The sequence below is a fragment of the Protobothrops mucrosquamatus genome, unplaced genomic scaffold (genome assembly GCF_001527695.2).
Source record: "Protobothrops mucrosquamatus isolate PMUCROS unplaced genomic scaffold, P.Mucros_1.0 scaffold1348, whole genome shotgun sequence".
NCBI classification, from domain to species: Eukaryota; Metazoa; Chordata; class Lepidosauria; order Squamata; family Viperidae; genus Protobothrops; species Protobothrops mucrosquamatus.
In genome coordinates this window covers 93,675-155,517 of record NW_015387544.1, presented here as the reverse complement: position 1 = coordinate 155,517, position 61,843 = coordinate 93,675, and the positions used below count along the sequence as shown (strand labels likewise).

The following is a 61,843-nucleotide window of genomic DNA, read 5'->3' as shown; positions in this document are numbered from 1 at the left end:
CAGTGTAGCTATGGTAACCTCATTTTCTGTCCAAGCTGCAAATTACTTTTCTATATAACATTGTACAGCTGCCATCTTTCTATCCAAGCCCATAAAGTAGATCTGTATATAGCCAATCTAGTCAGTCATCGGGGAAAACTGGAGACAATTGCCAGGGAGACTCAGGACACAACTATACATTACAGAAGATGCATAGCTGTTTCAGTTTCATACACAAACACCTCATTCTGTACAGGTAGTCCTCAACTTACAACAGTTCATTTAGTGACCGTTCAAAGTTACAACGGCACTGAAAAATGTGACTTATGACCGTTTTTCATAGTTACAATCTTTGCAGCATCCCCACGATCACGTGATCAAAATTCAGATGCTTGGCAACTGGTTCATATTTATGACCTTTGCTGTGTCCCAGAGTCATGTGATGCCCTTTTGCAAACTTCTGGCAAGCAAAATCAATGGGGAAGCCAGATTCATTTAACAACCAGGTTACTAACTTATCAGCTGCAGCGATTCACTTAACAACTGTGGCAAGAAAAGTCGTAAAATGGGGCAAAACTCACTTAACAAATGTCTCACTTAACAACAGAAAAATTGGGCTCCGTTGAGGTCGTACACCGAGGACTACCTGTACTGTACCTCCTCAATAGCGTCTAGGAAAGAAAGCAAGTGACATTTCTTCATTATACTGAGTGGTTGCCAACGTCATGCAATGAACTGGAGAGCACAGGTGCCAAATGATTGGTTTTTACCAAACGTTACTGGAAAGTAACATACTGCAAAAGGAAAGTTGATGAAAGGCTCATTTACACTATAATTTCTTGTTAGGCCCTCTAGCATACTAGCTTTAATTGAAAGTAATTGAGGGAGATGTAAGGTGTAGTAACTAATAGCATTGGCTGTAACATTTAATTTTGAAATAGAGTTCATGATATGCATGGAATGAGAAAGTGAGCTAGCAGCCTAGAGTGGCAAGTAGCAAAGTGCAGCCAAATATATTGGGATTAAGGCTTTTTGAACAGAAGGAATAGGTGCAGGTATGTGATTTTTCTGCCATTACTATATTGGCAACTCTGATCAGCATGGCTTGAAATTTTTCTTCAGTACTACGTGTAAGCAAAGTCTAGGAAATTTTAACAAGTAACTTGTCGGTTTTTGTGTACACAGCACAGAAGAACTTCAGAGACATCCATATCCCCTCCTGGCTCCAGCATTGGTTCTCCCAACCGAGTCATTTGTGTAAGTATACACAACATGGGGCAGAAGCAACACGGAAAACCAAGAATTGAGGTTGGCAGCTCCCATGGGAGTTGTTTGGAAGTGCATGCCCTGTGAATCCTAGACGAGATGAAAAGAAGAGATCAACCGATAAAATAAAATATCTATTGAGGACTGTTCCCCTTCAGATTTGGAACAGATTTCCAAGCCAAATATGTGCCAAGGAAAGCATCTGGCAAGTTCAGCCTGAGTTGTCTGTTCCCATCCCTGAATATCTGTCTGCTTAATGCCACACTGTGCCTTTGAGCATCATCTGTTTTACAGAGGAATTCAGATGCATGTAGTCAAAGCAAAGCCTGGCACCACTTTCAATCCTGAGCCAACTGCTCCTTCCCACTGTTGCTTCATCTACACAGGGATAGCCCTGGCATTCCCTTCAAAATTCCTTCCTTTCTTCTTTTCACCTTCATCGTAAGTATCTGTCCCTGTTTGCTCTGAAGCTTTCTTCAACCTTGCTTTCTCCTCTGCGTTTCAAGTGCCTGTTCCTTTTTTCTTTCTGTGGTTGTCTATGATATCTTTCCCTTTCCATAGGCTAAAGTGGATAATGAAATCCTTAATTACAAAGATTTGGCTGCTCTTCCCAAGATTAAAGCCATCTACGAGGTGCAACGCCCTGACCTCATTTCTTATGAGCCTTATCACAGATACACTTCGGATGAAACACTGGAGAGATATAGCTATGGGGAGGTACAGTTTCTAAGCCATTTCACCTGGATTGTACACAATGCATGAAGTCTCTGTTGGAGGCAGAGACTTGTCTCTATCCTCTGGCTGTAAAACCCATTAATTTCAATGAGAATGCTTGAGATTAACAATAGCCATCTCTCATTCCAAAAAAAAGAAACATCCAAAATGGTATCCAGGTAAGATTGATCTGAAAGCATAGGTTCGACTATTTGCTGGGAAAACACAAAAGCACTTTCCAAATATAGACTGGAAAGTGGACTGAAGACAAACATTACACTATTGTTTATTTAATCATAGATGGTTGCTAAACCTTAACTATATACAATGCCTGGATAGACAGAACATATGGAACCAAACAAAAAAAAAAGCGCCACATGAGGAGTTTGCATATAGAATAACATAGGGCTAAGAATGAATCTAATAAGAATTTGCTTGTGGTTAATAGAACAAAGTACAAAGATTATGCCTCGGCTTCAAATGCAACTGGACAGGTCTTATGTCTAACACGTCAACACCTCCTTGTTGAGCTGAGAAGGATGGATGTCTCAGTGGGTGCAATGGAAAATGAGGCAGGTCTGCTAGTGTGAGTCTGTGCTTTATGGGGCTAGAGATCAGATTCTGACCGATCTGGAAATGTTACTGCAGTATGTTTGTAAAAGGTTTTGCTTTTGCTTTAGGTTACTGGTGGGGTATATATCTAGGCTGAGCCAGTCCAGTGTCAGCCTTCTGGCTTCTGCTGAAAAAAAGAATGGATAATTAAACAGAACTGTTTCTGACAGAAGCATACCGGACCTTTGGCAGAAGACAGCACAAGGCAGGAGAGCTACAAAGCAACAGGATTTTTAGTAATTGGCGACCACCCCTTATCAGAAATATTTTATAGCAATAAATGACTGAAGCAACAAAATTAATACAGCCCCTTATTAACCATCGCATCAAATCACAAATTTGTTAAGCTCCTTATCCCAGTTTCTCACAGATGATATCCATTGATCCAGCTGCCCTCATATATCTCACTGGGGACTGGGAGCATGAGAGAAAGAATCAATGAGTTTTGCCTTGCCCTATATTCCATGTTTCCCTGGCAAATGAAGGCATGAGCTTCACCCCCCGACAACTTTTGGAATTATAAAGAAGTGCTATTAGTAAGGCACGAGACTTTTTCTTAACATCTTCAAGGAAGCCAGGATATATTTAAATCAATCAAAATGGAATATAAACACTTATATGGTTATGTTTTTAACTTATTGTATATTTTTGTATTAAAAAAGTCCCATGGGGCTATCCCTGAAGAGTATACAAAAGCTACAGATTGTGCAAAATGCAGCCATCCAAGCGGTTCTAGGGAGCTCTAGAGTGACCTATGTAACACCATTGTTGCACAAGCTGCACTGGTTGCTGGTCTGTTTCCAGGTCCAATTGAAGGTATTGGTTATGACCTTTAAAGCCCTTTATGGTGTCGGTCCAAGCTACTGAGGAACCATATCACTTCAGTAGTATTGGACTGCCCCACTCATTCCGGCAGAAGGAACATGCTGTGGATCCCATGCTGTGGTCAAGGAATTCTACCTAGCGAGGTCCAGGAGAAGGGCCTTTTCTGCTGTGGTTCCCTCCACTTGGAAAAACCATGCCCCTTGAGATGAGGTCCACTCTCACCCTCTTGGCCTTCTGTAAGAGTCTCAAAACCTGGCTCTGTTGACTGGGCCCAGTGAGGACATTCCATATTGGAGGAATGTTGGTTAGTGGACTAAAAAGAAGATCCCACCTCCGCCCAGTAGTATTTTTTTTAACTTATTTAATCTCTGTTCCTTTTAATATTTCATCTTTTAATGTCTTGTACTTTTGTTTTCACGATGTTTGTAAGCCACCCAGAATCTCTCGACAGTGAGATGGGTGGCATATAAATTAAATAAATAAATAAATAAATATAAATAAATAAATAAAATATTTCATTATATACAAACTTTACATCTTTATGCAGTATGCTTATACATAATAAGTGTAATCAAATTTTCAATCCATTGAATAAATGGGGCCATACATTTATCTTTCCAATGTTGCAATATGAGTCTTTTTAGCCAAGTATCTAGCTGTCAAATTCCATGAACTAGGAATAAATTAAACTTGACAGGCATTGTAACAATACTAATCCAAACACACCTCAATGCTACTTTTTTAGTAGTCATTAAAGTATCTACAGTAGTTTTCCCAAAGGCTCTTTAGAACAGAGGTCCCCAATCTTTTGGACACCAGGGACCGGTTCCGTGGAGAAAGGTTTTTCCGCAGACCGGGGGGGCGTGGCGTGGTTTTGTATGCTGCCTGCATCCCACGGATGGGGCTTAGCTTGTTTTTGCGGACTGGTTGTTGGCATGCTGCAACCCTTGTCTCTAGGAGTTGGCTCTTCCAGAGGAGGTGGCCTAACACATAGGACTCATTCTCAGACTCCCTGAAATCAGTGGGATGGGATCTTGAGCAAGCCTTTTCTACCTTAACGGATGGGTACATTCCAGCAGAAAAGGCAGTCCCACACAAATGCATGTCCTGAACCATAAAGGACCATATGTCTAACAACTTCAATTCCACCCAGCAACCTGCCAGGAACTAGCATAGCTCGCAAAGTAATGGTGTAACATGGGTGAAACACAGCACACACATTGATACTCAACCCACTGCATTCTGAACCAACTGTAGCTTCTTAAGAACAGTCTGATGTACAGCAAGTTCTCCAAACATGAAAAAAGCATAGGTAATTGTTGTCAAAGCCTCCCAAGTTAGAAATGATAGTAAGTGATGCACAAGATAGTGCTGTACAACAGTCTCCTAGTCATTGCCTCTACTTGCTCTTCATACAAAATTGTAGGTCCTAAAGAACCCAGACTATAAATGACCTCTGCCTAGGGCAGTGGTTCTCAACCTGTGGGTCGGGACCCCATTTGGGGTCAATCGACCATTTCATGGGGGTCGCCAAGCAAGGCTGTCTGCCATTTTTTTTGTCCGCCATTTTTCCCCTTTTCCGGCGGGTGCCTTACCTCCCTTGGGCTGGGCCAGCTGGTGGTCGGCCTGCTCCGTCTCTGCCGCTTGCCAGCTATGCCTCGGCCGGCGCAGGGGGCGGAACCACGCATGCGTGGCGCTCCCGGGCAGGGAAAGTCCTCGACTTACGACCGGTTTAGTCCTCGACTTACGACCGGTTTAGTCCTCGACTTACGACCGGTTGGGGTCGCGGCATTAAAAAGGTTGAGAACCACTGGCCTAGGGGAATATGAAGTTGTCCAGTGCCAAGGACAAAATTCTATTAAATCCCTCAATTTCTAAACCTACAGTCATACTCTTTTGCTGGGATTGAGTCTAAATCCATTTTTCTCCATTCAGTCCCTAATAGCCTCCAGGCACTGGGAAGGATCTTAACAACATCTCCTGTTCAGCCCAAGGTAGAAGTGTAAAACTCAGTATCATCCATATAGTGGATAATCTCTACCAGTGACCTAATAAAGAGGATCAAATTATAAGACACCCCATAATGCAGGGGTCAACTTCATCAAGGGCTGCCTCAACAACTAAGTTACTGTCAAACATTCTCCACCCTTCTATTCCCACCCTCCTGTTCCTGGATAAAGGACAGGAGGATTGAGATGGTGGATAGTTACTTACTCATGAGCAGGTTTCTTGAGTAGAGGTTGCATCAGAACCTCTTTCACACCTATATGCCATGCCTATCTAGACATTTAGCTATCTGTTCTATCCTTCTGACTCTTCTCTGGAGGATTTCAGCCACCTGGAGCAGCAGGGATCTACTTCACAAGTGGCAGAGCTGATATCACAGAAGACTCTGTCTACTTCATTAGGCTCCATGGAAAAATGTTGCTCTTTTGCCACTCATCATACCATGGTGTAAGCTTGAACCTGAGCACTTAATCTGTGTTCAGTTCTAGTGACTTCTTTGCCAGCACTACTTCAGCTGCCTTTTCTGCCACTTCAGCAATTAAGGAGCTTCTTCAGAATGCTTCTTATTTGCACAGCAATGCAAATAGACCTCACTTATTGATTGCCTCGTTTAGCCATCTTTTGAAGTTGTGATGGCATTTATGACTGTCACAATATGCTGTGATCAGACAATTGCCATTTGTGTGCTTTGCATCTGGCTTCCAACAAGCAGAAACAATGGGGAGGCCGGCAGTAAAATCACATGTGGTAGTCACATGATTTCTCACTTAACAAGCTATGGTGACTCACTTAAATGACTCCAGTAGAAATGAAGTCAAAAGTCTGCCGCAATTACATGATATCTTGCTTAATGAATGTATCACTTAGTAACAAAATTGTAGTCACTAAGCAAGGACTACCTGTGCTCTGGACCAGGAATGTCAAACTGCCAGCCCGCGGGCCGGATACATCATGCTGAAACCACGCCCACCCCATTGCCGGCAATGGAAAAAAAGTTGTGATATGTCGCGACACATTATGTGACGTTGCGAGTTTAACACCCCTGCTCTGGACTATGCTTGTTCTTAAATGAACCAGTTTGGTGCAATTAGACCTTCAGGAATGGTCTAAGAATTTTTTTAAAATAAAAAGTGATGCCATTTAATATTTTGCTTTTTGTTGTATTTGAGCTAGTCCTACTTTTGCAAAGCAAATTTGTGCCAAAGACACTTTTTAATAATTTAAGGAGGAGCATCTTAAATAAACTTGTAGGCATGTTTCTGCGTTAATTTCAAAAATATGATTAAGAGGGAACCATGCAAATATTTAATTGCTACATGTTTGTCATATCCTTCCAGGAAGATGTGAGTCTTATACAAGAAAATTGTATAACAGTGGTCCTCCACTGTTTTCTTACATTCACGCATCAGCCCTTGTCATGTCTTCCACATATAATTGCTCTAAGAGAATCCCTTTAAGGTTCATTTCTTATTTTATGTGCTGCCTAAAAACTGAGTATATTATCTTAAGTGCACTACTTTCAGAGCTAGGTTTGTTCAAACGCAATGATTTGGTTCTCAGTTACTTAAAGAAACCATTGTAAAATGGAGAGCACATGAGAAAAGGGCTCAATTAGCAGCTAATTAATCTAGGTTAATCCAAGCAGGCACATACATCTCTTTGAGGTGACAAGAATATAATTGAAGGGAAATGAAATTCTGAGCTGTCTTGCTGCTTTTCTCACAATCCTAGGGAAAGTTATGGGATTGGTCTTCTCTTTCTTTGGTGTTTCAGAATCTCTTTCTCCTAAATTTTCTCAATGCCTTGGCAGTTCTGAGAAGGTTGTAGTTTAGTAAAGTGAATTTGGGGGAACTGGCTTGTGATGCACAAACATTAGATCAGCTTGTAATCAATTGCTCTCTATCTCTTTTTCCCCCTGCTCTTTATTCCCTGGCGATTTGTCTCTGACCTTCTGTCACTTGTAGTCTCTTGGAACCTTGTCTCCATATTCTCAGGTAATCACACAGCACGTAAGACTAATTGCAGGCTCACATCTCTAGGGTTCATGCAATGAGAGCTGAAAGAGAATTTGAGGAGAGCCGGGTTAGCAAAAACCTCCAGTAGAAGGTCTCCCCCTCCCCCCCCCATGCTATTAAATGAAATATGCTCTGGGCAAAGCATATTATCTTTGTGGTGTCATATATTTGTGCACATTGGGAAAAGATGCCCTCAGTTGGGAAAGGAATATAATATTCAGAGGGCCAGGATGCATGCTAATGTACACACATCTTGACCCTCCTGGGACTGGATCTTTTATGAACAACGTTTTGCATTTTTTGCAGGATATTTATGACAGCATGGACATCAGGCAGAGGCGAGCATCCAGCCCAGGCTACATAGACTCACCCACCTACAGTCGCCAAGGCATATCTCCCACCATCCCACGCTCTCCACATCATTATTACCGCTCAGGTAGGGCATGGCTGTCTCCATCAGGATTCAAATAAAGACATTTGTCCAACGGAACTCAGCTTTAACACATCCTTAGAAGGACAGACCAACTTCTCTCCAAGGGACATACATGCTGCCAAAGCATTTTCTATATCCAGAATGGCCTGAACGTGAAATCAGAGAGACAAGGAGGGTCACATTGGTACAGTGTCCTCCATTGCATAGGATCTTTCCTTAACAGAATGGTAGGCAAAGTGTCTAGCTCTGTTTTTTACTGTCTTCAGGATACCAAAGAGTTGTGATGAACTTCACTCCATTGTCATGCTCCATTTTCATTTCTCTAAGCAAATTCAGAGTGGCAATTCTGTGGCAGAGTAGAAATGGAAAGAAGCAGATGATACGGGAAGCAACTACAGATGTGCAAAATATTTGTCCTGAATTCGTGGTGGGTTTTTCCAACCCCTCCAGAAGTGTTCTGAACAAGGAACACCCCTTTTGCCAGCTCAGAAATTTGTTTCAAATTCAAAACCCTGTTCTTTTGAATTTGAGATACTTTTGGAATGATTGGAACAACCCAGGCTTCTTGTTATGTGTTGAAAGAATCAGCACCGCCATCACCACCACCTCCCTCCACCCATGTACTCCCACCATAAATTCACAGATGGCTTGCTAATTTTCTAAAATACTGTTTTTAACATCAATTTTCCTCTGCCTCTCTCTTTTCTTCTCTGCTGCTCCCTCCAATCTGCTCTTTCAAGGGACAGAGAGTGGACGCAGCTCCCCCTACTATAGCCAGTTAGATGTGAGGTCTTCTACACCAACCTCATACCAAGCTCCTAAGCATTTCCACATTCCAGGTAGGCTCTGGAGGCCTCTGGCCAGCCAGTGAAGGAGTGCTGTATGGGATCTTTTTTTCTTTTTTTCTTTTTTAGCCTGCATGCTTGTGCCAAGTGTGTTATTTGCATGAGTAGTGCTGTTGCCAGCCTAAGGTAAGCTGGCCGCAGCAAGCTACAGCTGCATGGTAGAGGCCATCCATAAACAAGACCTGCAGCCTTCTCTCCTTCTCTAAAATCTCCCTCTCCCCTGCCCCCTGTACAAAGGAAAGACTCTCCTCTTCCTCTCCTTCTCTTCTCCTACCTCAAGGGCCAGAGGGTAAAGCTTGTCTGTCAGCTAAGAGCTTTTCTACACCCCACATCTTTGACACATAATTTATCTTATACTCCTGCTCCCCTCAGGGCCCGCTGCACCCTTCCCCCAGATCTCTCTGGACTTGCCAGGTGGCTGCTCCCCTCCAGCAGAGACCCAGGTAAGGGCCACTGCCCCACCCCTCCTGCAGAGGGGGAGGGAGGGAAGCCAACCTCTGTCCCTTGTCAGGCTGCAAGTAGAGACCTGAATGCCTTCCCCACTTGCCCGCCTGCACAATCTGCAACCAGCTTTGCTCACAAGGTAAATTGAGCCTCATTTGTTTGGTCAGAACATGTAAGGACCATTCCTGTGCCAAAGCTGGCAGCGGTGGGAGCCTTCCTTCCTTCACTCTAGAACAGGAGTCCTCGGACTCTTCAGTTCATCAAACCCTTCATGAAGTTATAGATTGTTCGTCAACCCTCAAACATGTATTATATGAACATAATTTAATAAATACTAATTTAACTAATAGTACTGTGAATAAAAACAATAGCGATAAAACAACAGTAATTGACCACTCTGGAGAACCCTGATCTAGAATTAGGGCAACATCTTCCTACCAGAATGGAATCACAGTCTACTTTCTAGGTTTCGCTCTTGGTCTGTTCTGATAATTTTGGGCCAACGACAAAGCCAAGAAGGTGGCTTCATTCTGGCAGTTTAAAGTTTGATCTAGACACAGAAGAAGAAGAAGAAGAAGCTCTTTGTTTTCCATGCAGCCTGAAATAACAATGTGGATCTCATTGGCTTCCATTAAGGTCACACATGATAGAGTCCGTCAGCTGATAAAGTTCAGCATTGGGATTTGATTATTTTTCATTCATCTCCTAAGTTATCAAACTCCAGATAGATTTTGGTCCTTGTAGAAATGCTTGAAATTTACAGTTTGGGGTTAAGTATTTACACATGTTTGTTACAATCTCCTGACCTTAGTGTATTCTGCAAGGCATCTCCAGAGAGACATAGAGCAGGAAAGTGAAACTTACCTGAATTAGGCATGATCAGCTGATGTAACTGGCCTGAATTGCCTTGATTTGCCTTCTAGAATTTTCCTTGCCCTAGTATGCCCCTTTCATCATTAGCCCTACTGAAACGGTCATTGTGATGGCTACTGCTCCTGTAGCTTTTGCTTGTGTCTTTTATGGATGGCCCCTTTGCCTACACACCGGATCAGCCCATCAGTAAGCTTCTGTGCTGATAGAGTAGCTCCTATTCCCAGCTTGCTTTGCTTCTCTCTTATTTGAAGAGAATATGTCTGACTCCTGAACAAGGATGGGATTTTTGTCCCGGTATCTCTAGGTAACCAACTCATAAATCATCTTGTGCCATTGCCAGCCAAGGAGACAATGGCCGTTAGCACTCACCAAAGGAGGCCTTCCCATCTCTGGAGCTGAGGCCAGCTACCAACTCTCTCTGCCTGACCCTGCATGCTGTCAGTAGTGAGCATGCTCACAGCATGACCTCTTGTGCATGCACACATTCACTGTCTTATAGCTGTTGAAATAGCTCACAAAGAGGATTAATTCCTTCTTCCCTCCATTAAACCATCTCCCAGCCTAAGTTCGCTCTGCAGGTATTTAAGATAAGGCTGTTTTATCTTAAGATGGGAAAGTATCAAACGAATTAAGCAGGCAGTGGTAATCTTGGGCAGGCAATTTTATTTGCAAATCTGCTGGCTCATGTGACTAGTATAGGGATCATGCTAACCTTTTCTATATTATATATGTTTTTACTTCTGCTGCCAAAATGATACGGAGAAGATTCCCACCACCCCTCTTCAAGAATGACAGGCAGGTTCCTGTACCTCTAAGCCTCACACCCTGGCTCCCCTCTTTTGCTATCTCCTTCTTTCTTTCATTATTCTTCTTTCTTTACCTCCAGCTGCTGCAGAGAGTAACATCTACCGGAAACCACCCATCTATAAAAGACACGGTACAGTTTGGGCATGGCTTTGACATATATATATATATATATATATATATATGGGCATGCAACTTAGAATAAACCAAAGTTCTGCTTAGGTCTGGTGGTGTGCATTGGAAGTGGCTCAATAAACTATACAAAAGTTGGTGGCAGAACCAGACCTGGACATAATAGACTTTGAAAAGAATGAGAGTATAATGGCCTTTCAGAATTGTGAGAGGAGGGCTTGCTAGATCTCTTATCTTAGGGTGCCTCCATGTGTTCAGAAAAAGTAAACACTCAACAGTGTACCTCAGGCAGGCAAATAGCACATTGCTTTTAAGTGGATAATTCTTATTGTCCATTAACTTTTAAAACATAAGGATATGAGATGAAGCAGGACCATATAGCTTACTAAGATGCCATTAGATGCTGTGGCTGTGCTACTGATGCTCCTTAGTTGGAAACTCTGTAGTGTATGAAAATAGATGCTTTCCATGGAGGGAAGAACAAGAACAAAGGGAACAAAATATTTTACAAAAGGTGCTGAAAATAGAAGAGCGGGGGAAAGGGGAAAGCAGAACGAGAACTTTGGCAGAAGAGAAGAACCTTTGAACAGCAAAGTGAAAAATCATGAAGAGTTATTTTAGAAAACTACAAAGAAATATTTGTGGAAGGGGGATGACAATCCTATAGGAGTTCAAATCTACACATTAGGGGGTTTATATAGGACCCAATTGGGTACAAGAAACCAAAGAAGTCAGAGTAATGAGAGAAGTGAATGATCTGGGCAGCAGAATGTCAAATAGGTATTGAGAGATTTCACGCTGAGATCATAGGAATCAGAGTGAAGTCTGCAGTAATCAAGGAAAGAGATGACCAACATACAGAGTTTCAGCCAAGAAGATCAACTAGAAGAGTCTGTTTTAACATTCCATGCCAAGTTCAGAAGTGACTTAGTTATATGATGAGCTAAACATAGGAGTACAGAAGAGAAATGAATTTAATTTTTTTTTAAAAGACTCCAGGCTGGCTTAAGGAGGTAGTTGGATATGATGGTTTTCTATATTAAAAAAAGGTGATGAGAGAAGGAATGGTAAGTTCACATTTGAACTTGAAAAATATATTGAAGCAAAAATGTCACAAAGTGAATATATAGACCTCGCTGTACTTTTCTGTGGCCTAATCTTAAGGTATTAATATGTATAAAGTATAAGCCATATGACTCTATTACAGAGCTTTAAAAATTGCTGGAGCATCATCAGATAGATACATTGAAAAGTGTCCCAATCCTATAAAACTCTTCGCTGCTGGACCGATTGAGAATAGACCCAAAACATTCATAGGAGCCCTAGCTCATTTATCTCTAATTTGTACTTACCTACCCTCTCAGCTAAGCAGAAAAAGCTTGTCTATTTATAGGTCCTTAGGAAAAGTAGCATATTTCTAACAACCATTGATTTAGAAGACTGTACATGTTTGAAGAGTAAAGCTTAACCAAAATGTACAGCAAAGATATGAATATTAAAGAGCTGTATCATAATTACTTGGCTGCTTTTGAAGACCAATGAACACCACCAGAATATCCACTCTACTTCTCGGCCTTTTACTATTTGTAAAAACAGGCCAGAAACATAGTTTGACTCCAGTTTAGGATGCAGGCACAGATCTCGCAAAAGGAGCAAGGCCGGACTTGCTTCAAAGCCAGGTGTCCCGTGCTCTTGTATGGCAGGAAAAGTTATAGAAATCAATTCTCTTCATCACCTTTGGAGGAAGAGCTCTGAGGTGATGGAAGGTGGAGCTCTGAAGAGGAAAGACTGTTCCTCTGAGCTTCTCAACAGTCTGCTTTTGTTTTAGAAGACTTGTGATGTTTCCTTTAATGTGGTAACCAGGTGTCTCCTCCTCTCTTTTTTTCTCCCCTTTCCTAATGTGCTATCTTCATAACTCCCTGCTTGCTGGCTGACTGCACCCCACTGCATTGTAAGTAGCTGCTTTTGGCTCTCACCTTTGAAGCAGCAAGTTTCTGAGAACCTTCTGACTTCCTGCAGCAAGACTTGGAGTTTGTGTACTTCACAGCTCTTAGTTGCTCATTAAATGAACTCTTGGCAGTTTACAGATAGGGTTTTTTTTTCCCCTTTTGGATTCTGTTTTTTTTTACTCAAAATCACACAATGAAGATGACTTACAGTACTTTGTAAATTATATGCATGCAATCTGGAGTTTTGCCCATCATACTTGACAAAACCACTATAGTTGGTTATCTAGTAATTCAATTTACATATTCATTTTAGAGCATCACAGTAGGAATAAATTGCATTTATCTGAAATAAAAACAACATGGATGAATTAAAACATTAAAAAAGGAATAGAATTTTGTACATGCACGTGAAGTCTATTGCCACAGCCACATCCAGACTGGGAGCATCATCCAGATATAGAGACTTGCAGCTGCTTATATAAAAGAATCCAGTTTAGCAATGCTGATGCATGTTTCTCATAATGCATAGCATGGCCCCCAAATCATCTCTAGCTTTCTCTCAAAGTATTATTATCCCCTTCCAACCTTACAGCCCAAATAGATCGGGCATAAATGGGTGAATGCTTTTAATTGTATGTGGGGATGTTTGTGGGAAAGGGAAGAAATCTCTGTTCAATTTTTCTTACTTGCTGTGGATCTTTGAGATGAAAACCTGGAATGGATGCTTTCAACCCATGTTGTGTAGCAACTAACTAAAGGCTAAATAAGGTGGCACATTATGTAATGCACTTCTTCACTCAAACCCTTATGCTAAATCACATACAACTTTTTTTTCCCTATCCTTATTCTCTGAGGGTCATCTTGGACTAGATACTATTCAAGCAATCAGAAATTTAAAAAAAATAATTAGCTTTCAGGAGTGGTAGATCAGAATTAGGATCCTAGCTAAGAGTAGGGGACTTTAATGATTTATACAAACATAGTTCCAAGCTAGGTTTCTGTTTGCTTCTTTCAAATTTTCTCCCCATGAAAATATCAAATCTAAGGAACCCAATCTCAAGCCACCATCTGAATTCCAATATAGATAAATTCCTTGTTTATGCTGTTCAGTTTTCAAAAACAACACAACTGATAGTTGTTTAAGTAGTATCTAATGACTTTGACACTAAGATTAATGTTTCCTTCCTCCCTCCTCAACTTGTTCCCCATCAATTTGGCTTTAAAGACATGGGTTGTTGCTGTAGGCAGTGAGCACTGAGTGTGTGGCTGCAACATCTTCATGGATATGATTATATGCATATTGGCGTTCATGTGAACCAATATACTTTTCCTACTTCAGAAATTTGTACCGAATGCAAAAATGTCTGCAATCATTTGAATGATACGAGCAAGGAGGTGGAAGCTCATCTAGGCTGTGTGCTTTGGCTTGCAAATGCTCAAGTGGAATTCTACTCTGTGAATCTTGGAGTGGACTATAGATTGATAAATGGCATGTCAGCTCTACCACATAATGCTTCTTGCTACCTCAGCTCTGCTAGCAGTTAAGAGTGCCCCACTTGCTAGTCCCTTTCTTGTTTTACTCCTCCTCCTCCTCCTCCTCCTCCTCTCTTTCTGCTACCTACTGAGTCTAAACCCTACTTTTTTTGGACATAAAGCATGGTAACTTGACATATTGTCCCATACCAAGTCAATCAATTGGTCCACCTAATTAAGGGATGTCTACAAGTAACACCTGGCAGCAGGGCTCCAAAGTTTCAGTCAGGAGTCTTCCCTGTTGTTAACTGAGATTGAATTCTCTACAAGAAAAAAAACACAACCCTCCTGAACGCAGAGAATTAAAAATGGCAGCAACAGACATGGAGTGCAGCCAGTTCTATTTTAGAATTCTGTGCAGTTCCAGAGCTGGAGCCATTCCCTGGATACAGTACAGTTTGGCAGATGTAGATTTGACTAGGCAAGTTTTACTGACAAATGGCAAACTGCGTAATTTCAATTCTGTATGGGCATATCCACACTTTCTGCTTGGCCCGTTGCCAGGATGGGCCGTTGATTGCTTTCAGGCTGTAGGAACAGATGACATCATCGTTGTCCCACTCCCAACCCTTCGCACATGCATCCCTGCCTGGAATTTTCCAGCTTCCATTCAAAACAGCTGTTCTCAGAGCTTTGTTCCAGTCTATTAGCAGTCTAGTTCTGATTGGCTGCAGTGTTTGTCATGCTCCCTTCCCTCCTCTGGCTGGCCACTGGGCTGACAAACATAACAGGCAATTATGTTCTCTGCTGGTCTACAGTTGCAGTTTGGTTTTTTAATTTGGTGTTTATCTCATGACAGCCCATTAACTCATTCAAGTACCCTCAACCTTGGAGGTTAATGCCCCATTCAACTGCCTACCAGTAGGCAGTCTTTTTCTGTCCAACTGGGTGAAGCATGCTTCTCTTGCTTTCCCAGTCTGCCTACAGGACTGCGATGTTTTGTTTTTTCTTTTGAAAAATATATTTAAATTGCAACACAGGAACGTTGCAACTTTATTGTTATGAAGCTAACTTATCAATTCTTCCTTGCTAAGAAGTTTTAGGAAAAACATGAAGGCATAATTTCTGAATCAAAAGCTGGGCACATGCCTTTCCTGCATGATTTGGGAAGGACATGACCAGTCAGGGCCTACAGTGGTTGTAGTGCAGACTAAACACCAGTTGATTCCATTGCAACCCACTGCAATCTAGACTGGAATTTTTGAAGTTGACTTTGGAAGCAGCCAGAAATAATGCGGGAAATGAGCATCTTATATTAGAATACAGAATTGTTCTCTATTACGTGAGGGGGAAGGGTGACCAATATTCAGAATCTCTAGAACCCAAAACCAATCATAAATCCCAAGAAAACAAATCAAACAATGAGGTGGGCAGAGATGAAAAAAAAGAAAAACTCAAACAACATTCAGGAGGTACAGGAAACATACCCATGCACAGGCACAAAAGTCTTAAATGCTTGTATACAAATGCTCAAAGCTTGGGGAACAAACAGGGTGAACTAGAAGCAATAGTACACAAGGGAGGGTATGACATAGTTGGCATTATAGAAACCTGGTGGGACGAAACCAATGAATGGAATGGACTGATGGATGGATACAAATTGTTCAGAAGAAACAGGTCTACAAAAAGAGGAGGGGGAGTTGCACTATATGTAAGAGAACATTACATATCTACAGAAATGCACATGATCAAAGATAAAATCTCTTCAGAATGCATATGGGTCAATATAAAAGAGAAAAAAAGTGACATTACCATAGGTGTATATTACAGACCACCCAACCAATCAGAAGAAATAGATGAACTCTTTGCCAACCAGTTAACAAATGTATGTAGGAAGCATACCACAATAGTAATGGGAGACTTCAACTATCCAGATATCAACTGGGAGACAAACTCTGCAGCGAGCAGGATATCAAACAGATTCCTAACCAACCTAGCCAACAACTTTGTCATCCAAAAGGTGGAGGAGGGAACTAGACGTAAAGCCATACTGGACTTAATTTTAACTAATAGAGAAGAAGTGATAGAGGGAGTTGAAGTTGTTGGAACCTTGGGCGAAAGTGACCATGTCATACTGGAATTTAATATAACACAAACACTAGCAACAGAAAACAATCCAACCAGTGTCTTGAACTTCAAAAGAGCTGACTTTAACAAACTCAGAGAGAATCTAGGAAAGATCCCATGGATGAAAATCCTAAAGCGGAAAATAACCCAAGAAGCGTGGGAAACTCTCAAAAATGTGATCATAAAAGCCCAGACCAGCACAATACCATGAAAAAGAAAAACAAGAAATTCAAGAAGAAAACAGCATGGCTGCACAAAGATCTCTCTGACAAACTGAAAAACAAAAAGGACAAATACACAAAAATGGAAAGAGGAGCACATAACTAAGGCTGATTATCAGCAGACAGCCAGAACATGTAAAGATGAAGTCAGGAAAGCAAAGGCTCAGAACGAACAAATACTTGCATCACTGGAGATTTTTAAGAAGAGGCTAGACAGTCACTTGTCTGATATGGTATAGGTTCTCCTGCTTGAGTAGGGGGCTGGACTAGAAGATCTCCAAGCTCCCTTCCTATTCTATTCTATTCTATTCTATTCTATTCTATTCTATTCTATTCTATTCTATTCTATTCTATGTTATAAAGTCATGACAGGAGTAGAACCAATTGGATCTATTATAATTACACATAAAGAACAGTGTTTAATTATAAGGGTTTGGGCAGGAAGGAGATGCCAAATCTGAATCAGACTCAGTTCTCCCCATAGATCTCCCAGACAGTGTTCCCATATCTGACCTCCAACACCACAGAACATTTATGGTGACATAGCAGTGGATAGGAAGTAGATTTGGCTTTTGTGCCTTGCATAAAAAGTTCTTCATCTGATCCTCCAGTTTATATATTGGGATATCCAGGATGAATGTAAATAGGATTGGTCATCTGCTGTCTTATATTATTTGAGCCAGAGCATCTAAAGTTTGATTTCCACTTCTGCTGATTCTTTCCCTGGTTGCTTTTTCAGATTCCCACTCTGCAGCTACAAAAAGCAAAACTAGTGAAGACATCTCTCAGACCTCCAAATATAGTCCAGCTTATTCTCCAGATCCATATTATCACTCAGAAACAGAGTACTGGACTTTTCAAGGTTCACCCAAAGGTAACATTCTGCATTCAGGACACTAAAATCTTTATATTCCAACTCTACCCCATATATCAAGGACATATTGGGGGAGATTATATCTGAGATCTCTAAAGGAAGACAAGGTGGGGGGGTTTTGTTTTTGTTTTGTATTTTATGACAAATAACCTTGGTTCTCTGAAAGCCTTCAATGCAGTCCACGTATATGTCCAAGTTAATTACCAGGTTGTAATATGATATAAGGAGGGAATTATTGCATGTATGGCTGGAGAATACGTATTCGATTTCTTGAAATATGAACATAAGTGATCTCACACAAAATTTATCTTTTATTCTGGACCCCACCTACTTTCAACTCTTAACAGCACCCTGACTTCCCACTCTCACTCCAGGGCACTTCAGACTTTGATGGCCCTGCTGAAAAGAATAGATCACAACTGGGCAACAGAAATCAATCTTAGCTTGTCCACTAATAACCTTTTGCCTTACTCTGTATGCAAACTCCGAACTGAATGCTTTCCCCATATTTGCTTGTAGCTCCCCGAGTTCGAAGATTCTCATCAGGAGGAGAAGAAGATAGCTTTGATCGAGGGATGCACAGAGTGAGTGTTCAGCTTTGATTAACTCTTGCCCCTGCTGTCATGCTGGTGTAGACAATATTCTTTCCAGACTAGCTCCCCAAGACCCTTTTCTCTTTGGGGTAGTGAACCTTCAGTGTTTTTTTTTCTATGAAGACCTCTAGTGCATTCGAAAAGAGGACTCACAACTTGGCAAGGAGTTCAGCTATCTTCTCTATAGCCTCAGATAAAGCCACTTTCCTCTGTGATGAGGTGGTCCAGCCTTCCCCAATCTGGTGACTGTCAGATATGCTGGTCTTCCAAAATTCATATGGTTGGCTGGAAAATATGGAAGTTGAACACCATCCCATCTAACACTGATAGTGAGGCTAGACAGTCACTTGTCTAGGATGGTATAGGACACTCCTGCTTGAACAGGGGGCTGGACTAGAAGACCTCCAACGTCCCTTCCAGCTCTGTTCTATTTTATATATAGCTGAAAGAAAAAGTTTGTCTCTATGCCTTCTATTCTTTTTTACCTTTACCTTTTAAAATATGTAGATCCAGACAGGAATTGGCCGATTGATACTGAAGGAAGAAATGAAGGCCCGTGCTAATTCATACATGGACCCTTGGACGCCTCCCCGCAGTTCAGCGAGTAGCAGAGAAGCTCTTCATACAGCAGGCTACGAGAGCTCCTTAAATGGCTGTAAGCAACAACAGGCACATCACAACCACTCTGCCTACCAGCAGAGGGCTGTTTTTAGGAACACTCAACAGTGAAAGATTGAATAGTCATTAGCTGATTTTCTGTAGGAACCATGACTGTATGTGAGGATCCCAGAGCACTGATCTCCCACTAAAGTGTTGAGATCAGATGAGATCAGATATTCAACCTGCTAGCACTGGAAAGCTCCAATGCTGGCAGCTCAATGACAACCAAGAATAGACTTGAAGAAATTTGTACAATTGAATAGAACTATGGATGTGATTGTTCCAGCTAGATTTTACTTGCTCTGTACAAAAACATAATAAAAGGTGATGAAACTGGGGCTAAATGCCCATTAGCAAATTATCATAATTTCTAGTGATATAATAGGAATGAAAACAAGTTTTATATCAGCTCAGAAATCTTGGACCACCCTAAAAATTGCTAGTGGGAAGTGACTTTAGAGGTAAAAGAGCCCTGAAAACAAAGAAAATAACAGCAGCCATGGAAGACGAACTTTATATGTTCAGAGCAATTAAACAAATCAGTCCATTTGCTTAATGCTGTTTCTGACTCTTGTACTGCATTTCTTTGCCTGATCAAACCATCTGATTTTTTGCCATTCTCAAAGAAAAAGCCAAAGAATAAGCTCTTAAAACCTTTACCTGTTAATAATTCAAATGTAACTTTGAACTTGAACTTTGCTATATGCATATATCCAGCTCATGACCACCGTCCCTACTCCATCCCTATTTCTCTATAACTTAATTGCCCCTTAACTCCCAAGCATTTTTGCCCCTACTCTGATTAGGGAACACTGCTCTCATAGTAATTCCTGCAGATCCAAAATATCCCCTACTAATGCTAAGGAACATCAAGAAGTAGCCTTTAAGTACATCCATTTTACTGCTGAGATGAGCTAGATGTCTGAAAAGATTTCTAGTTGTTTCCCTGTTGGTTGTGTGCCACACATACTGTACCAGGCTAGGTGATTCATATGTCTGTGTTTTGTTGTAGTTATCTATTTCAGGAAGCCAAAATAAAATTCAAGAGGCTGCTCTCTAATGTTTGAGGTCAAGACTAAGCGTCTAACAATAAAATCATACTCACCGAAGCCATATATTCCAAGACAGTTGAATTTAATTGACTATATGAATCACTTTGTATGTATCGCTATGTTTCAACGATGCAATGTGGATTTACTACATACATTTTGTTGCAACATTAACTCTTGCACTATAATACACCTGAATTACCTTACTAAAGTTGGAATCAAAATAGATTTTTATTAAATAAACTACTTTATCTCACCTACATTATTTTGATAGACAAGTAGAGCATGAATGAAAGTTGAAGAATTACAGGTGTGCAACAACAATAGCATCCACTGACCACCAGATGGGACTATTGTTAGCTAAGCAGCTGTTCAGTTTTTTAAATTATTATTAAAGTCAAACTGGATCTGGCATGTGTGTGCATCTTTTTGCCACTCTTAAAAAAATAAATGCAAAGCAGCCTTAAGGGCTGTTGGACTGAGGCAGATAAATGAGATAGGTACCTGGCACACATAATACAAAGTCTCACTCAAAACTCATTATTTTTAACTCTTGATCATAAAAAAGGCAGGGGTACCCTGTCTGGGGAAGGTTTTGAGCAGAAAATGTTATATAAAAGCAACAATTTAAAACAGAGACATACAGTATACTACAATTATGCTAATACATGGCAGTATATAAAACATGGGGTCCAATGTTTGTACATGTGTAGAGTCATATACATGTATATGCATGCATTTACACATAACAATGTCTCATGGTCCATCAGTGCTGTGTTTTTTGAGAGAGTTGAAACTCCTGCAAATAATTCCTCCCATGAACCCCTAGGCCCATTTGGTGCCACTCTGGCCAGTACTCTGTTGCAAGCACCATTTTTTTGTAGAACATCTTAGTGCAGAAACTGGATTTGCATTAATAATTGGTCTGGCTTCTACACTGAGAGGGAACTGTAGTCATTGGCTGATTAGGAAGAGTTCAATTAATTAAAAGTAAGACTGTGGCAAATAGGCAAGTGCAGGTGGATGGAAAGTATTCAGGATGGGCTCCAATTAAGCTACTGCAGAGGTATGTTCTGCACTCTGAGAACTAGTGGCCTCTTTGATGATTGGCAAATTTCAGGATTGCTCATTTTGTTTGTTTGTTTGTTTACGTTAATAGGGGCCTAAAGTTCATTATCCAGAGCCAGGTGAAAAATAATAGCTTGGATCCAGGGCTATTGGACTCCGCTCAGAAATCTGTGAAGAATATCAGATTGCACTGGCAAATGCTTTCATACCAAATCTTTCTTTCTCTCTCTCACCTCCCCCAGCATTCTTTTCCATCAACTAGTGTGCAGACAGGAACATTTTGGAGGGAAGGAAGGGGGGTGTGTGTGTGTCCATGTGTGTTATGGCTTTTGTGAAGTGGGAGTCAGGGAATCTGCTGACAACATTTATTCATCCAGAGTTCTCTAAACTCGTTATTATTTATTTTGCATACACTGTTGTTTATACAGTTTATAGAGTATATCAGGATAAGAATATTGTCATTCTGAAACAAAACAAGAAGATAACAAGAAACTCCCAACTCTACCCAGATACAAGGTACTCCAGTGGCACCTACTGCTTGGACAGTATCATGACATTATTCTCATAGTTGTGCCATCACCTAAGACAGTTTTTTGCATGAGTGTATCTAATTTAATGCTCTTAGGGGAAAAAATATTCCAACAATGCGCCTGATATCTTGGTTTGTCTCCTTTTACAGCACCCCGGTCACACTACCTGGCAGACAGTGGTATGTGTTTCTCAACTTCCTGCCTCTTTTGCTTTGTATTCTTCAATCCATTTTACCCCAAGAACTCTGATGGGGTTTAATTGGACTAGATTAATTATAGGACTCTTTACCCGTAAGTAGATGGTGATATTTATGGACTGATCTATGGCTTCACATATGTGCATCTATAATGTTCAAGAGTAAAGATGAAATGGCAACACTACTGTTAAACAGAGTGAAGTAGGCTACTGCTCTCAGGTTGAGAAACATTAAGTTAAACCAACTTGGGAGGCAGCTCTCATGGGGTTATTATCTGTTATTAACATCATTAATGTATATTGGGAATGGAAATGTGTTTGTATGTTCTGAATAACTTCCCTTATCATGCCTTGAGTGAGATTATTCTGCTATTCTGGAGGATGCAGTTCTTTCAAAGAAAATGTGGTGAAATAAATAAGGAGTCAGACATAAGAAAGAACAAAATCAGATCCTTGATTTGATTAGGCAACCTTGAACTAATCACCTTTTAGCAGTCATCCCAGCTAATGATGAAGAAATTGGTAAAAGATCACATAGTTTACCACATGCTTATTTGAAGAAAGGCAAGATTTAAAAATAATATCAGTACAGATAGTCCTTGACTTACAACAGGGGTCCCAACCCTGGTCTGTGGACCAGTACCGGGACATAGCATGCCAGCAACTGGGCCACACAAACAAGCAAAGCCCCATCCGCAGGATGCAGGCAGCACACAAAACCACGCCCCCTCCGGTCCACGGAAAAACCTCTCTCCATGTAACCAGTCCCTGGTGGCCAAAAGGTTGGGGACCTCTGACTTACAACACTGAGCCCAAAATTTCAGTCATAAATCCAGGTACTCGCATGACCAGATCTACTTTTTTGACATTTTTTTGTAGCTATCTTTAAGCAATGCTGTGATTGTTAAGTGTATCTATTCCTATGGGTGTTTGTTTTTGCTGGAAACTGGCTGAAAAGCAAAAAAGTTTGTAAATTTCAGTCGTGAGAGCAGAACTCTGCAACCGGGCCATAAAGGTGAGCTGGTTGCCAAGCGCCCAAAATGCAGTCACGTGACTGCAGGGGTATGTGCAGCTATTGAACAGGGTCATAAGTAGCCTTTGGGTGGCCTGTTGTAACTCTGAACAGTCACTAAGTGAGCAGTTGTTAAGCAAGGACTATCTGTAATAGTAGTAACTATGGGTGGACATTCTTTCTGTTTCTTCTGATAATTAGTATTGTTCTGTAGCTGGCCACAAGAAAGATACTTTTTCTTCATTGGAAATATTAATTCTGACTTGTCCTTTCTCTCTTTTTTTTCTCCCTCAGATCCCCTCATTTCAAAATCTGCTTCTCTTCCTGCTTACAGAAGGAATGGGATGCATAGGGTAAGATCTCATCCCCAAGTGAAAGTATTTCCAATTATTTGTATGAAAACTTTAATAAACGTTTAATAAAATAAACGTTGCCCTCCCCATTATGATTATTTCTCATTGTAAGAATAAGAAGTTCTCTGGGCTAATGTTGAGAGTCATGTCGATGTCAGAAATGGGATTGATGTCCTTCCACAAGCATTATGCTGAGAGAGTATTGGGCAGTTGCTAAGAAACAGTTATGGAGACTCCTAGTGAAGATATGAACATATTAGATTACCAGTGGGAGTTTGGGACTAGAAAACCACAGCCACTCCTGCATATATAAGAATAGCTGGTGCCTTTGAATGGCTTCTTTAACTAGAGTGGAAAGCATTTGTCCAGTGTATAAAGTTTCTGCTTGAGAAGCAGTTTCATGATCTAAGCTCAAGCCTATGCACTGTATTCCATGGAGCTTGCTTATGGCTTTGTAGCACAAGCCACTGCTAAATGAGAGGAAAGTTTACATCATTGGAATAAATCCTGGATCAGATTCCCCTGGAAATCTGCTAGTCCTCTCTCTTGCCAGAATGAGGAGGTTGTCTGATACAGCTGGGAGATGGAAAGCATAAGGGAAGAGTTATATTGTGCCCAGCATTCCTTAATTTGGCCTTCTGCACAGGGATAGTGGTGGGACACTATCCCATTAGTACTGTTGAAGTTAGGATCTTCACAAATCCAGCCAGTTTCTGTCGATGGAATTTTTTTTTTAAAAGTTCCACAAAGGGTGCAATGTATTGGGATAACCCTACTCATGAACCAATCTTGTAATTTCAAAACTCTTACAATTTTTAGCTAATGTGTAACCTATTTCAGAACTAAACAATCTCATTAAGACTTGAGAATTATTGACATGCTAATACATCTGACTTTGGACAATCAATAAGATGACACTTAGATAAACCTCCTCAAAAGATGATTATGTGAATAACACTAAACATTGTTATTGTTATTGTGCATATTGTCTTGAACCAGACCGGCATACAAAACTGAATATAAACAAGCAAAAATGATACTGGTTCCTGGGGAGAATATTAGTATATAGCAAAAATATCCCAAATTGAAGCTTTAAGTCAACTTTCATTCCTCAGATTAATGTGTTGTTACCCTTCTGGCATATTTTCTCTAGAAAACAGCTAAGCAACTGATTTTGGAGAAGACGTTTATAAAAGGCAACCAAATTGTTTTGAGGAAGAAGAAGACATTTCGCTTCTTATCCAAGAAGCTTCATAGGTTCTGGCCAGAACTGATAAAGCTTCTTGGATGAGAAGTGAATCTACTTCTATTTCTTCTTCCTTCTTCTTCTTTCTTCTTCCAGTTTGCCTTTTGAAAAAACACCTTTGAGACAACTATGACCTGAATGACTGAGAATCTCCACAGACACTTTTATTCTTTCCTCTTAGCTCCTTCCCATCCTAACTATTTATCTGATTAATCTGCCCCTATCTGCACTCTCTTTGCCGGTACACACAAATGGCAGGAAAGGTTTATGAACATCTTTATTGAACCAAGCAAGTGTTTTCATATATTTCTTGCTATAAGCAGCTATAAAAGAATAGAGGGATTTTTAACAGGATTGTGTTCCTGTTCCATTTACTGACCATTCCTTCCTCTATACTATAATTTTCTATGCAGCCTCCCAGCGCTGAACTCTTCCACTACGACAGCACAAATGCCGTCAACTGGGGAATGCGAGGTGAGTGGAATGACCTTAGGACAGATTTTGGGGGGGGGGGATTGTTAGACTTGCTGTCTGATAAGTTGAATTTTATCAATGTATTATGATGACGACTGTTTTTAGACAGGCGAAAGCTGTCTAAGATTGGGTGGCACATCCATGTGCTAACTAAGTAAATACTGTGTTTCTTAATTCTTAATATTAATTCACGTGTTCCCAGATTTTCTCCTATCAGGATTTATACTGGCCTGAGATTGTGTTCTTAATATATTAGGAAAATATTTCTGAAAAAGTGGATTCCAAAACTTTACAAAATTGAAACAGAATTGATTGTGGTTATTACAAATTGGTGGTGCCTGGTGAAATCAATCTGCAGTTCACAGTCTGCCCAACAATTAAAGGCGGGAAATATAACACTGATTAGATTCAAATGTCACATGAAGCCCACATGTTATTGGCTTCTGATATAAAGTTTTAAGATTTAATGTTAAGAAAAATTGTCATTAACAGAAGCAAAAACAGTCATCCTACCAGTATTAATCTTTTATGGATAGAAAACACTGTTGTTGACAAATAGTTGCAGTTGCAAGAGAAAGCACTTGGGACACTCAGATCTATTACTATTAGCTTCTACTGTTTCAAAGACTGAATTATTCATTTTTTAAATATAATATATTAATCAAATGCATCAGGATAAAAGTCTTCTATCTCTGGAAACCACATATGTGTTCTATCAATATATTCAAATCCCCAAAATGGTCCATGGCCAAATAAGTTTAGAAAACACTGAACTAAACAAATCTATAATACATGGCTACAGAGTCCTATCCTCAAATTTAGCTTTACAGTGAATTTGTTTTAGATTGTTTTAAAGGTAATCTATAATGCTACCAATTATGGTCAAGCAGGCCCCAATAATGCCTAATTTTGCAAATACCACAGTATCAATGGGGGAGGGCATTTTGCTTTTAAGTTTTAATGTAATAGTCCCAAGTGGGTTTGCAAATGCCAAAGATGCCATTGTTGAACAAAAGGGACTGGAGACTGACTTATCTTTTTTTGTCTCCCTCCCTCCCTCTGTCTTATCTTTTTCAGAATACAAGGTAACATGCTCTCAAGAATCTTATGAGACTTGTAGCAACATGGATGCTCTTTCTTTGAAAAGCAGGAAGCTTTCACTATACTAAATAGCAACCAGAAAAAGTTGCATTAATAGCTGAGTTAAAAGAGAATCTGATCTTGTTCCCTTTTACTACTTCTGGTGCCTTGAGTACATCTATTTGAATAAAGTCATCATCAATGCCTCTTACTAAGTCAAGAGTTTCTCAACCTTTTGCCACCAAGCTTCCTTTTAGTGTATCTTAATGTACATACCTCCCCTAAAAATCTAAATACCAAAATGCACAAATGAACAATGAAAACATGACAAGTTTCATTGTATTGTTTTCATTGTGTTCATTTTGGTATTTGGATGGTGGATTTATTGTAATAAAGTAACTAAAATGCTTCCTTCACATTCCCCTGGTCTCTGTAGCTCTCCCAAAAAAGTACAGTTTACAGTTTGGGAAACCCAGTCCTAAGCTTTGAACTTCACATGTACTAAATTCCCATGATCATAAACTAACATGGCCTTGGAAGATTCTGACTTTGGTTTATGAAACTTTGTATGTGATGATGCTGAGCTGAGTTTGATGATTTAGAAAGATATCCTAGTATTCCTTATATTTGAGACATATAAAAAAGAATTGTATGATAAAAAATAAGAATTGAATGAATGAATAAATGAATGAGTGAGTGAGTGAGTGAGTGAGTGAGTGAGTGAGTGAGTGAGTGAGTGAGTGAGTGAATGAATGAATGAATGAATGAATGATAAAGATCCTTTGTGAAAATATGTGCTTTTGAAGAATTAAATAGATTTAGCAATGGGAAGACTGCTCTAGGAATGCTAAGGGAAAGTAAAGGATAAAATGAAGTTAAAAAAAGGAGAGAATTTGATGAATTAAGTAAAGAACATTATAAGTAAAAAGGGGATGAAAGTGAAACTGTTGCTCGACATTGCTTTGAGTTTTTATTTTTAACACTTGCTGGAACCTTCTTTCCTATGTGCCTAGAATACCGACTTCCATTCAATTGCCAATAAACAAATGAAAATAAATCATTTCCCATAGATATTGCAATTATATCCCATCTGGGTTGTAATATCATAATTCACCTTCAGATTTCTGGAATCCCTTGGTCTCTTCTGGTAATAGATATCTGGCCCTTTTGCTTTGAGCCAGTATCAGCCTGAATCAGATTCTCCCAGAGCATCTTCACACTGAAAAAGTATAATTATAAAATGTCTTTCTGCAAATTAGCATTTTGTGACCTGGTGCAGCTCAAATATCTTTGACTTCAATTCCTAAAGTATATGCTGACAGAAGAGTATAATAATTGACATCCAATATATCTAAAATTATGCTGTATGAGGTATACTGGCTGGCAGGGTTTCAGAAAGAAATCTTTTCCCGAGGCTGTCTGAGGCTGAGAAATAAACCTGATTTTTTTGGGGGGGGGATATATGTAAAACATGACCTCTGTTACTGAGATACAGCCTACCATGTTCTACAAAGAAAGGCATTACTTTACTATTACTAATAATTACAGCATATTACTAATAATATGCTGAACTAAATAAAAGTGATTTCTGCATCTTTTGGGGCTTTAGCTGATCATAGAAGCAATGGACGGAAACTAACCAAGGAAAGAACCAACCTAGAACTATGGAGGATTTTCCTGACAGTGAGAACAATTAATCAGTGGAACGACTTGCCTCCAGAAGTTGTGGGTACTCCAACACTGGAGGTTTTTAAGAAGAGATTGGACAACCATTTGTCTGAAATGGTATAGGTCTCCTGTTTGAACAGGGGGTTGGACTAGAACAGAGGTCCCCAACCTTTTGGGCACCAGGGACCGGTTCCGTGGAGAGGTTTTTCCACGGACCAGAAGGTGCATGGTTTTGTGTGCTGCCTGCATCCCGCGGGTGGGGCTTTGCTTGTTTGTGTGGACCGGTTGCTGGCATGCTGCAGCCCAGTACCGGTCCACGGACTGGGGGTTGGGGACTTCCAAGGTCCGTTCCAGCTCTGTTATTTGTTATCATTATGGCATCACTTGTGCTGCTGCTATTCTGAGTAAACAGAAACTGTAAATATCAGTGTTACACTGAATAGGATCACTGTGTTGTAATCAGAGAAAGCAGCAATATTTTCCAAAAATATTCTTGTACTTCTCTTATGGCATGCTTTAAATTGTGAGTTGCCAGAATCATATTTTGGGTCTAATTAAATATTAAACAAATAGAATCCTTATTTTTAACTAATTTCCAAATATTTTAAATTTAATGACCAAAATTCCCCTTATCTCAACTTCTCTCTTTAACCCTCTAATTAGTAATATGAAATCCCCTCTAATAAATCAAAACCCCAATTTTCTTCAGCCTTATTCTGGCTTTCTTCCTTTGCCAACTAGCCTTCCATGTCAGTGCTTTTAAATCATCAAATAGATCTCCCTTTATTATTATATATATTATTTGAAATAAGAGAGACCATTTAGTTGCCATTTTTTGAGAAGGGCTAGCCCATTTGTGTTCATTAGATTGTCTCCCTATTATTCCAATTCCCCATGATTGTCCTGATATGTTTATCTTCCATTCAATCTGTTCTTCTTCTTTCTCCTCAAATATCTTCTGATTTATATAGAAAGTCTTTTCCATTTTCAGTGTTGTCACTCCCTTTTCTGGATTTTCCATTAACTGTATTTGTTGAATCTTAGTATTTGATTGTTCCACTTCTTCTGTTATCTTTTGTGTTGCTAGTTCTTTGGTTGTAGTCAAAATTTGGGTATGTATATCTAAGCTGGCATCTTGTTCTTTTATGTTGCATCTTATTTTGTCACAAGCTGAAAGAACTGGTTTCATGTATTGCTTTCAACATGGAAAGGATCCTTTCCTGGTCTTCATCCATATTCTTTTAATAGTGTGTTAAGTTGAGGATATTAAAATCAGACGTTAAAAATAATTTTATAACTAGGTATGGGACCTCTATTTTACATGTTTATAGGTAGTGTTTATAGTAGAAGTCATTTGTCAAGTAAGATTTTATAGTCCAAGGTATTTCATCATCTCATATAATAACCAATGTTCCTCAGATAAAGAAATAGGAAAGCAATTTCCCACATATAGCTCTGAAAGTCAGTAAAGGTTTACATTCATAGTTCAAGCAGGCCAGTTATGCTGCCCAGAAGTTCTATTTACAGCTGAGTTTCTCACAGGTGGTATCTATCAAGGTCAAAAGAATTTTATCTGAAGTCTGGGCTTCAAGCCAAGTCTCTTTTAGGCAATAACAAGTTGTAATACCAAATGTCACCACAAGATGTCACCGATGCCGTTTAAAGTTTTTTAAGTCCAAAATTTTTATAATCCTTTTTCCAGTTTAATTTCTTTTTTGTAGATAAAAACAAAAGTCTCCAGTAAAAATACTGGAGAAAACTTTTGGTCCCCAAGTTTCAGAAACACATAAATCCAATTAGATTAAAATTGTTCTTTTAGTGCTTTAACTCCCCTGGGTAGTCACTCGCCACTGTTCTTAGAGGGTGGGGTAGAAATTCCCTTCCCTCTCTCCTCATGGGGAAAAGATACTTTGGGCAGCTTTTACAGGAAAAGAAAATACTTAGGATCTTAAAGAGAAGATCGGATCTCACCCAGTTTCATCCGCGTTGCTTTAGAAGTGCTTGATGGTAAGTTTGACTTCGGCTGTCTGCAGCTTAGTGATGAGCCATATTGCTATGGCCGATCTTTCCTCCGCCGGTTTGGAGGGCTTCCTCGGATTGAGCGGGAGGGCTGCCGCCCTCCCACGATCAAGTGGGGGGGTCTCTTTCTTGCTCGTCGCCCCTACAGGGTGACTTTCGACCCTTTCCAGGGTCCACCAGCGGAATGAAATCAAACGTGGAAGATGGAGCTCGCCTTCCAGCAGCTGCGGTGGCCGTGATAGCAAACCGGAAGTCCTCTCGTGTCAGTTTTAAATGCTCTTTCCCTGTAAAGGCTTCCTGAGCACCTTCCACCATTCCTCTGTGACAATTAAAAACCCATCTAAATTTGTAAATGAAATGTGAAATATGCTAGCAATTTTGCAACCTTTCCAACAGAACATATGACACTAACCAAACGGGATGCTAAATCTGTATGGACAGAACTTATGGCTAGGCGCTAGAAAGCAGTATGACAAGTATTTTCCCCAAAAGGAAAATGGACTACTTACAAAATTGACAGAGCTGCTGCATTTCAGTAGGTAGGAAATAGCAGCATTGCTGTGATTTCTAATAAGCTGGAACAGAGTCAAAAATAAATAAACTCACTTCCCAAAATAGAAAATATTGTGAGATCAATCAGATCCAGGGCTAATCCTAAAATGATGCAAAATGCTGGTGTGGAAGCTCCCATACATGTTACACATTTTTTCAAAACTATATTCAGCTAATTCTTATTTTTCTGATTCTTTGATCATTTCCCCCTCCTTCTTTTGCAGATATACCCTTATGAGTTGCTTTTGGTGACAACCAGGGGGAAAAATCGCTTGCCCAAAGATGTGGACAGAACTCGGTTAGAAGTAAGTCAAACCCAGCATCTGGAAACCTCCAAGTACTTCTGGAACCTCTGAAACTGAATCTTTCCATTCTTCTCAACCTTGGGTTTTTTGGTGTCATGGAGATCTACTATAAAAGGCAGCAAATTTGCTGCATTTGGTAAATCCCCAATTCATAGAAATCCCTTAGAAAAGAAGTACTTTACTCAAACTGGGAGCTGGAAAAATATTTTCCTTCCTTACATGTTCTTAGTAAGCCATACAACAGTAATATACAGCTGCTTAAAATTTTTCCTTCAAGTTGAGTCTGATTCTTGATGGGGGTTTTGTAAATATATTAATCTAGTTCTTTTGGCAACAATAAAAGGTAGCTTACTATGACCTTCTTGATTTTTTTTTAATGATAGACAGACAGAGCTAATCAAGAAAGGGGAAAATACTGAACGGAAAATAAACTGAAAGGAAAATAAAAATTTCTGTGCTTTCTATAAGAGTGCCGTGGCTTGAGCCACTTTGCACCATTGTCTTGTCCACTGCAGTTTTCTTCCTTCCCTGCCACCTTAGATGCCAGCAATAGCAATCAAAAGATTCCCTGCCTTTACACTGTTCTCATAGTTGCCTTGCATCATAAATGTGTAGGAGAAAACCAGGCTGAGACTGAGGGAGGGGGTCAAATGCACCATCAGTCATGAGTCCCTGCATGCCAACAAGAGATCTAAGTCCAGCCCACTTTGAATGCCGTCTTAACTCCTGCCAATTTCCCTTGAGCCTTAGTAGCTCAGATTCTTGTAGAGAGCTTAAGTTTGCAATAAATCTTTATACTCATTTGAACTGCTTGAATCTCCTAATTTCTCTAGAGCTTGATAGAATATTCTTTCTAATCAATTTCTTTCCTCATTTGTGGAACACAAGGCAAATCAATGGTCCTTGCAACATATTTTTCTTGTCTGCAGGTAATTAAGACTCAGGTTGTTTTCAGATGGACCTTTTGATCTACAGTTTTATGGTTCATCCTGATAATTTCCCAGTGGATGCAAAAAATATAATTTATATTTCTTTAATAATCAGCTTAGAGTTGGCCTTCTTTTTGTCAATTTTGTTCTAAGTAAAGAAATGGTAAGAAATACTTGGAGAGAAAAACCTAAAACAAAAATATAAATCATCAAAAATGTGGATATTCCCGACTGCTTCTGCTCCTAGAAGCTTTGGGCTTATTTATCACCCCTTCCTCCTCCATTTTATTCCTGAATACCAAAGTTGTGAGTATACAATCTTGTGTGTTACAGAAATGTTAATATTATAACAGCAGGAGGAGGAGGAGGAGGAGGAAGATACACTACTTTGAGTCTAGAAGTATTTTGTAGAGAAAAATAAAAATACATAAAGAAAAACACATGCAAGCACACCCAATGCTTCCTTGCATGTCTAGATGTGCTCATGGGGAATTGGAACAGGTAGGTGATAATGGGCTGGAAGAGAGACTGGGGTGAGTGACTCAGATATTTAAATCTCCAAATTCATCAAGGCCCACCTTTGGTATGAAACCTCTTTCAATAAACCACTAAAAGGAATTGTGTGAATAATTGTGCTACAAACTCCAGAAAATCAAACAGATTACTATGAAAGAAGGGTCATGTCTACGTGCAGCCTCAAATGTAGAGCCTGAAGATACAGTGTAAACTGAATGTTGCTCAGAGCTTACATATCTTTCAAATCAGGTGCCTGTTGTCACACATGTACATTAGCCACACTTGTATAACGTCACACTTCCCTGTTCTCTTTCCAGCGCCATCTGTCTCCAGAGGAATTTTACCAGGTGTTTGGCATGACTATTGCTGAATTTGATCGCCTGGCTTTGTGGAAAAGAAATGAGTTGAAGAAGCAGGCTCGGCTCTTTTGAAAACAGTATATATAAAAACTATATAAATATCTCTATATAGAAGCTCTGTATAGTACAGAGTAGAATCTCTGGCTGTTCTCTTTGGAAGCCTGTAGAGTGAACTGAAGTCTCACAGATATTTTTATGCTCTTTGTTTCTTTTATTCTTTGTTTTGTTTTGTTTTTTTTAAAAAGAGTAATTGTTATTTGGGAAACTTTTCAAGTGTGGGGAGGATGTGGGAACCTGTTTTATACTGAACTGTTTCTTTTTCTTACATCAATGTTGAGAACCTTGGGCATTATCGTACCTCACCCATGAGCCTCTTAAAAGCAAATCTGAAGAGATAGGATGATGGAAGTGGGGGCATGCTTTGATAGAGCCAACCATCTTTATACGCCTCCCCTCTCCCCCATGGTTTCAGAATATCCGAAGTATGCTGCTCAATCAGGCCAAGGATTTATCTCAACCAGTTTTTGTCTCTAATGGTAGCTCAACAAATGCCTGTTGCATTTTTCTGTTATTTTCCTCACTATCTTAATCATATATATATATNAGAGAGAGAGAGAGAGAGAGAGAGAGAGAGAGAGAGAGAGAGAGAGAGAGAGAGAGAGAGAGAGAGAGAGATTTTGCACCAAGATTTAAAAATGTTGGTATAAAAGAATACAAATAAAGCCAAAGCTATCCAGTCAGCATTCTTTTTTCTTATAGCAGACATCCAGATGACTCTTGGAAATTAAAAAGATGGGCTTTAAGTTGATGAACATACTTAACATTCCTCCCTGCAGCATCCAGTAATCAGGTTGATGTATGGAGGCTTTATATAGTTATTAGAGTAACAATTTCTAAAACTGTTTTTCCATGAATAAATATTAGCTTCCAAAATTTCTTTTTTCTCTGAGTTACAGTGACATGCAGCTGTCTTCCATTCTTCTTCAGAGAACTGTAGAAAACAGGGCACAAAGTGACTTACTAAAATTCATTCTGGTTCAGCAGATACTCCTACCTTCAGGGAATAGGAAACTAGGTTTCTTGGAACACAACATTATATGCTCACCTGAATATTTAGGTACTTTAACTCAACTTTGGATATCGCTTACATTTGCACAGGTCTATACACAGCCTTCCCCAATCTAGTGCTCTCCACCCATGCTAGACTAAAACTTCCAGAATTCATACTGAACTATACGCACCAGGTTTGTAGAGGCTAGTTTGGAGGTACAATCTGTGATATACACCCAATTAAAAATGATCTTCCTTTCCATTATTTCAGTTTCCTCTTATATTGCTAGTCACTTTAAGCAGTCAATTTTAAAAACCATTGCTATGAAATAGCTTAGCCTTACAAACTTGAGGTCAAACTTTAAAAATAGGAAAAAATCACAGGGAATAACTGGCACTACTATCCAATTCTCAAACAAAACAGTTATGTACCCTAATCAATAATTTGTTGAGTAAGGCATAATAGTGGAAATCCATTAACCATAGTTTAGAAGATACAGTGACTTGATTCACATAATATGCTAAATTAAAATCTAATAAACTATCATATGGTTTAGCATGATATGTGAACCCTGTCACTGTTGTTCTTTAAATAAACCTTGGCTATGGTTGTTAGAAAAAGAATGAAGCTTTACCCAGGTAGATGTAATGTGCAAAGCATTACATCTGAACTTTTATGTGAGTTTTATATGTTTTCCAAAAACAGCAATCATATTGGGAATCAAACTTCGAACTTTGAAATGTGTATAAAAATTGTTGGACTATAGGGGGAAAAAAGTTTGGAGAAGCCTTGGCACTTGAAATGTCTTGTTCATCTTTAATTTAACTAATTTAATTGCATACAGTATGTCTGGCCTTTCATGGTCACTAGCAACATTTCTGACGTTGTGTCAAATCAGTAGGATCAACTTCTAAATGAAGAAATGTTCGTGGAATGTTTTGATTTGGGAGCTTGTATGCTTGTTCTTTCTTAAAAGAAAAAGAAATTTCTTACCTAATACACTGTTTGAACAAAATAATTGTGAGTTGTCTCATATTGTTTTCTTATCGTTTCTTTCCTCTTTGAATGAATTGGCTCCAAAGCTGAATCTATGATTTCCAACTAGGTGGGCAAAAGCTTTTCTCTCTATACTGTATGAACTGATTAAACTGCTCAGAGTCTCTGGAAGGGCAATGGCATCTAAATTAATGTAACAAATACATTCTTCTTTTACATATTAGAGACTAATGCCATATTAGTGTGGCATCTTTGTTGGTATCCAGTTTTGATTCTGTTTAAAGAAAAGCCATTTTGTTAATGATGTTCTTCTACTTCAATGTCAAGTTGACAATTGGCTTAGATGGTCAACAAGGCTGTCTCCAACTCATAATTTTAGGATTCCAGTGTTTTATTTCCCATTTCTGAAATCAATGATTATATAAGAATACAACACATTTTCCCCAGGAAGAAATGATTAATTCTATATTTTACTGTGCATCTGCTTACTCTAGCTGAGAGAATGCTGATTACGTATCGAAAGTAATGCTGCTTTTTACTCAATGAAATTGTATACTGTATTACTCAAATCATCTAGCTTTTCATCATCTCCTAAACATAACAGCAATTTTCACGCTCTTCCTATACCAAGACATAACTCTATTCTTACATATTGTGGGTTAAGTGGACTCAAAGAAGCTTATTTCAGAATTGGCAATATTCAGGTTATGCCAAAGAATTGCTTTAGTGATGCTAAACAAAAGAAAGAAAGATAATCCCTGGACAGTAACCAGATATTCTAACTTCTTCATGCAATCAAATAATGTTTACAATATTAATTGTAAGTGTAGTTAATAATTCAGTTTAGTGCAGTAGTAAATGTATCTGGTCATATTTATATTGATTTATATTGATGTCAGAGAATTCTGAGAAGTATAAGATCTAAAATATATGCTGAGCTCCAGATGGGCCAAAACTGCTTAAAACATCTTCTGTTCCACGGAAGAAAGCCTTACTGTGGTAAAACAAGACTGGAATGTAAATGCTTCCATTAAATAGTCTGAAGTCATCACCTGACTTAATATTTATGGAACAGTTTTCAAATTCAAAACAATTTTCAGAAGTTACTTTATTCCAAAGGAAAGTCAGTTAAATTTAAACCTGGGAGAGTAGAACTGAAATTCTAGACAAAAGGTGAAGTTTTGGGGTAATCATATCTTTTTCAGCTCTAATGGCTTACTTTACAAAGTACTCTATGACAACAAAGGCAACTTAGCCTTCCTGTTTGACAAGTAAATGTTACACATGGAAGGTGACTCTGATGCTGTTTGCTTATATCCATGAAATATGCAGAAGCAGACACTTTAAAATTTGTATCTACAGAAAATACTTATCAGACTAATGGCTGTACTGTAATATTCTGCTTTACCAATGTAGCTGCTCAGGACTATCCAAATGCTATGATTCCTCTTTCAAGGAGCTTACCAAACTGTGGGCGTCATCTTCACTAGCTATATGTTGCACTGGGGCCAATAGCTTTTCAAATTAATTTACTGGTACTCTTTTGATAAGGACATTAATAAGCATGCTTCATCAAGCATGCTTAATTGTTCATTCAAATGTCTTCAGATGATCTCTTCCCCAATCTTGAGTTCTTTAACAATGCTTGAGATTGTAGCCCATCACCAGAGGATGTCGGGATGGAGGAAACCACAGGGTAGGCAGAGCTTTGCTCAGGGCCTCAGGGCCTTCTTCTGCTGAAGGGTGCAAGAGAAGAGCAGGAAAGAAAGACAGGGATGGGGAGAAACCACAGGGCAATGTCTCTCAGGAAACCATGATGTAAAGGAGGCTGAACATTGTTATCGCCAAAAACGACAATAACAAGGATGTCCTCCAGGAGGGAGAGGTTCTGCCAGCTATACTCTGCCCCTTGATGAAGAAACTGCTGAATTCTCTACAGATCTCTCTCAACAGAACTCACTTATAAACCAGAAGGCATGTCCAGCCTGGTCTATTCTGTCCCTGACACTTAAGTTATCCTCCTTGTGTCCAAAGAATCCAGTCACAGGATCTACCCCAAGCTGACTGCTTTCAATCTGCGATGGCCCTAGGACAGGGGTCCCCAACCCTCGGTCTGTGAACCGGCACCAGTCTGTGACATGCGAGAAACTGGGCCACGTAAACAAGCGAAGCCCCATTCGCGGGATGCAGGCAGCACATAAAACCACGCCCCTTCCGGTCTGCAGAAAAACCTCTCTCCACAGAACGGGTCCCTGGTTGGGGACCACTGCCCTAGGAAATATGAGAGACTTAGGCTTAAATCTTAAACTTGATGTGAATCCTCAAACCTCCGTGTTTCTCCATTAATTATAACTGTGGAAAAGTGGCAAGTTGTTGTTTTTTCCCTCTGTGTGACCAAAAATAAAACTAGTCAGCTTTTAGTCCACTTTCCATTAAAGGTAATTTGAAATGGAACTAAATTTGCAGGAATCATAGCATCACATGAGAAGATGATATATACTGAGTTGAACATGAAACATTTATTTTCCTTTTAAACGCAAGTGTTAATATCATTTTTTAAAAATGGCACAATTAGAAATAATTTTAAGCATAGTCAACTTTTCAGAGAAGATAAATTCTGCCAAGCTTCAGATGATTACATTCGATAGTTTTCTAATGTTATATAATACTAAGTGAATGAAAATATTGTTGTTCTGGGTAATGAAATTTGTGGCCAAGTCATCAGCCTTATATAAGTGGCAAAAAAAGAGTTTTCTTGTAGAAAATGTTTTTGAATGTAGGTTTAATGGCATGCCTTAATATTCTTCATTTTTTACTTACTAGAAACGTTTGCATCACTGGATGATTTTTATACATATTAAAATGCAAATTATCTGCCCCCCCCTCAGGTTTATGAACTAGTTCTTACGTAAATTTGTTAGTCTTGATTAAAAAAAAATCTCAATGCATTATAGAACATGGATCACTTTCTCAGCTAAAGAAAAGAAGAAAATAATACTGGAAGCAAAATCCTACTTCTCAGAAAACAAATAAATAAATTTGTCATTCAGAAACTTCTGTCTGTCTGTCTGTCTGTCTGTCTGTCTGTCTGTCTATCTATCTGTCTGTCTGTCTATCATCATCTATCTATCTCCCCCCTCCCCCCAAACCATCTCTGGAACCAGGAAAGAATTGGAAATGCTATTTCCCCAGAGTGAAGACGAGCTATTTGTGCCTAATCTCAGCCATGAAAATCAGATTGGGTGGTCTCTATACAGCCCTAGAGTTTTGTTTTTTTCATAATTCCTACTGCTGTTTTTATTTCACTTTCAATGGATTAGTTGAATGGATCTCTGACTTATGCTTCACAGTGTATGATGTATGCCTGGAACATATGGATGCACTCACAAAATAATCTCCTTCACAAAAATCTACTAATCTATTTAATCTAAACCATCAGAAAGGTTCACAAACTGAACCATGAAATTATAGATATATATGAAAATTGATTGCTTGTCAGACAATTTTTAGATTAGATGACAAAGATTCCAGTTTATTATAGTCTTTATTATAACAGGTCATTGCAGTATACTGCCATAAAGTATATACTAGCTGATTGTTAGTCCTTTAAAAGATCTGATGTTAGGGTGCCGAGAACTGAGGAATACCAACTGATTTAATTAAGATATCTCTTAATTTTGAAATCTGGGCCAAATACATTTGTGTTTCAGAAACTCCTAAACTACTAAATATTTAGAAGGTTCCAAATTTACAGTCAAAACTACTACTAAGATAATATATAGAAAACGTGCAAGTAACATAGAATAAAGGATTAGAATCTGCTGTTTTGACAAATCAATAGCTTACAGTTTAAGTGAATGATAAATTGATATCCTATAATCTGTTTTTAAAAAGCCAGTTTGGTTATAGTAGTAAAAGTGCTGGTCTAGAAGCCAGGATATTGTGAATTTTAGAATTCCTGCCCCTTAGGTATGAAAGACACTCAGCTTTGGGTCAGTCACTTTCTCTCAGTCCAACTCACCTCACAGGGTTGAGGGGAAAACAGGAGGCAGGACTACTAAATATATTCACTATAAAAATGATGGGATACAAATCTAATAATATAATCTTAAAATGTCATTAGGGTAGCAGAATATTACTTTGGGTTTAGTGGCTACCTCAGAGAATGGGTAGTAAGGCTTGGGTTTTTATTTCAATATAATGGAATTGATATTCTGGATTAGACACTAACTCACTTTTTTAACTTATTTACAGTGGCACTATTAATTCATAAGATTGTTAAATGAGTATTGGGGAAATAAATAATTGTTAAATATATGAATGTGGTGTTAAATTATATTCTAAAAATTTGGAATCTATAGTGTTATGAAACATTTCAGATTTACCTTTTAAGGGTTGCAGATAAAACATGGTTATATTCCACTGGGGAAAAATCTTATTATCCTATGAAGTCTTCTATTCAGTTACCTTTCTCCTTTCCTTTTGCAGTTCAATTTTTTTTCAATTTCCATTTAACTTTTAATTGTATCAAGTTAATGTGTGCATATTAAAAGCAAGTAAAAATGTAAGCAATTAGATACCCCAAAATGTAACAGATAAAATGAAGAAAAACATAATATACTATAAAGCAATCAATGTGATAGGTAAATCCAAAGCTGCCAAATTCAAGCTAAATTTGAAGTGACCCTGACAATAATCTTGCAAACAAATATGGATGACTGAAATCTAGCATATTTACCTGGGATTAATATTTCATATAAAGCAGATTTATTCAGACTGTGATTCACTGCTAACAGGATGACTGCACCACAGTTTTCCTGTGGGAGAGATTGCATGACCACAAAATGAGGGGGGGGGGGGACGGGAGGGCTTCCTGCACCAAATTGGCTACTTTGTGACAAACCCCCAAGTGAATGATGAGGTATGACTTCAAGCTGAGTGGTCTGTGAATCATACCAATAATCTGATTTTGTATTGCACTAAGGTGCTGAGAAATGCTAAAAGGTAGGCTTTTCTTTTTCTTTTCTTGTCTTTTCTCTCCTTTCTTTTCCTTCCCTCTCATCTCCTCTCTTTTCTCTTTTGTTTTCTTTTAACCAACCTGTATTAGTCACTTTTTACTACTATTGAGAATGTTATAGGTGTGGATAATCTGTTTTCCCAAACTTCGCAACTCTCATTATTATTGTACTTCTGTATCTTTGTCTTTGAATGCTAAGGAGTCTCCAGCCATTCCTGGCTATTAGATTTACCATCAGCCCTTCTAGTTTTGCCTGTAAGGCAGATATTCCGAAATAAAATAGTACAGTACAGACATCCATCAAGGGCTATCCTTCCCATCAGAATAGTTGCCCCAATTAGCAGATGCTGGATGGCAAAAAGCAATGGCAAGAGACGGCGTATCTGTCCTCGGCCTGGTTTGCTTGGCTGCTGCCCACAGATGTAGTGGGTGATGTTCTTCCATCACCCGTGATGATGGAAGAACTAGAAGAATCACATTCTGCATCTGGAGCTGCTTTTACAAGACTGTGTGGGTTTGTATGTGCTATGTCATTCTTGGGCAACAAAACACTTCGGACAAGCAGCCCTTAATGAATCCCATTGGAATTCAGCAACCTATCTGGGTAGAAAATATATTATAGGATTGCAATATATCCCATCTCCCTTTTTTTCTTCCATGCCTTTATGTTAGTGTTAGCTCCTGGTGACTGCTTGGATTTTCTTTTTCTTTTTTTTCTTTTTTTCAAAATTTTATTTATAATACAATTAAAAAACATTGGATATAATGTGACATTCCAGTATATACATTCTTATCAAATTATTCCACATTTTACAATCCATTATTCATTTCTAGATATACTTCTAAGTTTTATATACAGTACATATTCTAAAATAACATATATTTCTATCTTAACGCTAGTCTTTAATCCCAACCGTCCTCCTCGAATCCCTCCAGTGGTAAAAGTTATCCCAGGTTTCGAAATAAACTGATCCACATTTGTTTTTCAATACCATTGTGAGCCTGTCCATTTCCGCACGTTAATATTTTATATAGTGACTGCTTGGATTTTCAAAAGTAGTTTGCCATTGCCTTCTTCTTAGCACTGAGAGAAAGTGATTAGCCCGAAGACACCCAGCAGGATTGGAGCCTAAAGCAGGACAACTCATAGTTTCTAGCCTGTTGCCTTAATCACTATACCAAACTAGTTCTTCTAACCCCATTTGTATGTGTATAATAAGTCCTGGTGCTGGCATTTCTAAGAACTTTTCTTTCCTGCAACTAGCCATGCTGTAAATGTGCCCTAGCAATATTCTGGCATATCCTCACAACCTTGTTTTCATCTCATCCCTAGCCTAGAAGTGAAACAGCTGTGCTTTAGCTGTACTGGTCTTAAAAGGAGGTCTCAAAGTGTGGACAATTGTTAGGTTTCGTCTTGGAAAGAATTCAGGTAGAGGACAGTGACAGTACAGTTCAGACAGAGTTGGTGGTGCGGAGAGCAATTTTCAAACCAGGATAGTTTTTCTGCTGAAGCAAAGAAGGGCAGATTGAGCTTCAATTCAGCATTGGAGAGCAGCCCTAACTCGACTTAGGACAGGGGCTGCTGCCTATACTGGGATACACCAGAAGTGACCTGAAAATAATGACAATCGTCTCTGCTTCAACCAGTGCATTGCATTTTTCTTACAAAGACAAGTAGTACCCTACACTCTCCAATATATGGCCAGGCATATTCCAAGGGTATTAATCACATACTGCCCAGTCTTTATGACCTCATGCCTAGAGTTTCCTATATAAAGTATGTACACTGTTAGAAAACTAACACGTGATAAGGAAAAATACGGTTCTTGAAGCCATTGGCAAAACTTACTTTGCCAGAGTAATGTATTAATGACCTACTAGGCTTTGTAAACGGCCAAATAGTATGTGTCAAACGCAGAAAACGGGGGAAGGGAAAAGCTAACAATGCACACGGAGATGTATCCTATGGGTCAGTTCAATGCTTAATCTTAGAACTATTGTATGAATCTGAAGCTTATATTTATTTGAACACTATTTTGCATTTTTGCCCGGAAGAAACCGGGAAATGCGAGTTAAGTAACCAACGTCAGCCTGGGCAAACATAGCTAAAGGTGGACAGGGACGCACCCACGGAGTGAGGAGACGGGGAAAGCAGCTCTAAAATGTGACCCAGTCAAGGGAGGGAGGGGGGAAAGCGCGCGCCACAGAGGGGGGGGGGCAGCGGGCTACGAGCCCGCCCCCCCCCCCCGACACACGCGCGCTCCAGGGAGCACAGACCATTGTTGTTGTCTACTTCCCAGACGGTCGCACCTGGTTCGGAAGGGCGGGGCAAGCGAGCGGAGTCGGCCCAGCAGCGGCGAAGGTTCGCTCCACGAAGGGCGCGTCTTGACCGAACGGCGCTAAGACCCGGCAGCCTTCCTGAGGCGGAGGAAGCGGCGGCAGGGAGGGACTGCGCGGCGATTGTTGAGGGAGCCGGCTGAGAGGTTGACATTTGCGTGCCGTGGAGCGGCGCGCATCCCTGTGCATACTCGGCGCCGGACCAAGCCGAGCCGCGCTGGGAGCTTCCCCGCGCTCAGTGGGGAAGCGATATCAGCCGGGGCGCACGTGCTGCCCGAGCTGTCTCCTGTCTCTCGCCTCCCGCCGTTCGTGCTCCGGACCATGGACAGACTCAGCGGTAAGCCTTGCCCGAAACAAGGGCTGTTCCGGCTTTCCTCTCGAAGGCGTCTCAAAGATTTTTAAAAAAATCTGTTTCGCGGGAGCGGCGGGCCGAGGGAAACGTCAGTTCGTGCTCCCGGGAAACGGCGCCGCCGCCGCTGCTGTGTGCTGCCGAATATTGCAACGCCGCCTTCTCCTGACTCCGAGGGACTCCCGTGCGCCGCTTTGGGAGGAAGGCTAACTGGGGCTGGGGCAGCTTCCAAAACCAGCGTAGGCTGCAGCGCATCCCGAGACGGCCGAGCGCTTCCTCTCCACGCGTGATCCGTTTGCACCAGTTCCGATAGGAAGCCTCGTTTCTGGGCACAAGCGCCGCGGTTTGCCCCCTGAATTGGGAGCCCTCGGTCTGGTCCGGGGACGGGGAGGGGGGGGCGAGCCACGCCCACCCGAACTCGCATTCACGACACGTTCCGCGTGGGGCAATGCCATTGTGGGGCTCGAACGCGAAGGGAGGGGGAGGAGGGGAGAGAGAGAGAGAGAGAGAAAAAAAAAGAGGGCGGGTGGGGAAAATTAGGTGGGCATGGGAGAAGTGCAAGATCCGCGCGGCGGGAAGAATATTGGAAGCCTGATTGTGCACAGTGTCAAATCCACTGTGCACTATACACAGAAGCGTTTGGGTACACGCGGGCGCGTGTATCTTTATGAAACGGGCAGCCGCGATCACGTCGAGACGGGGCAAAGCAGAATTCTGGGAAGTCCTCCTGTGTGGAAAAAGACCTCAAGCGTAGCCGGGCGAGCTGTGCGCACCCGAAAGCTTCCACCGCGGCATTGTCTTCTTAATAGGGCTTTGTGTAACACCAGGGATAGGCAACCTTGGCTCTTTTATGACTCGTGGACTTCAACTCCCAGAATTCCTGAGCCAGCCATGCTGGCTCAGGAATTCTGGGAGTTGAAGTCCACGAGTCATAAAAGAGCCAAGGTTGCCTACCCCTGCACTGTAACCTGTGCGCCTGAGGCGGAGGCGCGCGGTTGCCAAATGGCGCGCCTCGAACTTCCTTGGCAGGCTGACGGCGTGCCTCGACATTGTTTCTTTGCCGTTACTAAGATCCGTCGGGGACCAAGTGCTTGATATTCGGTGCAAAGGCCGTCGAGGGGTTACATCTTTCTTAAACGTACTGGGGGTGGGGGTGGGGGGGAAGGGGTCTGCTCGGACAATGACTCGCACAACGTCGAGTCTGAGATGGAGAAGGCAAAATGATAGAGCGCTGCATGTGTTATTAGGCAACCTCGGTTCCGAAAGACGTCCCGTACTTTAAGACTGTGGCTCCATCTGTGTGCATATGCATTGTGCATGAGAGAGAGAAAAAATAACAATTCCTCAGAAAAGGGATCAGGAATGAGGCTTTGAAGGGGGGCATTAGTATACAAAGACCAAGGAGATCTAGCCATATTTAGTCCATATTTATTCACTGTTGTAAATATAAAGTTAGATAAGCCAATGCAAAAGTACTAAACAAGAGGAGATGAGACTGTTGACCTGGGTTATGTGATTCTAAAAAATGGCCAACCTGGTTCCTATTTCTGAGTTCATTTTGCTACATTACTTTGGGGTAGCTGTTGAAAATGCTGGTGCCAGCTACACAGAGACATATAAAACCCAGCCTGGACTCAACTTAGTTCCCATTGACTTCTGGGCAGCCTGTCTCCAATTTGGTGTCTCCCAGATGTGTTAAGGAGTCCCATCTGCCAGAATTTCCAGACAATGTTGGCTCTGCTACCTAGAATTTTGAGAGCTGTAATCCAAACACACCTGGAGGCAAGACCCCTGCTGGGGAAGTTTACACCAGAGGTCTGCTCTTAATTTTGAAAGGTTTTTTTAAGAGCTGTGTGTGCTGGGTTCATGTATCATTATGTAAGTATCCATTAGCTGTCATGGTTTGGTTATAAGAACCTGCATCTTGTGGCCATCTTTGGTCTAGTGCAGTGGTTCTCAACCTTTTTAATGCCGCGACCCCAACCAGTCGTAAGTCGAGGACTAAACCGGTCGTAAGTCGAGGACTGAACCGGTCGTAAGTCGAGGACTACCCAACCGATCGTAAGTCGAGGACTTTCCCTGCCCGGGAGCGCTGCGCATGCGTGGTTCCGCCCCCTGCACTGGCCGAGGCATAGCTGGCAAGCGGCAGAGACGGAGCAGGCCGACCACCAGCTGGCCCAGCCCAAGGGAAGTAAGGCACCCGCCGGAAAAGGGGAAAAAATGGCGAACAAAAAAAATGGCGGACAAAAAAAATGGCGGACAGCCTTGCTTGCCGACCCCCGTGAAATGGTCGATCGACCCCAAATGGGGTCCCGACCCACAGGTTGAGAACCACTGGTCTAGTGATTAGCCAGAAATCGTGAGTTCTAGTCCTTCCTTATGCATGAAAGCCAGTTGGGTGATCTTGGGCCAGTCACTCTTAGCCAACTCATTTAATAGGTTTGTTGTAGGGAAAATAGGAGAAGGGTGTCTTGTTGGATATGTTTGCCACTTTGAGTTATTTGTAAAAATAAAGGTGGGATACAAATAAAGAAAGAAATGTCTCACCTCATGATTTCACTTCAGACATAGAAGAATAAAGCAAAAAAAAAGGAGGGGGGAGAAGGTCAATTCAAGCATTCTTAGGCACACTCATAACTAATTGTGCAACCAGAAGATCCTTCAATTGCTTTGCATATTTTAAGACTACCAAAAGAAGAGAATATTTGTAGCTCAGAATTGAACTTTTGGTGCCCTCTGAGCTTGGTCGTTTACTTGCAGATGTTTCATAATCCAACTAAGAAACCTCTTCAGAGCTGCAGGGAGTGGGGTTTGTTTTAATACACTGGCTTGGTTTGTGATAAACCCCATTTTCTCCTAGTTGGATAATGTTGCCTAGTTGGGTAATGAAACAACTAAGCTCAGAAAGCTCTAAAGACCCCACAATATTTTAAGATTACATTTCCCCAAGATGGAAACCTCCTGATGTTTTGAACAGAGTGGGCCTCCTCAGGGTGCCGTCGGCCAAGCAATGTCGGCTGGCGACCCCCAGGGGGAGGGCCTTCTCTGTGGGTGCCCCTACCCTCTGGAACGAACTACCCCCCGAGATCCGGATGATTCCGGATCTCCTTGCTTTCCGTCGCGCCCTCAAGACATGGCTCTTCCAGCAAGCGGACCTGACCTAGGGAGGATTNAAATAAATAAATAAATAAATAAATAAACTTCAATCCCCATAATTCTCAGCCAGAATGGTCTAGAACAGGGGTGGCGAACCTATGGCACGGGTGCCAGAGGCAGCACTCGGAGCCCTCTCTGTGGGCACACGTGCCATTGCCCCAGCCATGCCCCCCCACGCCCCCTCCTCTCCAGCAGCCCCCCTGAAGGAGAGTTGCCCCTGAGCGTGGCCCACGCGGAGCAGCGCAGCCAAGGACATGGCAGCCAGGCAGCATAGACAAGACTCTGCCCTCACACCCCATCGTGCACAGTTGATGCTGCAGGGCACGGGCAGAGGGCGTGACTGCCATAGCGCTGCTGGGCTGCCTGGGCGATCTGCGGCGGGCTCTGGAGGCGGTGAGTGGCCCTGCGGGCAGGTGGAATGGGGGATGGGTGGGCGGAGCGGGGGCGGGGCCAGTTTTGGGGCACTCGGTCTCTAAAAGGTTCGCCATCACTGGTCTAGAACAAGGGTGTCAAGCCCGATTGCATTGCAGGCCGTATCGTGAGGTATCGAGCTTGGTTTGCTCTTGTGAGGCCAGGGTGGGTGCGGCCTGCAAGGGCCGGATACAGGCCACGTGTGGGACATGCCTGGTCTAAAAGTTAGATCTAACAACTGAAAGGTCCCAAACTGGGAAATAGTGGTTGAGATGATGTGTCCATAGTTTGAGGAGGTGGACTTTTGCAATTCAGTTACTGGACTAAGATAAAAAGATATTGTACCTTTATTTTTAAGTTTATTTGGGGAGGGGTTACACTTTTTATTGCAATATTTCAGTGACAATGACTTTTCATGCATTATCAATCCTGACAACTTTCTTTTTATCTCTCATTTGGAGAGAGATTGCAAAAGAGTCATGTTATAGCCATTTTGCCCTTCTTTTCATCTCATTCATGAGGCAGAACCAGATCTTGGAACTGCTTAGATTAGGAAATTAATTCTGATATGTGTTTTTGCAGGCTACATCCCTCTCATAAGCTTCACAAAGCATTATTCTGAAATAAGAGAATGGATGGATGGATGCTCATACGCCATAGGAGAGAACTTTAGGGGAAAAAAATCATGGGAAGGATACAGAGGTAGTAACAATTACTTTATTAAGAGTGACCATCCATAGAACAGTTGTTGGGTGTGATATAGACATTCTTGTCTTGGTGAGCTGATTAACAGATGTCAGCATGATTTTTTTATTAGTCTTTGTAGCAGATTACTCTCTCTCTCTCTGGAAACTGGCATTCAATGGAATCTTAACTGTTCATATCTGGAAATGCTATGTATATCTCCTCTATATACAGGGTGCACATTCCAACAATAGTCTGAGCAGCTGTGAGGACAGCCTTGATGGGATCCTTGCTATGATATGTGACTATAAATAAACCCTCTTCTGCACTTGACCACCATTGGCTTCTGCTAAAAAAATGAAAACTTTTTGACTGAAGAGGAGTTTCAGTAGAAAATAATATAATAATATAGTACTGTAGCAGCTGTCTGCAGGGCACTGGCACCAAGAAATAGGAAAATAAATTTCCTCTTTCCTGCTTACATGGGTGGTACTAATATGATCTTACTTACCATGGGTGGTACTAATATGATCTTTGGTTTGGTGGGGTTGAAATCAGAGTGGAATAATACTGCAATCCTGGAAAAGTCAGCCTTGCTCCCTTTTCTTACAAAGAAAAAAGGTCTATAATGGCACACTTCCTTTGTAGAACATGGAAATGGTGATGACTCTGTCCCTGTTTCCTACCTTGAAGCTGCTATCTGACTATATTCAGGCCCTTGTCCTGTTACACATTCATTATTAAGGTAAGAGTGAAGTTCCAGTGTCTTTCAGAGGTTGGATTATTATTTCCATTATCTCTCTTCATAGCCCTTGCTTGGTTGGGGCTGATGGTTTAAAGTCCATCACTCTCTGAAAAGACTTTCCTCGCCCTAAACTCAAGGCTTGCCATCCAGATGCTCAGAATAACATAGTTGGAATTCAGTTTTTCTGCCCCATTTTTGCAACCCTTCTGAAATAGAAAACAGTTCTGTTGCCTAGTAATAAGAACAGATAATATAACTCTTACAAATGTTTTACTTACCAACTTGATCTCGGTAGAGAAACTTCTTAACTGAAAATAAGTTCTGAAATATAATGAAATAGATCTGCAAGTGACCAAGTGTATACCTTGGTTACTGGCACAAACTGTTTATATATAGACTGGATTACACATTATTGTTTTTAATATCAATATAATACATTGTGTTATGATTACAACTATCCTTTTCTATTAAAGCTCTAGGCAACATATGTGACATGTCTTCCTTCTTTTTAACCCTGTAAATTAGACTAGGAAATAATGACTTGACCAAAGTAACTTAGCACACTTCATAGGAGAGACATGTTAGTCTATAGTGACAGAAATCAGCCCACTTCACTTGATTATGCCTTTTAATAAAAAATTGTTAGTCAGAAAGGTGCTGCCAGACTCTTGATTTTTAGCAGCTTTTGTATTTGAGGGCAGGTTGAACCTGCATTATCCAGTTCCCATGCAAAACCTTAAAACACTGCACTGCATCAAATAAATGGTAATAATGTCTATTACTGGAAGAAGAGAGGATGCATTGGATGGTGTAATATTGGATTTTGTTTGAAAAAGCTTATATGTATCACGGAAATACAAATGGACTCAGTCATCACATTGTCTATTAAGCACTTGATTGTAAAAATAAATAAATTAATTAATTAATTAATTAATTAATTAATTAATTAATACAGGTAGTTCTCAACTTCTGATCAGTCATTTAGCAAGTATTCAAAGTTACAATAGACCTTCCCAGAGCTGTTGATTTCTTTTCAAGGCAGGATAAATCAGGGTCTTCTTTTTAATCCATTTTTATACATTTATAATCACAAACTCATTCTCCAGTCCTCTGAACAGGTTGCAAAATGGGAGAAGGTAGCCAAAGCTTGGTGATTGTTTATCTAAAATATCACTGAGTATGTTATTTAGAGTTAGGAGGTAGCAATATTTGTACTTTCTTTGGAGACACCCGTTTTTTGGTTGGTTTTTTTTGCAACTTGCAGCACCTAAAGTAGCATTACTGTGAACTTTTCTTTAGGCTGGTGGTTCCAACAGCTCTTTAACACAGTCACACCTTCAAAAAAAAGGTTAGAACCAATTTATATGTGTTCCTCTTGCCTTCTCTTTCCTCCTTTCCCTTGTAGAAGTAGTGTATGGACATTCAAGCCCAAATCTCTAAAACAAGTATTGCAGAGAAGTAAGAAACAGAAATCCTGGGTGAGCTACTGAAAGGGCATATCAAAAATAGGGCATCTCAACCTAGTAGTCTCTAATCTTCTCTGCAGGACTTTTTATTACTATGGCAACCTCCTGTTGAAGAGCCACTGTTTGTAGACCTAGCTTTATTTAAACACTACAGAAATGCCAGCATTTTAGACTGATTTGGCTTTTATTCTGTGGTAAGTTCAATGGCTCACATACTTAAAAGGAACAAGATTTATAATAAATTGCTATTGGCATCTGGACTGCTCTGAATAGGTGGATAATGTAAAATCTTGATATCCTTCCAAAACCTACCTACCTATCTTCCTTTGATGAAAGCCATGTGAGAGAAACAGAGGATAATATGTAAATAGAATGGGTTGAATTCTTTCCAAAGTGTGTAGAAGAATAGACTTGATGCACCCCTACAGATTCATGATTCCCCTGGCTATATAATTAAATGCCCAATTAATGGTTGTTGTGGGTATAAAAATATAGGTTAAGTGTGACATTAGCCCAAATCTGGTCGTTATATTGTCTATGATCTAGCTTTCCTGAGGTATTTTCAATTAGATGCTGCTGCCAAGATATATTATAGCTATCCTGTGTTTTAGTCTTAATAATTTACAGTTGTACAAGAAAATACAAGAAATGGGAGAAAACACACAACGGTTACAAATGAAAGGCAGTATTGGAGTGATTGCACTATAAAAGCCTTGCTTGAAAGTATTAGAGTCATAAAGTCCAGACATGTTGTCTGTGGAGAGATTGAAACCATTTAGCAATGGTTGTATTGATTCTTAGATTGAACTGCTATCTCATCTGATCTAACTTTATTTCCATGATAAGTGCATTTCTTTTCTATGTCTGAATGCAGGTAAGATATTTGACTACTAGCATATATAGACTGTGATAGGGAAAGGAAATATTTGCATAACTATTAGACTGGAGCAAAGGTCATGGTTGGTTAAAACTATGTAAGTGGATTTTTGTCATGATCTCCCTCAGTTTCAAATGACCCCCTCCCAGCAGAACAGAAACTGGGAATCTGATTGTAAATTGCATATAAATGCAATTAATTAGTTATCTCTTCTTCATGGAAGTACTTCAGTGTTACAGTGGCTGAATGAGCTGAGCCCAAAGCAGAACTGATAGAATAATTTGAAAGACCTCTGCAAAGTACAACTATTCTAGCAACTTAATTGTCTTTTAACTAAACTCTGTGAAAACAAGTTACTGTGTCTGTGTAAAATGGTGGTGCCCTTTGTCTGACTGTCCTGTTGTTCCTAAATACATTTTCCTTGCTCTTGGAAAAATTCCATAATCTTGCTTCATTATAAAAAGGTTTCTGATCAAATAATGAGTTATGTTCGAAGAAAAAGGGGCCATAGTTATGCTGGCTGGTTGGCATGTTAATAACTTACTATATTTCTACTCCCCACTGAACTTGTCCCGCTCTTGAGTCCTTTAGTATGTACAAATAGTGGGGAAGAAGAGGACAACATCTTTGTTTCTCTATGCACAAAGAAAGTTGGAATGCTTCCAGACAAAACAGGAAAATGCCGATGTTAAGGTCCTTCCTTTTGTCTAAGCTGCAGATACAGGTAGTCCTTGACTTACAAACATTTATTTAGTGACTCTTTAGAGGTACAGTGGCACTTAAAAAAAAGTGACTTATGACTGTTTTTTACACTTATGATTGTTGCAACATCCTCATAGTCATGTGATCAAAATTTGAACACTTGGTAACTGGCATTTGTTTATGATGGTTGTTGCACTGTCCTGGGGTTATGTGATCAGCTTTTGCAACTTTCTGACAAGCAAAGTCAATGGGGAAGCCAGATTCACTTAACCAAATTAACTTAATCTGTTAACAACTGCAGTGATTCACTTGACAACTGTGGCAAGAAAGGTTAAATGAGGCAAAAGTCACTTAACAACTGTCTTGCTTAGCAAATGAAATTTTGGGCTTGATTGTGGTTGTAAATTGAGAACTATTTTTGTTCTCGGAGAAAAGAATCCACAGAGAGAATTGCAGTGAGGGGAAGCTATTGCCTTCATCTCTTGCTTGTGAATCTGCAGGGGCAGCTGGTTTCCTGATGGGAAGCAGAATTCTATATTAGATACATCTCCTTCCCCTTCTGGATCAGCTGTTCCCAACTGGGGCCCTAGGATGTTTCAAAGGGGCCATAGATGAAAAACATGTAACAGGGCCACAGCACAAAATCAAATTGTATTATATTACTAGTATTAACATGTTGATGCCAGAAAATGCACCAGTCACTGCCCCATGTTTATACCCAAGAATGGGACCTAGACAGGGGGAGCCACAGGAGAAAAACAAAATTGGAAGGGGGCCACAGGTGAAAAAAAAAGTTGAGAAATGCCGTTCTAGATGACGACCTCTACAAGCTCTTGCTGTTTTCATCAGATTGATGAAAGTGGTGTTGAAAGGTAATGCTACAATCCCTGCCTGTTTTGTATTTGTATCCTGTGATCACACAAACTTATAAAATGGGATGGAGCTTGCAATGTAACATTGCAATGGAAGTGCTGGATCCTGTGGATGCCTCTGGATGTACAGCACTGTTTTGTTTGTGATTCCTTTCCGGATATACTGGTCAAAACAGACTTATCTGCTTCTGTTTTGGATGGCTGAAGTATAAGCTTCAAGCATTTTTTAAGAGGCCAGAGTCTGTCTAAAACCTTTTGATAGCATAATGTGAATTGTATATTTCGATGTGTGCTCCTTGTGATTCATCCCTTATGTGGCATGTTTTAAGTTCCAATTAAGAAGAGTGTAGAACGAGAAAGCCTCTGAACAATACTATTTTAAAATGCTGCACTGTATAGACAACTGCAAGTTAATTACAAAGCTGTGGGGACTAATATCCAGATTCTGTGTAAGAGAGTCAGAAGCAAATGTCTTTGTATTTACTAACAGTAGTTGTATAAGTCTGGAGCAGTTACACAGCTGCAAAAGGAAAAAAAATTCTGTTTAGCCATTTTCTTGATTTAATCTTTCCCCAAACCATGATTAACTTTGCAGTATATTTTAAAAGCATACCTCCTCTGACTTTACACATATGCAGGAGAAAACTACCATGGTCAAGAATTGAGCAACTGATTCTGAAGGAAGATATATTACTGTCTATTGTGCGGTCATTCTGACAAAGTCTTGATATTTTAACTGAAGTACAGTATACCTTTAATTTATCACATATTAATTTTCCTCCAGTTGCATATTCATTTTTGTTTTATCAGGAGCTGAGTGATGTCATGTAAGGAACCTTATAATTACTTGCTTGGGTTTAACATTTTGGACTATTATACACATATGGAGCTGTACAGCCCCAGAAGAAGGGTGACACTGGATTGGGTGGGAGGAATCCTGAATCATTCTTGATTAGTTGCCTAAAATCCACTATGGGAATTCCACCCTTTTGTAAAATGCAGCCAAATGTAAGGGTGTGTGTTATGAAATGGGAAGGGAAGGGATAAGATCACCCCTCAGCTGTTACTGAGTTACTGAGCTCTCCCCCACATTGTTGCAATGTTTTCCTCTAGATATTAGCCCACTGCTCTAGTCAAAAACTCATTGCAATGACAACTCTTTACAACATATTCCCTCTTCCCACCCCCACCCCCAAATTAGAAGGATGTAAAGCCATTTCTCCCATATTTGTTTTTCTCTATATGGCTTTGAAAATTTGTACTGAGATGTGAACATGAGTACTAGGGAAGAAAAGGGAAGTGTTAAATGAAAATTGAAGTCGTCTAAATGTTTATTCACATCAGCTCAGAAAAGCTGTCCTTGCACTATTTTACCATGTAGATTTCATGACACCACACAGAGGTCTTTCTTTTTTTTCTAAAGGTGATATGACAAACCTCCAAGAAACTGCAAATATTGCCATTTAACTTTTGCTTCTAATGCTATTTATATATTCATGGGTATATTTATATGATGTACACTTACATTTCTACCATGCAAATTCCATAAATCCAACCTTTTCTACTTCCTTTATTCTTTTCCCCATGTTTTTCCAGGGATGGATTAATGGAGGGTAGTTTGTAATGCTACTCAAGTCATATTTATGTGTAATATAACTTAAAGTAATTGTGGGTTATATAGGTAGGCCTTGACTTACAACCATAATTGAGCCCAAAATTTCCACTGCTAAGCAAGACAGTTGTTAAGTGAATTTTGCTCCATTATACATTTCTTGCTACAGTTGTTAAGTGAATCATTGCAGTTGTTAAGTCAGTAACACGGTTAAGTGACTCTAGCTTCCCAATTGACTTTTCTTGTTAGAAGGTTGTAAAAGGTGATCACATGACCTTGGAACACTGCAACCCTCATAAATACATGCCAGTTACCAGGCCTGTTAATTTTGATCATGTGACCACGATGATGTTGCAATGGTTGTAAGTGTGAAAAACAGTCACAAGTCACTTTTTTCAGTGCTGTTGGAATCTCGAATGATCCCTAAATGAAAGATTGTAAGTTGGGGACTACCTATACTAGATATATGAGTAAGAAAATGTTTCCTTTATTATCAGCTGTGCCAAATAAGAACAACATTGTGGAAATAAATCCAAACACTACTGAAGATCCAAAGTTTCACATGTGGGAGAGCTTTTAGCCAAGAATAGCATAGCTTTTTGATTACTGGGTAGCACTTATTTCATTGTCAAGTAGGCAAGCCCTGCTTATGCTTTCAGTACTTGTCTCTTTATCTATAGATGCTGCTGATGTCAGCAAAATCAATCAAATAAAAAAAATCAAAGTATCCTTTGGATCCTTCTTTCTATTTGCTGATAACCCCAGGATTTGGTAACACAATAGAGGGCCTTATTTCATTATCAGAACATCTGTAACTTGGAATGACAATTTTCAGAAGGAATATGTAGTCTAACTGCCCAGCTGGAATAGATGACAGGCAGAATTTCTTGTTTAGCTGTTGCTGATACAGCACTGATGAACATTGTAATCATGCTTACATATAATTATAGCATTGTAAATTAGGACTTGAATGTCTTCATGAAATAAATACTATTACTATGGATGTCTGCAGGAGAAAGCACGGGCAGCAAATAATGAAATGTGCACAACTATCAGGATGTAAATACCACGACAGCCATCCCTTTGTCAGATGTCAGACTGCCAATCCATAAGGCCAGAATTTGCACAATGACATCCTTTGCATGCATTGTCATTTTGATATCATCATGGTTTTCTGTGGTCCTCACAGATGCTGATAATAGTTATTTGAACTGTTGCATTTTTTCAAATATGATTTGGAGAATTGCTTTAGACCTTGTACATACGTGAACACAGCACCCCTATTCTGTCTGCTAAATGATTCCATCTATTTTTAAACTTCTTCATTCGTCTGAAGAAAGTTGTGTCTGCTTTTAGGGCTATCCCCTTAAAGCAGCCTTCTCATTTGTCAGGCTTGTGTGGATGCCTGAACAAAGAAAGACTGCTTTAATGAGTCGCAGAGAGGTGCTGTTTTGCATGATATCTGAAACATTTCTTCCATATCATGTTTGAAGTGTACAGGCCTGGATCTCAAAAGTATTTTGCTTTCACCTTATAACTGGGGAATAGAACATGAGTGTTTTTGTCCAAATGGGTGGGCGAGAAGAAAGTTACTGTTGCAAATTGTGCTGACAGTGTGATTTCCACCTAATAACCAGTTTCATTTTGCAAACTTGATTGAGCTCATGAAACTGTTAGAGAGATCCAGAAATAAATTGCCCACCTATCCCTGAAGCTCACTGGGTGATTTTGAGCCAGGTAATTAATATCTCCGCCTAACCTATATCACTGATTGCTCTTGGAATAATTTTGGGGAGAGTGGGAGACAAACATTACATGTCTCATGCTGATTTCCTTGGAATGAAATGCACAATATAAATACATAAATATATTTTTGTGATGTGGGAACTCATATCATTAGATGCATCATGAATGATTCAGTAACAGCTCTGATGGTTCATCCAACTTTGCCTTTGTCTGCTTGCCTGCTCACACTATAGAAAGAAAAACTGAGATAGGAGGCAATGTATGATGGTCTGTGTCACAAAAATAACTAAACACGATCAAAGCTTCTAGATTTCCACCTGGAAAACATTCCTCAAACTTTATTCACAAATCCAATGCCATTCATCAGTGCTGCTGCTAAAAGGCAATAACCTTCCTCACAAGGGAAAGGCTGTACTGATAGCAAGTGCCTTAACAAGCGCTGGTGTTCATGTTGCACCTGACTTGTCAGCAGTGCTTGGCAAGGGGCGGATATGACAGGCCTGGCCAGGAAACAGACTAAAACTGCTTCCCATCCTGTATTAGAACTACATAACACAATGCAACTGGTAAATTTGGATGCTTCTTTACTTCGGGCCCTCTACCACTGTCTGTGAGACTAAGAACAGTATCTAGTTACCACACAGTTGTTATGGGCAGGCAGGTTTCCAGGCTGAGTGCCTCTCTAATATGGTATTTGGTAGCTTTAACATATGTGGAATTCAACTCTCGGAATTCCCCAGCTAGTTGAGAATTCTGGGAGGTGGAGTCCATACATCCTAAAGCTGCCAAAGTAGAGAAACACACTTAATGGATCATTTTATGAAAGACAATGACACAGCATTGCCAAGGAAAACCATAGCACAAGCCGCATCCATATTCCAAATTGCTCTGACAAAAGGCCTGTGAGGGACTTGTCATCCCCACGTGATTGGTCTGCATGGGGACATAGGACTCATGTTTATATAACTATGCAGCCTAGTGAAGAGTATCAGGGCATTTGAAAAAGAAAACACAGAGATTTTATTTGAAGATAACAGTTTCAAAATTATCCTGTAAGGCTAGATAGACTTCAGAAAAATATCTTTATGTAAAATTAAGAGCACCAGAATCAGGGTTTCAAGAAAACTTTAGTCAAACCTTACCAAGTCAGAAAGTTAAATGGAGTCTGTACCTCTTTGAAGCAAATCTATTTATGGATCTTTAGTTTGGAAATAGCTGTTGCCCTGCCTCCATTGCATTTGGCCATAGTAACTGGGATATCATCAGCCCATTACAACTGAAGGAACCAGGATGAGGAAAACATTACATTCATACAGGATGTTTATGTCATCTTTGCTCCATGATCTATCTTGGCCAGCACGATGCCAAGGGATGTCCTGGAGAAGCTCTGTTTGCAGGAATCTACAGTTTTTGATGCCTGGTATAGGAAATGTCTAAAGCCCCGCCTAAAAGGGCTTTCATTTCCTGTTTGAAGGCGGATGATAAAATCTGTCACTTTATATATGGAAGTTTAATTGCTTTACCCTATACACATAAGCCCACAGAGAAACAGTCTTATACTGCTTAAAATCTGACAGTGGGATTCTGATTGTTGATGGTCCCATTTATTTGTTTTTGTATTTTTGTTTTATGAAGCAAGAAGTGCTTATAAAAATCCACATCATTTTTAAAAATTGGTTGGGTTGGATATTGCTCTGGGGAGCTTAGTTTAGTTGGAATGCAGGATAATTTTTTTAACAATAACAACAAAAAAAGATTCCTCCTTTGGAGATTAGGGGCAGGACAATGCTTTACTCTGTCCAACAGAGCATTTGAATGCTTTTCCTTACCAACAAATAATCTACTATTACTAACAGGACTAAAATTTTACTCTTTGTATTGTTTAATCGAATGCTCAAGATTGGATGATAGAAAATCATGGCTTTTTAGTAGAATAATATCCAAGATGTAGAGTCCACAAACTATTGCAACAACAAGAGATTTTTGTTCTATTAACCTCTTTCTTTCTGCTATCTTGCATTTGTTGGCCTTGTTTTAATAGCAGCCACTGTTGCCACTAGAAGGATCTGGTTTTTGTAACATAATATACAAATGCAAAACAGCCTTTCCACATTCCTGGGGCTTTAATTCCTCTTTAAACTCTTATCAACTTTTCACCAATGTTTTCACTGCTTTTGATAATAAACTCTTTCTTATAGGGGTGGAATTCTAAGAAAACTGCTGCCTAAAGTCCAACTTATCATTGCTTCAGGGCTGGAAATACCCAAACTTCAACATGCCTGTGGTTTAGCATGCTGAATCAAAGCAGTTGTAAATATTAAAATGTGGAGAAGATGATCCTGATCCTACAACATTAACCATGTCTCCTGAGAAATAAGGACATAGTTAGAAATAAGGGCTCAAGGAGACTTGCTCCCAGGTAATTGAATAGAGGATTACAGTCACTGCAAATTAGCTAGGCCCAGCATATCAAAACTTAGCTTGAAGCTTCTACTTCACAGGGACTAAGTCAGTGGTTCTCAACCTGTGGGTTGGGACCCCATTTGGGGTCGATCGACCATTTCATGGGGGTCGCCAAGCAAGGCTGTCCACCATTTTTTTTGTCCGCCATTTTTTTTGTCCGCCATTTTTCCCCCCTTTTCCGGCGGGTGCCTTACCTCCCTTGGGCTGGGCCAGCTGGTGGTCGGCCTGCTCCGTCTCTGCCGCTTGTCAGCTACGCCTCAGCCGGCGCAGGGGGTGGAACCACGCATGCGTGGCGCTCCCGGGCATGGAAAGTCCTCGACTTACGACCGGTTTAGTCCTCGACTTACGACCGGTTTAGTCCTCGACTTATGACCGGTTTAGTCCTCGACTTACGACCGGTTGGGGTCGCGGCATTAAAATGGTTGAGAACCACTGGACTAAGTGATGTTTAAGCTATCAACTTGGCAATAGCATTCTTAAGATAAATAAAACCCTGAAATGAACTAAATCCTAGAATTGGGTGGAGCTCTTCATTTAGATGCCCCGAGGAAGCATCAGCTAGAGCAGGATTTCCTGGTATTACATCCAAGTTCTTTCAGTTCCTGTATCACTGTAGTGGAAGGAGCTTTTGTGTCTTGGGAGCTGCTGGGTTTTCCAGCTCTCAGCAAATAGTGCCCATATTGCTGCATTGTTGCTCTTGAAACCCTAAAGACCAGTACCCTCCTATCTATCTAAAGAAAACACTGAGCTTCAAGCTACACAGCTAATTCAAAGTTAATTAAATCTAGAATGCTAATACATCCCTTCCCCCAAACAAACAAAATTTATTATTGAACTGCCCCAGAGCTTGGATATAAGTAGAGTTGTAGGCTTGACAATAATCAGTACAGCTCAGGGAAAATATTTGAGGGCAGAGACACTAACTAGAAATATAGATCACACTTTTTGGTGTAAGGTAGAATACAACTTTATTTGTGACAGAATCCAATTTGAATAACCACCTATAGCATGGCAAGTGTTTTTTTTTTATCACTTTCTGACAAACGTGCAGAGAATCCTCTTTATTTTAGACAAATAAAAGATGTTATAATCTGTCTGTCCTCTATTTGCAGATTTCAGAGAAATGGTTGGCAAGCACAAATGGGAATAAGATTTTGAAATGCTCACTAAATTTGTTGTATGTGCTGGAGTTCTGGAGGAGAACAGTGGAATGAGAGAATTACCTGAGAATGTGGCCCTTATGCCACAGTAGAATTAGTTTCTAAGTAAACACATGTGATATTGCATTAAAGATTAGAATCCTTATGATCAAGATCAGGTAAAATGTATGGGCACATACTCTCTGCAGGGTGGATAGACTTGGACACAGTGGCAATGGATGCAATGTTGAAAGACCAGGCTAGAGACACATCCTCAGGGAGACTACCTATGTCAGTGATGGCAAACCTTTTAGAGACTGAGTGCCCCAAAACTGCCCTGCCCCACCTGCCCACACCCCACCAAAGATCGCCTAGGTGGCCCAGCAGTGCCATGGCTGCCACACCCTCTGCCGGCACCCCGCAGCATCATCTGTACATGACGGGGCATGAGGGCGGAGTCTTGTCCCTGCTGCCTGGCTGCCATGTCCTTGGCTGTGTTGCTCCATGCAGGCTGTGCCCGGGGTGACTCTCCTCCGGGGGTTACTCTCCTCTGGGGGGGGGGCTGCTGGTGAGGAGGGGCCTGCGGGGGGAGGCGGGGTTGGGGCAACAGCGCGCGTGCCCACAGAGAGGGCTCTGAGTGCCACTTCTGGCACACGTGCTGTAGGTTCACCACCACTGACCTATGTGATTGCTAGGAGTAAAACAAACAAATGGCATATAATGACACGCTCCTTATTAGTAAACTAGGCATCTATGCGCCTGGATTTTAGCTTTCAAACATCTTTGCCTTTCCTCTGTTTCAGCCAACTGTGAAAAACACAGAGAGCATTCCATGACAAGGTTCTCAAATACAAAATAATACCCACAGGCAAGTTATTTAAATTCTTCTGTCACAATGCAGAATCACGGTGCTTATTCCTCTTCGATCTCCTCCCCAACTCAGAGAAAAAAATTGAAGCTGTTTGTCCTCCTCTTGAAGATGAACACTTATCTTGGTTGAGCTCTTCTTTGGTTGCTTCTCATTATGTCTGTTTGGCCAGGGCTTTTTGCCGATTCTTTTCTGCAAAACCTCTTTTCTATTTGTGGCTTTTATTCTTAAGCTATTTACACTGTACCACTTCCCAAAAGCAAGGCTGCTCCAGGGAAGAGCGAGTGCCCCAGAGCAGGAAATGTCATTCCCCTGGGCATCTTGGGGGAGCTTGAAAACAACACCAAAGAGGGGATGGCATTTCCCTCCCATCAGGGGTCTGTCCTTTGGCACTGACTTCTCTTTCAGTTCTGTGCCAAGAATCTGTTCTGGACCTCAGTCTCCAATCTCCCCTGTGTACTCTTATCTTTGAGTCTATCTCCTGTCAACTGGAAGGGTATGGCTCCAAAGCCTTGCAAGCCTGCTGCTTTTCTCCATTCCATGGTGATTGTTTTTAAGAGGCCCACACCAGAGTTGGCTTTAAAAAAAGCTAGTTTACTCTAGGTTGTGTGTAATATTAACATTCTCCCCCTTTGGTCTTAAAAGTTTGTTTTTACACATTAGTCAGAGCTGACTGTTTCTTTAAAAGGATGTGTTGGTTGGCCCTCTCTTCCTCCAAGCCCCTTGATTCTTCTTTTGTTATGCAAAATGTCAAGGAACAGACTAGAAGAGTTTGCAATAATGTATACATATCTTTCTACTTACAGTAAATTACATTGGCTTATGCTTCTCTAGTGTCAGGTTTAGGGTGTTGGTACAGCCAGCTAACATTTGACCTCAAGCAGCTGTAGCCCTCCCATAGCTTTGTTCCCCAGCATGGAACAAAATGTGTTAGCCCAGGTTGCCAACTTCAGCTTTAAAAGATTTGAGAAACTGGGTGTGTTTCGGAGGAATAGCCTGGATGAACGAAAGAGTACTGTTACTAGGAAAACTTGTTCCGCATTTGAGGCTTTCAGAGTGGATCCAGTCCTGGGGCTTAGATGCTTAGGGAAATGGATGACAGAACATCTTACAGCTGTTGTTACCAGTCTTCTGGTCTGTACTGTACCTTGTCTCTTTCAGTTCCTTAAGGTATATGGAAAATGCCTATTGAAGAGCTAATTTGTATGCACCAGTGTGTGAAATGAACCTCAGCTCAATACAATCTTGCATCAGGATGGCACAGTTCCAATACAAACTAAATAGATATACTACTGCTGATACTTTCTAAAACTCTAACTTTCTGAATGGGAATTAGGATGGGGTAGAAATCAGCAAGAGAGTAATTTTCTGCTTCCTTCCCAGTTAGACACCAGCTTTGGGATGGATCTGGTGAAGGTGCCTATGTCATAGTTTTGCAATGTTATCTGGGAACAGTTTGAGTATGGTGGGCCTGAGAAAGTGGACAGGGTCCTTACAACCACAAGCTTGGCCACCTACTCATTAAATCTATGCCCATCATGGTTAGTTAACACTGCCTGGTAGGTGATATGTGGTTCTAGTGGTGGTGAATTCATCTTTGAGAGAGGAGGTTGTTCCTCCACACCTTAAAATAGTCTTGGTTTGCCCCCTTCTCAAGAGGCCATTGCTGGATCCCACCTTACTGGACAACTTTTGCCTTTTTTTAGGGGAGATTGTGGAGAAGTTGATTGCACAGCAATTTTAGCAGATCTTGGACTCTTTCCAGTCAGGTATCAGGTCAAACCTGAGATGGAAACATTGGTTGTGCTTTTGGATAATCTCTGGTGGGAGTTGTGCGACTTGACTTGACCTCTCGGCAGCTTTCAATACCATAGTACCAACTATGATATCCTTCTAGAACAGTGGTTCTCAACCTTTTTAATGCCGCGACCCCAACCGGTTGTAAGTCGAGGACTAAACCGGTCGTAAGTCGAGGACTAAACTGGTCGTAAGTCGAGGACTACCCAACCGGTCGTAAGTCGAGGACTTTCCCTGCCCGGGAGCGCCGCGCATGCGTGGTTCCGCCCCCTGCGCCGGCCGAGGCGTAGCTGGCAAGCGGNTTCTCCCCCTTTGGTCTTAAAAGTTTGTTTTTACACATTAGTCAGAGCTGACTGTTTCTTTAAAAGGATGTGTTGGTTGGCCCTCTCTTCCTCCAAGCCCCTTGATTCTTCTTTTGTTATGCAAAATGTCAAGGAACAGACTAGAAGAGTTTGCAATAATGTATACATATCTTTCTACTTACAGTAAATTACATTGGCTAATGCTTCTCTAGTGTCAGGTTTAGGGTGTTGGTACAGCCAGCTAACATTTGACCTCAAGCAGCTGTAGCCCTCCCATAGCTTTGTTCCCCAGCATGGAACAAAATGTGTTAGCCCAGGTTGCCAACTTAGCTTTAAAAGATTTGGGAAACTGGGTGTGTTTCGGAGGAATAGCCTGGATGAACGAAAGAGTACTGTTACTAGGAAAACTTGTTCAGCATTTGAGGCTTTCAGAGTGGATCCAGTCCTGGGGCTTAGATACTTAGGGAAATGGATGACAGAACATCTTACAGCTGTTGTTACCAGTCTTCTGGTCTGTACTGTACCTTTCAGTTCCTTAAGGTATATGGAAAATGCCTATTGAAGAGCTAATTTGTATGCACCAGTGTGTGAAATGAACCTCAGCTCAATACAATCTTGCATCAGGATGGCACAGTTCCAATACAAACTAAATAGATATACTACTGCTGATACTTTCTAAAACTCTAACTTTCTGAATGGGAATTAGGATGGGGTAGAAATCAGCAAGAGAGTAATTTTCTGTTTCCTTCCCAGTTAGACACCAGCTTTGGGATGGATCTGGTGAAGGTGCCTATGTCATAGTTTTGCAATGTTATCTGGGAACAGTTTGAGTATGGTGGGCCTGAGAAAGTGGACAGGGTCCTTACAACCACAAGCTTGGCCACCTACTCATTAAATCTATGCCCATCGTGGTTAGTTAACACTGCCTGGTAGGTGATATGTGGTTCTAGTGGTGGTGAATTCATCTTTGAGAGAGGAGGTTGTTCCTCCACACCTTAAAATAGTCTTGGTTTGCCCCCTTCTCAAGAGGCCATTGCTGGATCCCACCTTA

At 40.5% G+C, this 61,843-nt stretch overlaps 1 protein-coding gene across 1 annotated transcript; it reads left to right on the top strand.

The window, feature by feature from the left end:
* Positions 1-1,164: 1,164 nt before the first annotated feature.
* ABLIM3 (actin binding LIM protein family member 3) lies at positions 1,165-32,287 on the top strand (the record flags this gene model as incomplete). Its single annotated transcript, XM_015821555.1, has 15 exons — positions 1,165-1,236; positions 1,807-1,962; positions 7,368-7,397; positions 7,725-7,854; positions 8,592-8,690; positions 10,900-10,950; positions 17,459-17,593; positions 18,113-18,177; positions 18,694-18,841; positions 21,643-21,672; positions 22,996-23,054; positions 24,714-24,774; positions 25,852-25,859; positions 30,318-30,398; positions 32,161-32,287. Coding segments are annotated over 15 exons (1,239 nt in total), but the record flags the coding sequence as incomplete, so codon positions are not given.
* Between the last annotated feature and the right edge of the window lie 29,556 nt (positions 32,288-61,843).